Source organism: Ranitomeya variabilis, chromosome 7, assembly GCF_051348905.1.
Source record: "Ranitomeya variabilis isolate aRanVar5 chromosome 7, aRanVar5.hap1, whole genome shotgun sequence".
NCBI classification, from domain to species: domain Eukaryota; kingdom Metazoa; phylum Chordata; class Amphibia; order Anura; family Dendrobatidae; genus Ranitomeya; species Ranitomeya variabilis.
Window position 1 is genome coordinate 61,464,859 of NC_135238.1, and position 60,948 is coordinate 61,525,806.

The window sequence follows — 60,948 nt, forward strand, 5'->3', positions numbered from 1 at the left end:
TTGGGGGCAGCTCCGTGCATACTATTGGAAATGATTGGGCGCAGCTCCGTGCATACTATTGGAAATGATTGGGCGCAGCTCCGTGCATACTATTGGAAATGATTGGGCGCAGCTCCGTGCATACTATTGGAAATGATTGGGCGCAGCTCCCTGCATACTATTGGAAATGATTGTGAGCAGCTCCGTGCATACTACTGGAAATGATTGGGCGCAGCTCCGTGCATACTACTGGAAATGATTGGGCGCAGCTCCGTGCATACTATTGGAAATGATTGGGGGCAGCTCCGTGCATACTACTGGAAATGATTGGGGGCAGCTCCGTGCATACTATTGGAAATGATTGGGGGCAGCTCCGTGCATACTATTGGAAATGATTGGGAGCAGCTCTGTGCATACTATTGGAAATGATTGGGAGCAGCTCCCTGCATACTACTGGAAATGATTGGGGGCAGCTCCGTGCATACTATTGGAAATGATTGGGGGCAGCTCCGTGCATACTATTGGAAATGATTGGGAGCAGCTCCCTGCATACTACTGGAAATGATTGGGGGCAGGTCCGTGCATACTATTGGAAATGATTGGGGGCAGCTCCGTGCATACTATTGGAAATTATTGGGGGCAGCTCCATGCATACTATTGGAAATGATTGGGGGCAGCTCCATGCATACTATTGGAAATGATTGGGGGCAGCTCCGTGCATACTACTGGAGATGATTGGGAGCAGCTCCGTGCATACTATTGGAAATGATTGGGGGCAGCTCCGTGCATACTATTGGAAATGATTGGGAGCAGCTATGTGCATACTATTGGAAATTATTGGGGCCAGCTCCATGCATACTACTGGAAATGATTGGGCGCAGCTCCGTGCATACTATTGGAAATGATTGGGCGCAGCTCCGTGCATACTATTGGAAATGATTGGGGGCAGCTCCGTGCATACTACTGGAAATTATTGGGTGCAGCTCCGTGAATACTATTGGAAATGAATGGGAGCAGCTCCGTGCATACTATTGGAAATGATTGGGGGAAGCTCTGTGCATACTATTGGAAATGATTGGGGGCAGCTCCCTGCATACTATTGGAAATGATTGGGAGCAGCTATGTGCATACTATTGGAAATGATTGGGCGCAGCTCCGTGCATACTATTGGAAATAATTGGGGGCAGCTCCGTGCATACTATTGAAAATGATTGGGGGCAGCTCCGTGCATACTATTGGAAATGATTGGGGGCAGCTCCGTGCATACTATTGGAAATTATTGGGAGCAGCTCCGTGCATACTATTGGAAATGATTGGGAGCAGCTCCGTGCATACTATTGGAAATGATTGGGGGCAGCTCCGTGCATACTATTGGAAATGATTGGGAGCAGCTATGTGCATACTATTGAAAATGATTGGGGGCAGCTCCGTGCATACTATTGGAAATGATTGGGGGCAGCTCCGTGCATACTATTGGAAATGATTGGGAGCAGCTCCCTGCATACTACTGGAAATGATTGGGGGCAGGTCCGTGCATACTATTGGAAATGATTGGGGGCAGGTCCGTGCATACTATTGGAAATGATTGGGAGCAGCTCCGTGCATACTATTGGAAATGATTGGGAGCAGCTCCGTGCATACTATTGGAAATGATTGGGGGCAGCTCCTTGCATACTACTGGAAATGATCGGGAGCAGCTCCGTGCATACTATTGGAAATGATTGGGGGCAGCTCCGTGCATACTATTGGAAATGATTGGGGGCAGCTCCGTGCATACTATTGGAAATGATTGGGGGCAGCTCCGTGCATACTATTGGAAATGATTGGGGGCAGCTCTGTGCATACTATTGGAAATGATTGGGAGCAGCTCCGTGCATACTATTGGAAATGATTGGGGGCAGCTCTGTGCATATTATTGGAAATGATTGGGGGCAGCTCCCTGCATACTACTGGAAATGATTGGGGGCAGGTCCATGCATACTATTGGAAATGATTGGGAGCAGCTCCGTGTATACTATTGGAAATGATTGGGGGCAGATCCGTGCATACTATTGGAAATGATTGGGGGCAGCTCCGTGCATACTACTGGAAATGATTGGGGGCAGGTCCGTGCATACTATTGGAAATGATTGGGGGCAGGTCCGTGCATACTATTGGAAATGATTGGCGGCAGATCCGTGCATACTATTAGAAATGATTGGGGGCAGCTCCGTGCATACTACTGGAAATGATTGGGGCCAGCTCCGTGCATACTATTGGAAATGATTGGGAGCAGCTCCGTGCATACTATTGGAAATGATTGGGAGCAGCTCTGTGCATACTACTGGAAATGATTGGGGGCAGCTCCGTGCATACTACTGGAAATGATTGGGGGCAGGTCCGTGCATACTATTGGAAATGATTGGGAGCAGCTCTGTGCATACTACTGGAAATGATTGGGGGCAGCTCCCTGCATACTACTGGAAATGATTGGGAGCAGCTCCGTGCATACTATTGGAAATGATTGGGAGCAGCTCCGTGCATACTATTGGAAATGATTGGGAGCAGCTCCGTGCATACTATTGGAAATGATCGGGGGCAGCTCCGTGCATACTATTGGAAATGATCGGGGGCAGCTCCGTGCATACTATTGGAAATGATTGGGGGCAGCTCCGTGCATACTATTGGAAATTATTGGGGGCAGCTCCATGCATACTATTGGAAATTATTGGGGGCAGCTCCATGCATACTACTGGAAATGATTGGGCGCAGCTCCGTGCATACTATTGGAAATGATTGGGGGCAGCTCCGTGCATACTATTGGAAATGATTGGGGGCAGCTCCGTGCATACTACTGGAAATGATTGGGCGCAGCTCCATGCATACTATTGGAAATGATTGGGCGCAGCTCTGTGCATACTATTGGAAATGATTGGGCGCAGCTCCGTGCATACTATTGGAAATGATTGGGGGCAGCTCCGTGCATACTATTGGAAATGATTGGGGGCAGCTCCGTGCATACTATTGGAAATGATTGGGCGCAGCTCCGTGCATACTACTGGAAATGATTGGGCGCAGCTCCGTGCATACTATTGGAAATGATTGGGAGCAGCTCCGTGCATACTATTGGAAATGATTGGGCGCAGCTCCGTGCATACTACTGGAAATGATTGGGCGCAGCTCCGTGCATACTATTGGAAATGATTGGGAGCAGCTCCGTGCATACTGTTGGAAATGATTGGGCGCAGCTCCGTGCATACTATTGGAAATGATTGGGCGCAGCTCCGTGCATACTATTGGAAATGATTGGGAGCAGCTCCGTGCATACTATTGGAAATGATTGGGCGCAGCTCCGTGCATACTATTGGAAATGATTGGGCGCAGCTCCGTGCATACTATTGGAAATGATTGGGGGCAGCTCCGTGCATACTATTGGAAATGATTGGGCGCAGCTCCGTGCATACTATTGGAAATGATTGGGGGCAGCTCCGTGCATACTATTGGAAATGATTGGGGGCAGCTCCGTGCATACTACTGGAAATGATTGGGCGCAGCTCCGTGCATACTATTGGAAATGATTGGGGGCAGCTCCGTGCATACTATTGGAAATGATTGGGCGCAGCTCCGTGCATACTATTGGAAATGATTGGGCGCAGCTCCGTGCATACTATTGGAAATGATTGGGGGCAGCTCCGTGCATACTATTGGAAATGATTGGGGGCAGCTCCGTGCATACTACTGGAAATGATTGGGCGCAGCTCCGTGCATACTATTGGAAATTATTGGGGGCAGCTCCATGCATACTCCTGGAAATGATTGGGCGCAGCTCCGTGCATACTATTGGAAATGATTGGGAGCAGCTCCGTGCATACTATTGGAAATGATTGGGGGCAGCTCCGTGCATACTATTGGAAATGATTGGGGGCAACTCCATGCATACTATTGGAAATGATTGGGGGCAGCTCCGTGCATACTACTGGAAATGATTGGGAGCAGCTCCGTGCATACTATTGGAAATGATTGGGGGCAGCTCCGTGCATACTATTGGAAATAATTGGGGGCAGCTCCATGCATACTATTGGAAATGATTGGGGGCAGCTCCGTGCATACTATTGGAAATGATTGGGGGCAGCTCCGTGCATACTATTGGAAATGATTGGGGGCAGCTCCGTGCATACTATTGGAAATGATTGGGGGCAGCTCCGTGCATACTATTGGAAATGATTGGGAGCAGCTCCCTGCATACTACTGGAAATGATTGGGGGCAGCTCCGTGCATACTATTGGAAATGATTGGGAGCAGCTCCGTGCATGCTATTGGAAATGATTGGGCGCAGCTCCGTGCATACTATTGGAAATGATTGGGGGCAGCTCCGTGCATACTACTGGAAATGATTGGGCGCAGCTCCGTGCATACTATTGGAAATGATTGGGCGCAGCTCCGTGCATACTATTGGAAATGATTGGGAGCAGCTCCGTGCATACTATTGGAAATGATTGGGGGCAGCTCCCTGCATACTACTGGAAATGATTGGGCGCAGCTCCGTGCATACTATTGGAAATGATTGGGGGCAGCTCCGTGCATACTATTGGAAATGATTGGGGGCAGCTCCGTGCATACTACTGGAAATTATTGGGGGCAGCTCCATGCATACTCCTGGAAATGATTGGGCACAGCTCCGTGCATACTATTGGAAATGATTGGGCGCAGCTCCGTGCATACTCCTGGAAATGATTGGGCGCAGCTCCGTGCATACTATTGGAAATGATTGGGGGCAGCTCCGTGCATACTACTGGAAATGATTGGGCGCAGCTCCGTGCATACTATTGGAAATTATTGGAGGCAGCTCCATGCATACTCCTGGAAATGATTGGGCGCAGCTCCGTGCATACTATTGGAAATGATTGGGCGCAGCTCCGTGCATACTATTGGAAATGATTGGGGGCAGCTCCGTGCATACTCCTGGAAATGATTGGGGGCAGCTCCGTGCATACTATTGGAAATGATTGGGGGCAGCTCCGTGCATACTATTGGAAATGATTGGGGGCAGCTCTGTGCATACTACTGGAAATGATTGGGGGCAGATCCGTGCATACTATTGGAAATGGTTGGGGGCAGCTCCCTGCATACTACTGGAAATGATTGGGAGCAGCTCCGTGCATACTATTGGAAATGATTGGGAGCAGCTATGTGCATACTATTGAAAATGATTGGGGGCAGCTGCGTGCATACTATTGGAAATGATTGGGGGCAGCTCCGTGCATACTATTGGAAATGATTGGGAGCAGCTCCCTGCATACTACTGGAAATGATTGGGGGCAGGTCCGTGCATACTATTGGAAATGATTGGGGGCAGGTCCGTGCATACTATTGGAAATGATTGGGGGCAGGTCCGTGCATACTATTGGAAATGATTGGGGGCAGCTCCGTGCATACTATTGGAAATTATTGGGGGCAGCTCCATGCATACTATTGGAAATGATTGGGGGCAGCTCCATGCATACTATTGGAAATTATTGGGGGCAGCTCCATGCATACTATTGGAAATGATTGGGGGCAGCTCTGTGCATACTATTGGAAATGATTGGGCGCAGCTCCGTGCATACTATTGGAAATGATTGGGAGCAGCTATGTGCATACTACTGGAAATGATTGGGGGCAGCTCCGTGCATACTATTGGAAATGATTGGGGGTAGGTCCGTGCATACTATTGGAAATGATTGGGGGCAGGTCCGTGCATACTATTGGAAATGATTGGGCGCAGCTCCGTGCATACTATTGGAAATGATTGGGGCCAGCTCCATGCATACTACTGGAAATGATTGGGCGCAGCTCCGTGCATACTATTGGAAATGATTGGGCGCAGCTCCGTGCATACTATTGGAAATGATTGGGGGCAGCTCCGTGCATACTATTGGAAATGAATGGGAGCAGCTCCGTGCATACTATTGGAAATGATTGGGGGAAGCTCTGTGCATACTATTGGAAATGATTGGGGGCAGCTCCCTGCATACTATTGGAAATGATTGGGAGCAGCTATGTGCATACTATTGGAAATGATTGGGGGCAGCTCCGTGCATACTATTGGAAATGATTGGGGGCAGCTCCGTGCATACTATTGGAAATGATTGGGAGCAGCTCTGTGCATACTATTGGAAATGATTGGGAGCAGCTCCGTGCATACTATTGGAAATGATTGGGGGCAGCTCTGTGCATATTATTGGAAATGATTGGGGGCAGCTCCCTGCATACTACTGGAAATGATTGGGGGCAGGTCCATGCATACTATTGGAAATGATTGGGAGCAGCTCCGTGTATACTATTGGAAATGATTGGGGGCAGATCCGTGCATACTATTGGAAATGATTGGGGGCAGCTCCGTGCATACTACTGGAAATGATTGGGGGCAGGTCCGTGCATACTATTGGAAATGATTGGGGGCAGGTCCGTGCATACTATTGGAAATGATTGGCGGCAGATCCGTGCATACTATTAGAAATGATTGGGGGCAGCTCCGTGCATACTACTGGAAATTATTGGGGCCAGCTCCGTGCATACTACTGGAAATGATTGGGGGCAGGTCCGTGCATACTATTGGAAATGATTGGGAGCAGCTCTGTGCATACTACTGGAAATGATTGGGGGCAGCTCCCTGCATACTACTGGAAATGATTGGGAGCAGCTCCGTGCATACTATTGGAAATGATTGGGAGCAGCTCCGTGCATACTATTGGAAATGATCGGGGGCAGCTCCGTGCATACTATTGGAAATGATCGGGGGCAGCTCCGTGCATACTATTGGAAATGATTGGGGGCAGCTCCGTGCATACTATTGGAAATTATTGGGGGCAGCTCCATGCATACTATTGGAAATTATTGGGGGCAGCTCCATGCATACTACTGGAAATGATTGGGCGCAGCTCCGTGCATACTATTGGAAATGATTGGGGGCAGCTCCGTGCATACTATTGGAAATGATTGGGGGCAGCTCCGTGCATACTACTGGAAATGATTGGGAGCAGCTCCATGCATACTATTGGAAATGATTGGGCGCAGCTCTGTGCATACTATTGGAAATGATTGGGGGCAGGTCCGTGCATACTATTGGAAATGATTGGGCGCAGCTCCGTGCATACTACTGGAAATGATTGGGCGCAGCTCCGTGCATACTATTGGAAATGATTGGGAGCAGCTCCGTGCATACTATTGGAAATGATTGGGCGCAGCTCCGTGCATACTACTGGAAATGATTGGGCGCAGCTCCGTGCATACTATTGGAAATGATTGGGAGCAGCTCCGTGCATACTGTTGGAAATGATTGGGCGCAGCTCCGTGCATACTATTGGAAATGATTAGGAGCAGCTCCCTGCATACTATTGGAAATTATTGGGGGCAGCTCTGTGCATACTATTGGAAATGATTGGGCGCAGCTCCGTGCATACTATTGGAAATGATTGGGGGCAGCTCCGTGCATACTATTGGAAATGATTGGGGGCAGCTCCGTGCATACTATTGGAAATGATTGGGCGCAGCTCCGTGCATACTACTGGAAATGATTGGGCGCAGCTCCGTGCATACTATTGGAAATGATTGGGAGCAGCTCCGTGCATACTATTGGAAATGATTGGGCGCAGCTCCGTGCATACTACTGGAAATGATTGGGCGCAGCTCCGTGCATACTATTGGAAATGATTGGGAGCAGCTCCGTGCATACTGTTGGAAATGATTGGGCGCAGCTCCGTGCATACTATTGGAAATGATTGGGCGCAGCTCCGTGCATACTATTGGAAATGATTGGGAGCAGCTCCGTGCATACTATTGGAAATGATTGGGCGCAGCTCCGTGCATACTATTGGAAATGATTGGGGGCAGCTCCGTGCATACTATTGGAAATGATTGGGCGCAGCTCCGTGCATACTATTGGAAATGATTGGGGGCAGCTCCGTGCATACTATTGGAAATGATTGGGGGCAGCTCCGTGCATACTACTGGAAATGATTGGGCGCAGCTCCGTGCATACTATTGGAAATGATTGGGGGCAGCTCCGTGCATACTATTGGAAATGATTGGGCGCAGCTCCGTGCATACTATTGGAAATGATTGGGCGCAGCTCCGTGCATACTATTGGAAATGATTGGGGGCAGCTCCGTGCATACTATTGGAAATGATTGGGGGCAGCTCCGTGCATACTACTGGAAATGATTGGGCGCAGCTCCGTGCATACTATTGGAAATTATTGGGGGCAGCTCCATGCATACTCCTGGAAATGATTGGGCGCAGCTCCGTGCATACTATTGGAAATGATTGGGAGCAGCTCCGTGCATACTATTGGAAATGATTGGGGGCAGCTCCGTGCATACTATTGGAAATGATTGGGGGCAACTCCATGCATACTATTGGAAATGATTGGGGGCAGCTCCGTGCATACTACTGGAAATGATTGGGAGCAGCTCCGTGCATACTATTGGAAATGATTGGGGGCAGCTCCGTGCATACTATTGGAAATAATTGGGGGCAGCTCCGTGCATACTATTGGAAATGATTGGGGGCAGCTCCGTGCATACTATTGGAAATGATTGGGGGCAGCTCCGTGCATACTATTGGAAATGATTGGGGGCAGCTCCGTGCATACTATTGAAAATGATTGGGGGCAGCTCCGTGCATACTATTGGAAATGATTGGGGGCAGCTCCGTGCATACTATTGGAAATGATTGGGAGCAGCTCCCTGCATACTACTGGAAATGATTGGGGGCAGCTCCGTGCATACTATTGGAAATGATTGGGAGCAGCTCCGTGCATGCTATTGGAAATGATTGGGCGCAGCTCCGTGCATACTATTGGAAATGATTGGGGGCAGCTCCGTGCATACTACTGGAAATGATTGGGCGCAGCTCCGTGCATACTATTGGAAATGATTGGGCGCAGCTCCGTGCATACTATTGGAAATGATTGGGCGCAGCTCCGTGCATACTATTGGAAATGATTGGGGGCAGCTCCGTGCATACTATTGGAAATGATTGGGGGCAGCTCCGTGCATACTATTGGAAATGATTGGGAGCAGCTCCCTGCATACTACTGGAAATGATTGGGGGCAGGTCCGTGCATACTATTGGAAATGATTGGGGGCAGGTCCGTGCATACTATTGGAAATGATTGGGGGCAGGTCCGTGCATACTATTGGAAATGATTGGGGGCAGCTCCGTGCATACTATTGGAAATTATTGGGGGCAGCTCCATGCATACTATTGGAAATGATTGGGGGCAGCTCCATGCATACTATTGGAAATTATTGGGGGCAGCTCCATGCATACTATTGGAAATGATTGGGGGCAGCTCTGTGCATACTATTGGAAATGATTGGGCGCAGCTCCGTGCATACTATTGGAAATGATTGGGAGCAGCTATGTGCATACTATTGGAAATTATTGGGGGCAGCTCCATGCATACTATTGGAAATGATTGGGGGCAGCTCCGTGCATACTATTGGAAATGATTGGGGGCAGGTCCGTGCATACTATTGGAAATGATTGGGGGCAGGTCCGTGCATACTATTGGAAATGATTGGGCGCAGCTCCGTGCATACTATTGGAAATTATTGGGGCCAGCTCCATGCATACTACTGGAAATGATTGGGCGCAGCTCCGTGCATACTATTGGAAATGATTGGGGGCAGCTCCGTGCATACTACTGGAAATTATTGGGTGCAGCTCCGTGAATACTATTGGAAATGAATGGGAGCAGCTCCGTGCATACTATTGGAAATGATTGGGGGAAGCTCTGTGCATACTATTGGAAATGATTGGGGGCAGCTCCCTGCATACTATTGGAAATGATTGGGAGCAGCTATGTGCATACTATTGGAAATGATTGGGGGCAGGTCCGTGCATACTATTGGAAATGATTGGGGGAAGCTCTGTGCATACTATTGGAAATGATTGGGGGCAGCTCCCTGCATACTATTGGAAATGATTGGGCGAAGCTCCGTGCATACTATTGGAAATGATTGGGGGCAGGTCCGTGCATACTATTGGAAATGATTGGGGGCAGGTCCGTGCATACTATTGGAAATGATTGGGGGCAGCTCCATGCATACTATTGGAAATTATTGGGGGCAGCTCCATGCATACTATTGGAAATGATTGGGGGCAGCTCCATGCATACTATTGGAAATGATTGGGGGCAGCTCCATGCATACTACTGGAGATGATTGGGAGCAGCTCCGTGCATACTATTGGAAATGATTGGGCGCAGCTCCGTGCATACTATTGGAAATGATTGGGAGCAGCTATGTGCATACTATTGGAAATGATTGGGGGCAGGTCCGTGCATACTATTGGAAATGATTGGGCGCAGCTCCGTGCATACTATTGGAAATTATTGGGGCCAGCTCCATGCATACTACTGGAAATGATTGGGCGCAGCTATGTGCATACTATTGAAAATGATTGGGGGCAGCTCCGTGCATACTATTGGAAATGATTGGGGGCAGCTCCGTGCATACTATTGGAAATGATTGGGAGCAGCTCCCTGCATACTACTGGAAATGATTGGGGGCAGGTCCGTGAATACTATTGGAAATGATTGGGAGCAGCTCTGTGCATACTATTGGAAATGATTGGGGGAAGCTCTGTGCATACTATTGGAAATGATTGGGTGCAGCTCCGTGCATACTATTGGAAATGATTGGGGGCAGCTCCCTGCATACTATTGGAAATGATTGGGTGCAGCTCCGTGCATACTATTGGAAATGATTGGGGGCAGCTCCCTGCATGCTATTGGAAATGATTGGGAGCAGCTATGTGCATACTATTGGAAATGATTGGGCGCAGCTCCATGCATACTATTGGAAATAATTGGGGGCAGCTCCGTGCATACTATTGAAAATGATTGGGGGCAGCTCCGTGCATACTATTGGAAATGATTGGGGGCAGCTCCGTGCATACTATTGGAAATGATTAGGAGCAGCTCCCTGCATACTATTGAAAATGATTGGGAGCAGCTCCGTGCATACTATTGGAAATGATTGGGAGCAGCTCCGTGCATACTATTGGAAATGATTGGGGGCAGCTCCGTGCATACTATTGGAAATGATTGGGAGCAGCTCCGTGCATACTATTGGAAATGATTGGGGGCAGCTCCGTGCATACTATTGGAAATGATTGGGGGCAGCTCCGTGCATACTATTGGAAATGATTGGGGGCAGCTCTGTGCATACTATTGGAAATGATTGGGGGCAGCTCCGTGCATACTATTGGAAATGATTGGGAGCAGCTCCCTAAATACTATTGGCCAAAGCTGACCACCGAAGCTTGGAGACACTGGCACAGGAACCATTTCTGACAAACGGGAGGACGCTCCACAACTATCAATTGAATTGGTTATTAATGAGGCTTTTCAGCTTCATCAAAATATATTCTGAAGAAATGTCAGTGGCTGACCTGAGGATAAACCTTTCCAGCCAGGACATGTTGAAGAACCTCGGTGGCAAAGAACCTTCATAACTCGCAGCAGTGACATCACAATGTGGTGATATCAGAGAGATGGCAACCAAATACAGAAATCGCATATTATTTAGTAAATATGGAAACATACGTGATCCCCAACCATATATTATACCTTTCCATAGTTTGTCACTCACCTGATTTTATCTCTAAAGATCACTGATAGTCACAGTTTCTAGCCACTATAGCATTGTAATTAAAGAGAAGCTGTCAGCAGGTCACAAGTTGCCTGCCAGTTTTTGCTCTCGTTTTATTCCTGCTGATCCCCTGACTAACCAGTTGTTTTGTTTTTATTTTTTGCAATCCACCACTGTTGTGAATTCTGCTCTTGGGTTCCCTCCGGTGGTTGTTGTTGGTAACGCAGTTGTCCCTGGGTTGCAATCCTGCTCAGGTGTCTCTGCTGATTGCAGTGCTGACTGGGGTATTTAGGTGTGCAGGATTCATTAGTCCTTGCCAGTTGTCCATTGTTCTTGGAGGTTTTGCATCTCTGTCTGGTTCCTCCTGCCCTGCTTCCAAATCAGCAAAGATAAGTGTCTGGTTTTTGTTTCTGCAGCACACATGCTGTGTGCTTTACAATTCAGTGCTATTCATTGTTTTTTCTTGTCCAGCTTAGACTGTGTAAGGATTTATTCAGTCAAGTTGGATTCTCAGGAGATGCAGATATACATTCCATGTCTTTAGTTAGATGGTGGAATTTTTGTATTATCTGCTGTGGATATTTTTAGGGTTTTAATACTGACCGCTTAGTATTCTGTCCTATCCTTTCCTATTTAGCTAGAGTGGCCTCTTTTGCTAAATCCTGTTTTCTGTCTGCGTGTGTCTTCCCTCTCCTACTCACAGTCAATATTTGTGGGGGGCTGCCTATCCTTTGGGGTTCTGCTCTGAGGCAAGATAGTATTCCCATTTCTATCTATAGGGGTATTTAGTCCTCCGGCTGTGTCGAGGTGTCTAGGATGTGTTAGGTACACCCCACGGCTACTTCTAGTTGCGGTGTCAGTTTAGGGTTTGCGGTCAGTACAGGTTCCACCTACTCCAGAGAAAGTCTCCTGCTGCTCCAAGGTCACCGGATCATAACACACCACACAGGCTTTATAAATATGGATCATTTTTGAAGCTCTAATTTTTATGATATTTTTCCAACGGGGAGTGGCTCACAGGGTAAATAATGCAGACACACCCACTAAAATCCTGTAAGACACCCCCTTGACAAATACCATAAAAACTAGCACTGACTAAAAAGGCCATTATCTCTAGAATTGCATGGCGTAATTAAAATAAAAAATGAATACTATAAAAATAGTATAAGAACAAAAACTGGGCACTTCTGACCTGGTGACTGATTTTCTTTAACCACAGCACGGCAACGACTCCTCCGTACCTTCCAGTATGTTAAATCCTTCATCCAATGAGTTTATATTAAAAATAAAGCGCCATACTTTACTTCAAATTAGGACAGGGTAATATCCATGAAATTACAGAAGAGTACAATTAAAAATCTTCTATAGGATTTACTATAACCCCTTATGCTAAAATAAAAAGGTTGGGATCTGCAGAGAGCCTGAGGTGTCTATTAGTAACCAGAACAGTGTTATATAAGATTTGGGAATGTACAGTACTTCAAAATCACTGGCGATAAGTTTTGGCATTCATGAAGACCTATGTTAGTGCTGCAAGACTTATGCATCCGATTCTTGTGACCTCCTACCTAGGCTTTTGCACAAGCTACTCGGAGAGGTGGCAGATAACACAAGAACCACAAGACGGATTTCTTCACCACAAGTATCATTTTAATCAGTATAACAACGCCAACCTGACAATGCCTGTAGTTTACTTAGCAAAATCTTGCTGTCAAGTTCCCTTTAATGATTTAATCATCTGCTCTTTCTGGGGTTTTTGGTCCAGTGGGCGGTCCTATCAGTAATTGCCAGGTTGTCATGTATAAGTTTGCATAAATAACACACTTTTAATTACCAGATAGGACCAAAATCCCAAGAAAGAGCAGAGGATTAAATAATAAAAACACAAGTTATACTGAATGCTTTCTCACAAAACTATATATTAGTCTACTCAACGCCCCCTGCTCTATAGCATGGCGCCTGCAGACCGAACTGCATTGTCATCGTTAAAGGTTCCTTTTAATTTACAAAAACCGTCCCGCAAGCTTGGGTGAAATCCCCACCTAGTAGGCATTTATTCAATATCCTGTGAAGTCGAAAGTGAGAGAAACGCTTCCATGGCTTCTGTAATAGTATCCGGTTAAGTGGCACAGAAATGTCTCAGACTTTATATCGGGAAATGACAAGTTCGGCCAGTTCCATGGTTGTGTTGGAGCCTTCCTTAGTTCCTTATTACATGAAGTGACAGCCCAGCACTGTTTTTCTGTGACAATTACAGAAACATAACAGACCCCATTAGTATCATTGGGGTCTGTCTGGCACCAGATGCGCTTGTCTGATCTGATAGCGGGAGCTCTGTTGACTGTTTTTCTGTTAACGAAACAGAACAGCAGAATAACGGAAGTCCGAATGCCAGGATGGAGCCAAGCATTGACTTCAGTTCTTACTGCAGAATGGAAGCTGCTGAAAATGAGAATTTTATATTTGTTAGAAATAAATATGGAAAATATTGAAAAATCGATGTGATCTGAAGATTTTGTCACTTGGCAGAAAGCTGTCAGATCTTATCAACACTGTTATGGTGCATATATTTTCAGACGCTTATTATTATTATTATGCCTGGACTCGGGAGGGTGGCATGCCGATATCTACAAAATAATGTAGTCGAAAATTCATCACACTATCGAACCATTAAATAACAGAGGGCGCGACAATAGGGAAAGTGACAATATAGAAGGCCTTAAAAAATACATTTAAATCCATAAAGATGAACTACTAAATATATTATTACTTCTGAATTAATTAAAGCAAAATAGCAAAATACTAAGGCCCCGATACATTCAAAGTGAAACACTTTGAATAACTGCAACATTTTTTAGGAAAGTGGAGTTGCACAAAAAGTTTGCGGCTTTTGCCGTTCTCATCCCAGCTTTGGCAAAATGGGTGAAGCTGGGGAGTGATGGGGTGAAGCTATAGACATAAAAGTGGTCACATACAAAAAACATTTAGCACCTATTCTCAGGTAGGGTAAATGTGTGAATGTTGGGGACTAGATGCTAAGACCTCCCAGGAGTCCTGATATTGGGGCCCGGCGACCCCTGGGTAAATGGAACAGTAGTGAACACATATGACCATAATTCTACGCATAGGCCCTGATTCATTGATTTTTACGCCGCTCTTGAGGTCGTGGTGGAGTCAGAGGCTCCTGATTCATGAAAAGGTGCATGATTTTTTTTCATGATTGACTTTGCAAAAAAAAAATTCAATGCGTAATCAGAATTGCAGGATGTATTTTACACCAGCATGTTAATTTATGCTACATAATTTCACTGCCAATATTATCCTGTGTGGATTTGCACAAAAATTCCGCAGTGGATTTAGTGTAGATCTACGCTAAAGGGTAAAAGCAAGTGAACATGGTCTGATATGGGTTGTGAACAACACACAGCAAGTATATGGAGCCAGTATATAATTGTAGTATCCTATTACCCTAATGACTATGGGCGAGTCACATTAATAATAGGGTGTCCTGTTTGGTTGCCACATGGCTGTATTGGCATGGAGAACAATAACTCTTTCCTCCTCCAACATCACATTGTGTATTTTAATTATTTTTTTGCTTTCATGGATTTTTTCTAATTCCTGAAAATTGCTGGATGGATTTATGGCTCCCAAAATACTAACAATGTCAGGGGACCAAGGCTGCGAAACAGAACTGGGAAGGAAAAGGTCTATTTTGATTTCACCGTGAACAATTACTCATTCTATACCATGTAAGGAATTATCTGATCATTGGCTATTAAATATGATTCCAGACATTACACTGAACTAGTGACAATTTTGTGAATGGGAAGAATAATGTTTCCGGTAATGTGACAACCACAGTTCCCCCTACTTTGTCACGGTTATACGGTATTGGCTCCATAATGCAGGATGTACAACAGGCGCACAATGTATCTCCAGTTACTCGCTAGTAGAGAAGGTATTAATATAAGACTGTGTGCTGCAATTCATGGTAGGAAAATGACTCTGCTCCTTGGTCAAGTGATACGGTGTCATTTACGCAGCTTAATAATAACCCCTTTGCTTCTAATGGATTCCATTTAGTTGGTGGAGAACGTCTTATTGCCTTTAGGGCTAAAGTAGACTAAACAAGATGAACTGTTCATATTGCAGCTGCTAGGAGAGTTGTCAGCATCCAACCTTTCGCTGACACTGCAGGAGTCAAGTGTACTTATAAAACCACATGTAGTGACCGGAGGTTGGGAGGGTAATTGGATTCTTGGAGACGGAGGTTCGGATTATGGAGGTTGTTAGTCTCAGGTCAGTTGCAGAACGGAGAGGACGGGTACGGTGATAAACAGAAATGAGGGAGAAGAAGGGTGGTGCAGAAGTGTGGAAAGCTTTGTGGGTGACAGATAAGTTTGTATTCTGTAGGGTATCCAGTGCAATGACTGGCACAAGGTGGAGGCACCAGTGTAGCGGCTGGACAGAAATAAGACCCTGGCTGCCTCATTCAGGATAGAGAGGAAAAAGTTTGGTTAGAGGGATAATAAATGAGAGTGACACTAAAAGTTTTTGCAGCTTCAAAGGTGAGAAAAGGTTGGATTCTGAAGATGTTTTTAAGATGCAGGTGACATTAGCGAGTGAGAGATTGGATATAGGGAATAGTTGGTCTATGAAAACAGTTGAGCACTGCTGTGGTGTCACCTCCCCTTACTGATCTAATATCGATGACCTATCCTAAGGAAAGAGAGGATACCTGCCGTGTCTATGTGATGTCACCAGAAGGAGAATGGCTGGCAGGAGCGGTCCATGAACTGGAACAGATCATCACAGGGCAGAACAGGCAGGTAGTTAGCAACAACAACCTTCCTGTGAGTTTTTAGCCCAATAGGAGAAAACATTCCCTGATAACCTCTTTTAGCCTGGAGAAAAACATTAGTATTCCCTTCTCCAATTTGCTCATTCCTTCATGGTTTTCAAAAATTATGATATCCGTTCCAGGGTCACATTTGGAGATACTGTAAAAAAAAAACAACTAAATAAATAAGACTGTTCAAATGGAAAACAAACAGAACATTTTTGGATTTGTATGGTTTATGGTACAAATCAGGCCTTGACTGGCCATCAAGCAATCCTGGAATCAACCTAGTTGACATCCAGACATAACTGATCGAGCACCATCTTCTCTAGTGGAAGCACTCAACCAGTGCCACACTGGGTTGTGATGCCATGCAGTGCCAACCTTGGTGTACAGTATGAGCAACCGGAGTCTCCAGGAACAGAAGAGTAACATGCTTCTTCTTCACTCTGGTCAGGGGTCTGAATGAAGTCTGGTCTGTGGTCAGTATTAATTCAGCAGATTAGTCTTGGGTCTGAATGAATTCTAGCATCTGATTCGTGGTTTGAATGAATTTAGGGCTCCGTACAGGGTTCTGAATTAATGTTGAGCATGTTAATTTTATTGCCTGGTTTGGCAATAAATAAAATTTTGAGCTCTGAATAATAAATGTTGTGGTTATGTTCTAAATTTTGGAGTGAGGTATCTGAATAAAGGGTTATACTCATCACATAAAGTGATGACATATCTCCAGAATAAGCCATCACTTTCAATTCCAAAAAAGGAAGGGGCTGGGCTTTATGGGAGTACAAAGATGGCGGTGACGGGGGCCTAAAATCGCAACACACCGGTGTCCATACACAACAGAACCTTTTAATCTCTAACAGCAGTAGCCAAATAGTGAAACAGCAGCAATCAGAGCTAGCTCGGGTCACTGCTGTTAGGGACAGGTGTCAGCTGTACAATGCAGATGGCACCCGCTGTGTAGGAACAGTCTTTTTTCCAGTTCTGAGCCCACTCCATAACCCCGTACCTGAAGTAAGACATACATGTGTGTGGTCTGTGTCACCATATTGTAATGTAAATTTATAGGCATTATTTTAGCATGCATACAGCTTTTTGATTTTTATTTTGGGGGGAAGAAAAGCAACAAAGCAGGTTTTTATCTTATACAATGGTTAACCTGAAAAATGTAGAATGTGAAATTTGCATAGTTTGGACTGTTATGGACATGGAAAATTAAATTAAGTTTTTTGTTTGTTTTTTTTACATAATTTTACATTTTGGGGTTATTTTTAAATACATTTAGAAAATGTTAAAACTTTTTTAGGTTTTTGTAAGTCACACTAGGTGGTTTCAACATGGAAATTTGTGACGCCAGCGCTGATTGGGTGGTGGGGACAGTGATGCCAGTGCTGATTGGGTGGTGGGGACAGTGATGCCAGTGCTGATTGGGTGGTGGGGACAGTGATGCCAGTGCTGATTGGGTGGTGGGGACAGTGATGCCAGTGCTGATTGGGTGGTGGGGACAGTGATGCCAGTGCTGATTGGGTGGTGGGGACAGTGATGCCAGTGCTGATTGGGTGGTGGGGACAGTGATGCCAGTGCTGATTGGGTGGTGGGGACAGTGATGCCAGTGCTGATTGGGTGGTGGGGACAGTGATGCCAGTGCTGATTGGGTGGTGGGGACAGTGATGCCAGTGCTGATTGGGTGGTGGGGACAGTGATGCCAGTGCTGATTGGGTGGTGGGGACAGTGATGCCAGAGCTGATTGGGCGCCGGGCACCACATGTCACGGCACCGAATGAGAGCCCCAGAACCACGAGTGCAGACACTGTGGGAATGATGTTGGCACGGGAGGTGAGTATAGGCTATTTTATTTTATCGGTTCCAAACATTTAGCTCAATAATGGGTTGTCCTAGTACTGGTTTGTGACCTATATAAACACACTCAGCCATTGATCTTATGCTTTACTTTAGTTATAGAACGCCAAAGGACATTTTCACATTTTACAGTTGGGGATGCATTACATTTCTTCTTATTATTATTATGTGCTGTATTATAAGCATAGCAAACAGTTTCCTAATGAATTGGTAAAAGGCATCATTTTCCAGAATAAGGTACATGTGCAAATGTAGGTCTGCAACATTAACAAATGAAAATAAATGCAATATACACGAACACTCAAAATACAACAACACACATAAGTCACGTGAATAGTGGGACACAGAAGGGCCTGATTCATCATTTTTCTTTTTTGTCTTGTAATATTTTCTGACAATTCTTCAAAATGGCGCACATGGTTAATTAATTTGGCACAAAACGCAAAATGGTCTCATTTTCTTTTTGATCAATTTTTGTAACTTTTTAGAGACCAAAAGATGCAAATTCTTTAAGAAGTGGTACAATTGCGCCAAATTTGAAAACTCCTCCTGGTGTGAAAAATAGCCAAAAACTGTGACATTCGGAAAACGTTGTATTTCGTGATTCTCCGTGTAAACCATCTGAATAAGCGAAGTTGTCGAGGAACAACACACCCCACTGGTGAAATCATAGTCGGTAGCAACGACTGCTCCTCTCCCCCGTGCTTGGCTCTCACGGCGGGGGGTTTCCTCTGTTACTGGCCTCTTTTAGGCTTACAAACACTCTATTCAAACAGAGTTAGAGATACAGGAAGGAAGCGAGGAGCTGTGTGTGCCGTGGGTGTGATTTCCTTTTATATAAGGTCATATGTCTTCGCTGAGTACTTCCTTATCTTCTTATTACGTAAACTCAAAATAAACATCAGTAAGTAACATTATAATACGGGACTGTATGTACCGATGTCACCAATGCTGTATATACAATATACACAATACAATATTTCTGTTTGGGCAGAAAAGTAAATAATTAAAATGGAAAAGAAAATGAATATCTCATCCCCCAAGTATATTTGCTTGAATGGAAACTATTTGTTTTTATTCCCATTACTGATTGTTTCCTTTCTATTCTGGGAAGAATGTTTTAATACGTATTTCTGCTTATTATACCCCAGAGGCCTCTCTTCCAGCCAAATCAGATCTCATGCTTTGCACTGAGGAGGGGTAATACCCCGAAACACGTATCTGATAATTGAGATTCTAGTTTGGCTTTTATTCTAAGTCATGTGACAAGGCTTGTTAACCCCTTTCTGACCTCGGACGGGATAGTACGTCCGAGGTCAGAAGCCCCTCTTTGATGCAGGCTTCGGCGGTGAGCCCGCATCAAAGCCGGGACATGTCAGCTGTTTTGAACAGCTGACATGTGCCCGTAATAGGCGCGGGCAGAATCGCGATCTGCCCGCTCCTATTAACTAGTTAAATGCCGCTGTCAAACGCAGACAGCGGCATTTAACTACCGCATCCGGCCGGGCGGCCGGAAATGACGGCATTGCCGACCCCCGTCATATGATCGGAGGTCGGCGATGCTTCTGAATGGTAACCATAGAGGTCCTTGAGACCTCTATGGTTACTGATCCCGGATAGCTGTGAGCGCCACCCTGTGGTCGGCGCTCACAGCACACCTGATTTTCTGCTACATAGCAGCGAACAGCAGATCGCTGCTATGTAGCAGAGGTGATCGTGCTGTGCCTGCTTCTAGCCTCCCATGGAGGCTATAGAAGCATGGCAAAAGTAAAAAAAAAAGTAAAAAAAAATGTGAAAAAAATAAAAAAAATATAAAAGTTTAAATCACCCCCCTTTCGCCCCAATCAAAATAAATCAATAAAAAAATCAAACCTACACATATTTGGTATCGCCGCGTTCAGAATCGCCCGATCTATCAATAAAAAAAAAGCATTAACCTGATCGCTAAACAGTGTAGCGAGAAAAAAATAAAAAACGCCAGAATTATGTTTTTTTGGTTGCCGCGACATTGCATTAAAATGCAATAACGGGCGATCAAAAAAAGTATCTGCACCAAAATGCTATCATTAAAAACGCCAGCTCAGCACGCAAAAAAATAAGCCCTCAACCGACTCCAGATCTTGAAAAATGGAGACGCTACGAGTATCGGAAAATGGCGCAATTTTTTTTTTTTTTTAGCAAAGTTTGGAATTTTTTTTCACCACTTAGGTAAAAAATAACCTAGTCATGTTAGGTGTCTATGAACTCGTAGTCACCTGGAGAATCACAATGGCAGGTCAGTTTTAGCATTTAGTGAACCTAGCAAAAAAGCCAAGCAAAAAACAAGTGTGGGATTGCACTTTTTTTTGCAATTTCACCGCACTTGGAATTTTTTTCCCATTTTCTAGTACACGACATGGTAAAACCAATGATGTCGTTCAAAAGTACAACTCGTCCCGCATAAAATAAGCCCTCACATGGCCAAATTGACGGAAAAATAAAAAAGTTATGGCTCTGGGAAGGAGGGGAGTGAAAAATGAACACGGAAAAATGAAAAATCCCAAGGTCTTGAAGGGGTTAAAGGGCCGATATTCACTTTTAGGCTGCCGTCACACTAGCAGTATTTGGTCAGTATTTTACATCAGTATTTGTAAGCCACAACCAGGAGTGGAACTATTAGAGGAGAAGTATAATAGAAACATATGCACCACTTCTGCATTTATCACCCACTCCTGGTTTTGGCTTACAAATACTGATGTAAAATACTGACCAAATACTGCTAGTGTCACGGCAGCCTTAGGATCGCTGCTTCCAATAGGTGGCGCTAGAGTTCTAGTCTCCTTCCTCTGTGAAGAGGCAATTTGCATACTTATTGTATCACATAAGGGAAATATTTATTTACTATGCTATTAGTACCAACATTTCAAGTCATCATTTATCTTATGAAAATAAACCTTCAGGCGATCCCAGAGGGAAAGAATCCATTCTAATGGGGTATTTCCAAAGCTTTTTCTCAGAATCAGTGGGGATCCCTGTGGTTGGACCCCAGTGATATGTACATGACCCAACCAATCCAAATGTAATGTGACATCCACAGAGATTAACCCTTTAAGTACCTTTAAATCATTCTAGTTATATATGTTGAAAAAAGACACAGGCCCAAAAAGTTCAACTTTTCTCCACCAATTATACTTTCACTTATCGCTACATTATATTTGACTCACCATAGATAAGTCTACAATATAACTAGCATTTTCGTTTTTTGCTTCCTTTCTTTCCAGAGCCATAACTTTTTTCATTTTTCTGTCAATATGGCCATGTGAGGGCTTGATTTTTTGCGGGATGAGTTGTACTTTTGAACGACACCATTGGTTTTAACATATCGTGTACTGGAAAACGGGAAAAAAAAATCAAAGTGCAGTGAAATTGCAAACAAAGTGCAATTCCTCAATGGTTTTTTGTTTTGATTTTTTACCATGTTCATTAAATGCTAAAACTGACCTGCCATTATTATTCTCCAGGTCATTACGAGTTCATAGACATGAAACATGTCTAGGTTCTTTTTTATCTAAGTGGTGAAATAAAATCCAAAGATTGTTTTTAAAAAAATTGCGCCATTTTCCGATACCCGTAGAGTCTCCATTTTTCATGATTTCGGGTTGGGTGAGGGCAGCGGCATTTATCACGCATCAACGTGCCCGCGCGCGTCTCCGGTGGGTTGTCATGATAGCCGTGGTTCAGCTGATGACCCCTGTGCCTGTCATTATGGAGCTCCTTTGAAATCCTACCTGTGGCCGGTCTTCAAAGGAGACCATGATTTCTGCTATTTAGAGCGATGCTATGGCATCACTGTATATAGCACAAGTGATTGGACAATTGCATCCTTCAAGTTCGATAAGGGGGCTAACAAGAACAGAAAAAAGTAAAAAAATAAAAAATAAACAACAAAAAAAAGTTTTACAAAATATGAACCCCATTTTCCTCAAATTGAAAATAAAGATATTAACAAAATATAAAAAATACACATATGTGGTATCGCTGAGTTCAGAAAAGTCAGATCTATCAAAATATAAAAACAATTAACTAAATTGGTAAACACCAGAAATAGAAAAAATTAAAGAACACCAAAATTACGTTTCTATGGTCGCTACAGGTCCCTAAAAAATGCTGTAACAAGCGATCAAAAAGTCACATCTATCCCAAAATAGTACTAGTAAAAACGTTGTCTTGCCCTGCAAAAAATAAGCCATCACTCAGCTCCATTAGACGGAAAAAATTTTTTTATGGGTCTCAGAAAATTGCAACACACTCCCCAAATTTTGGGGGCAAAGTTGTTTTTTTTTTTTCATCACTAAAATAATTTTTTTTCCCGTTTTCAAGGGTAAAATGAATGGTGTAATTGAAAAGTACAACTGGTCCCGCAAGCCCTCATATGTCTATGTGACAGAAAAAGAAAAGTTATGGCTCTCAGAAGAAGGGGAGGAAGAAACGGAAACACAAAAAGGGAAATTGGCTGTGGGGTGAAAGGATTAAAGAACCATAAGGTAGAAGAGGCACGCACATATGGATGAAGGCAGTCAAGGGGCCAGAGGTGGCTGCAAGAATACCATTTTAAAGGAATACTCCCACAACTGAAAGTTATTCCCTATCCATATATTTGCTACCTGGGCACTGTGCACACCATTTATCTGGGACAAGTACAGCACTATCTGGGCACTGTGCACAGTATATAGGAGCAGTACAGCACTATCTGGGCACCATGCACAGTATATAGGAGCGGTACAGCACTATCTGGGCACTGCGCACAGTATATAGGAGCGGTACAGCACTATCTGGGCACTGCGCACAGTATATAGGAGCGGTACAGCACTATCTGGGCACTGCGCACAGTATATAGGAGCGGTACAGCACTATCTGGGCACTGTGCACAGTATACAGGAGCGGTACAGCACTATCTGGGCACTGTGCACAGTATACAGGAGCGGTACAGCACTATCTGGGCACTGTGCACAGTATCCAGGAGCGGTACAGCACTATCTGGGCACTGTGCACAGTATACAGGAGCGGTACAGCACTATCTGGGCACTGCGCACAGTATGCAGGAGCGGTACAGCACTACCTGGGCACTGTGCACACTATATAGGAGCGGTACAGCACTATCTGGGCACTGCGCACAGTATATAGGAGCGGTACAGCACTATCTGGGCACTGTGTACAGTATACAGGAGCGGTACAGCACTATCTGGGCACTGTGCACAGTATATAGGAGCGGTACAGCACTATCTGGGCACTGCGCACAGTATATAGGAGCGGTACAGCACTATCTGGGCACCGTGCACAGTATATAGGAGCGGTACAGCACTATCTGGGCACTGCGCACAGTATATAGGAGCGGTACAGCACTATCTGGGCACTGCGCACAGTATATAGGAGCGGTACAGCACTATCTGGGCACCGTGCACAGTATATAGGAGCGGTACAGCACTATCTGGGCACCGTGCACAGTATATAGGAGCGGTACAGCACTATCTGGGCACCGTGCACAGTATATAGAAGCAGTACAGCACTATCTGGGCACCGTGCACAGTATATAGGAGCGGTACAGCACTATCTGGGCACCGTGCACAGTATATAGGAGCGGTACAGCACTATCTGGGCACTGTGCACAGTATATAGGAGCGGTACAGCACTATCTGGGCACTGCGCACAGTATATAGGAGCGGTACAGCACTATCTGGGCACTGCGCACAGTATATAGGAGCGGTACAGCACTATCTGGGCACTGTGTACAGTATACAGGAGCGGTACAGCACTATCTGGGCACTGTGCACAGTATATAGGAGCGGTACAGCACTATCTGGGCACTGTGCACAGTATATAGGAGCGGTACAGCACTATCTGGGCACTGTGCACAGTATATAGGAGCGGTACAGCACTATCTGGGCACCGCGCACAGTATATAGGAGCGGTACAGCACTATCTGGGCACCGTGCACAGTATATAGGAGCGGTACAGCACTATCTGGGCACTGCGCACAGTATATAGGAGCGGTACAGCACTATCTGGGCACTGCGCACAGTATATAGGAGCGGTACAGCACTATCTGGGCACCGTGCACAGTATATAGGAGCGGTACAGCACTATCTGGGCACTGCGCACAGTATATAGGAGCGGTACAGCACTATCTGGGCACCGTGCACAGTATATAGGAGCGGTACAGCACTATCTGGGCACTGCGCACAGTATATAGGAGCGGTACAGCACTATCTGGGCACCGTGCACAGTATATAGGAGCGGTACAGCACTATCTGGGCACCGTGCACAGTATATAGGAGCGGTACAGCACTATCTGGGCACCGCGCACAGTATATAGGAGCGGTACAGCACTATCTGGGCACCGCGCACAGTATATAGGAGCGGTACAGCACTATCTGGGCACTGCGCACAGTATATAGGAGCGGTACAGCACTATCTGGGCACCGTGCACAGTATATAGGAGCGGTACAGCACTATCTGGGCACCGTGCACAGTATATAGGAGCGGTACAGCACTATCTGGGCACCGCGCACAGTATATAGGAGCGGTACAGCACTATCTGGGCACCGTGCACAGTATATAGGAGCGGTACAGCACTATCTGGGCACCGCGCACAGTATATAGGAGCGGTACAGCACTATCTGGGCACCGCGCACAGTATATAGGAGCGGTACAGCACTATCTGGGCACTGCGCACAGTATATAGGAGCGGTACAGCACTATCTGGGCACCGTGCACAGTATATAGGAGCGGTACAGCACTATCTGGGCACCGTGCACAGTATATAGGAGCGGTACAGCACTATCTGGGCACCGCGCACAGTATATAGGAGCGGTACAGCACTATCTGGGCACTGTGTACAGTATATAGGAGCGGTACAGCACTATCTGTGCTCACTATATAGGCGCAGTCCAGCATCGGGGCAGTGTTTGATATTATTAATGTAACTACTCAGTTCTGATAACACAAATATAAGATGCATTTTGTGAAGAGTTTTCCCTCTTCCCCAAAATAAAGAGCCTGAGCAGCAGTTTCTGGAAGAGCAGAACTACGGCCGCCTCAGGTACGCGACTCTACCAGGCAGCGCTCCCCTGAGTCCCCTCACATCCTCCGCATGGCCCCGCCCTCACATCCTCCGCACGGCCCCGCCCTCACATCCTCCGCACGGCCCCGCCCTCACATCCTCCGCACGGCCCCGCCCTCACATCCTCCGCACGGCCCCGCCCTCACATCCTCCGCACGGCACCGCCCTCTGTCAGTAACTGCAGCTTGGTGCCCCTCCCCTTGTGCAGTGACGTAAGCGGCGCCTCTCCGTGTGGGCGAGGGTCGGGGTCGCGCTGCTCGCTCCCGTGTGCTCCGCGCTCCATTCCGCCCGGCGCCCGCTGTGTAGAAGGCTCCGTTTTCAGCAGGACGTCGTGTTCTCCGTGTGTCCGGTCTCGGCTGTGGAGCCCGCGGGTCAGGAGGGACTTGGAGGAGACGTGGCTCTGTGACTTCTGTCCGCAGTGTAAGTGTGGGGCAGAGGCGCTGCTGTGTGTGCTGGTGCCGGCCATACGTCCGCTGTGAGGAGAGGGCTGCGGGGCCGCATGTTGGGGAGATATGCGAGTAACGTCGGACGTGTCACCAGAACCCTGCCTGCTGTGTGGGCGCCGTGCAGACTGTGCGTCATGTGCAGGGGCTGTGCCGCACGCTTTATACCTTGTAGGCTGATGGGGGCGCTGTGCTCCTGGTAGTTGGCACACTAGTGATGGGTCTCTGTGAAGCAAGCAGTGATGGCGCACTTTCCTTCCAGGTCCTCGTTTCCAGGTCCTCTGCTTGCTGTCAGTAGGTCCTCGTTTCCAGGTCCTCGTTTCCAGGTCCTCGGCTTGCTGTCAGTAGGTCCTTGTTCCCAGGTCCCCCATTCCCAGGTCCCCCGCTTGCTGTCAGTAGGTCCTCGCTTCCAGGTCCTCGTCTCCCAGGTCCTCTGCATGCTGTCAGTAGGTCCTCGTTTCCAGGTCCTCTGCTTGCTGTCAGTAGGTCCTTGTTTCCAGGTCCCCCATTCCCAGGTCCCCCGCTTGCTGTCAGTAGGTCCTCGTTTCCAGGTCCCCCGCTTGCTGTCAGTAGGTCCTCGTTTCCAGGTCCCCCGCTTGCTGTCAGTAGGTCCTCGTTTCCAGGTCCCCCGCTTGCTGTCAGTAGGTCCTCGTTTCCAGGTCCCCCGCTTGCTGTCAGTAGGTCCTTGTTTCCAGGTCCCCCGTTTCCAGGTCCCCCGCTTGCTGTCAGTAGGTCCTTGTTTCCAGGTCCCCCATTCCCAGGTCCCCCGCTTGCTGTCAGTAGGTCCTCGTTTCCAGGTCCCCCGCTTGCTGTCAGTAGGTCCTCGTTTCCAGGTCCCCCGCTTGCTGTCAGTAGGTCCTCGTTTCCAGGTCCCCCGCTTGCTGTCAGTAGGTCCTCGTTTCCAGGTCCCCCGCTTGCTGTCAGTAGGTCCTCGTTTCCAGGTCCCCCGCTTGCTGTCAGTAGGTCCTCGTTTCCAGGTCCCCCGCTTGCTGTCAGTAGGTCCTCGTTTCCAGGTCCCCCGCTTGCTGTCAGTAGGTCCTCGTTTCCAGGTCCCCCGCTTGCTGTCAGTAGGTCCTCGTTTCCAGGTCCCCCGCTTGCTGTCAGTAGGTCCTCGTTTCCAGGTCCCCCGCTTGCTGTCAGTAGGTCCTTGTTTCCAGGTCCCCCGTTTCCAGGTCCCCCGCTTGCTGTCAGTAGGTCCTTGTTTCCAGGTCCCCCATTCCCAGGTCCCCCGCTTGCTGTCAGTAGGTCCTCGTTTCCAGGTCCCCCGCTTGCTGTCAGTAGGTCCTCGTTTCCAGGTCCCCCGCTTGCTGTCAGTAGGTCCTCGTTTCCAGGTCCCCCGCTTGCTGTCAGTAGGTCCTCGTTTCCAGGTCCCCCGCTTGCTGTCAGTAGGTCCTCGTTTCCAGGTCCCCCGCTTGCTGTCAGTAGGTCCTCGTTTCCAGGTCCCCCGCTTGCTGTCAGTAGGTCCTCGTTTCCAGGTCCCCCGCTTGCTGTCAGTAGGTCCTCGTTTCCAGGTCCCCCGCTTGCTGTCAGTAGGTCCTCGTTTCCAGGTCCCCCGCTTGCTGTCAGTAGGTCCTCGTTTCCAGGTCCCCCACTTGCTGTCAGTAGGTCCTTGTTTCCAGGTCCCCCGTTTCCAGGTCCCCCGCTTGCTGTCAGTAGGTCCTTGTTTCCAGGTCCCCCGTTTCCAGGTCCCCCGCTTGCTGTCAGTAGGTCCTTGTTTCCAGGTCCCCCATTCCCAGGTCCCCCGCTTGCTGTCAGTAGGTCCTCGTTTCCAGGTCCCCCGCTTGCTGTCAGTAGGTCCTCGTTTCCAGGTCCCCCGCTTGCTGTCAGTAGGTCCTCGTTTCCAGGTCCCCCGCTTGCTGTCAGTAGGTCCTCGTTTCCAGGTCCTCTGCTTGCTGTCAGTAAGTCCTTGTTTCCAGGTCCCCCGTTTCCAGGTCCCCCGCTTGCTGTCAGTAGGTCCTCGCCTCCCAGGTCCTCTGCTTGCTGTCAGTAGGTCCTCGTCCCCCGCTTGCTGTCAGTAGGTCCTCGTTTCCAGGTCCTTGTTTCCAGGTCCTCTGCTTGCTGTCAGTAGGTCCTTGTTTCCAGGTCCCCCATTCCCAGGTCCCCCGCTTGCTGTCAGTAGGTCCTCGTTTCCAGGTCCTCGTCTCCCAGGTCCTCTGCATGCTGTCAGTAGGATGTCAGAGCTCAGACTATAAATGGAGCCGTGTCCACAGCAGACCCTGCCATCATTATGCGGTGAGGAGCTGTGCGGAGCCTCCGCGGGGGTCTTCTGTCTGTAGGTGGCTACTCCTGTAATGATGGAGACCCTTACAGATCCACGTCATGGAAGAGCCCTGTCTCTACTGGAGGCCATGAGTCTGTAAGCACATTAGCCAGTTCTGTGTGACTGCCCTATATCCTCGGTGACGCGCGGCCAGGCTGAGCCCCCATGTTCTCCGAGCTGCTGTCAGACAGCGGCTGATCTCCTAGAAATTCAGCAGGGCGGATGTTTCTGCCCCCCATCATCGGTCGGGTGGTCCCCCTTTGACTGTTGGCAACGTTGTGCTGTATTCAGCAGAGTTTTATTTAATGTGCATGTGGTAGTTACAAAAGTAATTAGCTGGGCTGGACCCACCCTCCCCAGGTCCAGTGCTGAGTCTCCACCACTACAGCCGGTGTCTGGTATTGTCACATCGACAGAGCTGGGGTCAGAACCGGAGGTCGCGGCCGGTGATCACTGGCAGACCCTCTCAGCTCACTGGGGAATGGTACCGGGGAGGGCAACGCATTTTTTTTTTAATTTTTACAAACTGCAGTTTCATAAAATGGGAAACGCCTTTAAAATCCTGGCCCCAGAGGTGGCCATAAGTGATGAGTGAATGTGCTGGGATAAAGTGTTATCAGAACATGCCCTTTTACTAACCATGTGACTTCCTCATGCTCGAAAAATATGTTTGAGTTCCCGCAGCTGCATGTCTCGGGGCTGTTCGACAGCCACAACACATGCAGGGATTGCCTGTTTGTAGACAGCCGCGAGACATGGAGCACATTTTTCAAACACACCGAAGACACTCGCTGCACACCCAAGCATGCTCAGATAACACTTTATCCCAGCATGTTCGCTCATCACTACATATACACATGCATGACAGCTAATTAGCAGTGGCGTACGGTATTGTAAAGTGAATGGGACAATATGGCAATAATATAACAACAAACCCATAAATATAAATATGGGGAAACGGAGGAGATCCACCAATGGAGTTAAAATATATACATTTTATTACAATTATAAAAACACAAAGTATAAAAAAGCACTTGATGTAGAAAGCAGTAATACCGTAGGGGATGCTGGGCAGACAAGGGTAGAAAAAGTGAATGTGTATGAGGAGGATATGGAAGGATTCTATTAAATCAAAGGATCAGTGCAAGTAGATGGCTCCCTTCCTTATAAACTAACCTCAATGCCCAAAGTAGCACTCAGTAGTGGTAAGGAGGCAGCACAAGGTAGAAGTGTAACAAGTAAATATCCAAACTGCATACATATATAGGTGAATGCGGCAATGTCCGCTAAATGATCCTATTTGTTAAAGCTAGACCTAACAATGCATGAATGTTAACTACCTGAATGGTGCTGCCGCAAGACCTGAACCCAGGCGTCCCCTCACCCCGACGCGCGTTTCAGCTTCTTCCAGGGGCGTGAGGATCTGCATGACATCCAATTAGCAGTGGCGTATGGTATTGCAAAGTGAATGGGACAATGTGGCAACAATGTAAACAGCACAGGGGCTGCAGCATTCACCAGCGCAGTGGCCCGTTGAGACACTTGGTGAGTCAGACCCCCACAGATAATATTGATGGCCTATACTATGAATTGCCCATCAGTATTCTGAGCCTGGAAACCGCTTTTAGGACTGAAATATTTTAGGCTCTGTTCAAACCTTTTGTCTTAAAGGGGTTGTCCACTGCTAGGTCAGCCCCTTCTTAAACTAAATGTTTGGCCCCTGTAAAGTAATGAAGCCTATACTCGCATGCATCGCTGGCGCTGTTCCCACGGTGCTGGCACTCGCTGTTCCCGGGCAGTGATGCAGTGATGTGACATCGGTGCCCACTCAGCGCTGGCGTCACTGTCTCCGCCTTTGGACAAACTGAATATGAAGAGGAGGTGAGAACTGCAGCTGATCCCGGACTTCCTTTTCATGTTTAGTTTGTCCGAAGGCGGGGACAGTGATGCCAGCGCTAATTGGGTGCCGGGCATCACGTGTCATTCCACCACATCACAGCCCCGGGGAGAGCGAGCGACGGCACCGCGGGAACGGCGTAGGCACCGGAGGGGAGTATAGGCTCATTATTTTGTTGGAGCCGAACATTTAGTTTAAGAAGGGCTTGTCCTAGTAATGAATAGCCCCATTATAGGGAACTTGTCACATTGTAAATGCTGAGCAGAATGATGTAGGATTGTTGGTAAAGATTCAGTATACCGTAATTTGTATTTTATGACCAGGATAGACGGTCAGTCACTAGTAGGACCGCCCACTGGACTCCTATACTTACACCAGGAATTTCACTGAACAATATGCAAGGTGTACTGAAAGATTTCCCACAAATGTGTATATCGATGTGATCCGCTCCTCCTGCTCTATAAGGGTATGTGCACACATGAAGTATCTGCAGCAGAAATTTCTGCTTCTCTTGGAAGGAACGCCTGTTTTTTTTTTTTTTTCCTTCGTTTAGGGACATATTTTCCCCACTCATCAATATGAGTGAAATCAGCAGCAAAAATGCGGAAATCCTTAACAAGGTGGAGCTTAAAATCTGCAAGTCAAAAATAAGCAACGTGTGCACGAGACTTGAGGATTCTCATTCACCTTGCTGGGATCAGGAACAGGTAATGCCCGTGTATGTTGTGGCTGTCGAACAGCTGCGGGGACTTGAACAGAGTATTAGAGCGCTCCGAAGACACTCGCTTATCACCAGAGCATGCTCAGATAACACCTTATTAGAGCACGCTCGCTCATCACTACTTACAACCTAATATGCCCTGAGTTTCCCATAAATTACTTTTATGCTATCTCTACTGATCATGTTGTCTTTGTATGGTGGGGACGGGGGAATGACTTATAATACCCTCATCCCTGACACTCTAAGGCATGACTCGTATCTTGTTTTACCCGCCGTCATGTGCATCTGTCCAGCTTGCCTCCGAATCCCCCTCTGTGAGAAGGTCAGAATGATGACATTTCCTGCTTCTGGTTAATGTGCGCCTTGTACTTGAAAATGTTACAAAATTTCCATTTGAAATTTCTGATATTGAGTAATATAATGTATTCTGCACACACAACACTGGACAGATCCCAGGAGCCAGATGGACAAAGAAAACAGTCATTTGCCTCTGCTGTCTGATTTTCCATGTTGGGATGTCACTGGCTCCTGTAATGTCCGGCACTTGGTGCCTTTCTTTCACAAGAGGTCATATGATTTTGAGACACTAGAAAAACATGATTGCTGGGTTTTCTTGGGTTGCTGTTACCAAACTTTCAGAATTTTTTTTTGCTTATCCACAGGTTTTATCTTTTTAATGACACCCTTTTCACCAGAGTTGGGTTTTATGGCATTTCTATAGTGCCATTTTTGCAGGCATAAGAGCCATTTTACGATGCTCAGCTGTCAGTGACCACTATCTACAGATCACTGAGGGCAGTTACTAAGGGACCCTTTCATTACTAACCCCCCACACAGGAATCTTTGTAACACAATTGCGTGAAGATTGTTTTTCAAACAGGAAGAAAAACTTTGTGAAAATCAAACTTTCAATAAGTCCACACTTAATCTACCACTGATGTTGATGTTGTAGATCTTAAAATCCCGCACTACAGGACAAATTCTGTGCAGGTAATGGCCATAGCATGTGGATGTGATTTTGTAAAGTCTCATCCCCTTCTCTGGTACGTTATGCGCTGTAGTTTTGGTTACTTTGTAAAGGGATTGCTCACTTTCTTGTGTAATGTTTGTTATACAGTATGTGCATCTTGGGAAGAGACACTTTCTTGCAGTTCTTCTCCATTTTCTTTATTGTGCCTTGTCCACTCGGTTGCCCATCTTTCCATGCCATCCTCATGGCTGTCCTGGTGCTACTAATGTACTTGCATGTGATCTTGGACGTGCTCCTCAATTTGCATGGTTAACTTTCCGACCCAAATTAATTCCCAGTTCTACCTTTTCTTCTTGGTGCCACTTGACCTGGCACCTCTTCTATCTGCTGCCTTTCTTAAGCTCAGTATTTTGCACAAACTGATAAATATTAGTATTTAAAGTGGTTCCCCAGGAGTCAGATTAGAGAGCCGCTGTGATCAGCCGTTTTTGTAATTCCTGTAAACTCTAGATGGAGTGGCAGCGTGCATGCTTGACCACCACAATATTTACTTCTCATCTAAGTTATGTCATGAGGGACAGACGACATGGACCACCAACTTAATGATCAGCTGGGCCTCGAATGTCACGCATCTTTACTAGTGGTGAGCCAACGTGCTTGGACGAGGTGTTATCTGAGCATGCTCGGGTGCTATCGAAGTGACTCCAGCTTGCTCGAAAAATCTTATAGTTCCTGCACCTGCATTTCTCCTGGCTGTTCAACAGCCACAACACATGCAGGGATTGTCTGTTTGTTAGGAAATCCCTGCATGTTTTGTGGCTGTCGAACAAGCGCAAGACATGCAGCCTCTGGGACTTGAACATATTTTTCGAGCACGCAGAAGACACTCGGTTAGCACACAAGCATGCTCAGATAACGCCTCATCCAAGCACATTCGCTCATCCCTAATCTTTACCCATTCTGTGAGTTAAAGGGGTTGTCCACTACTTTCAATTAACCCCCCTATGTATCCCACCCGGGGCCCCTGATGATTTGTGTAAATGCCTTCTTTAGCCGTTTTCGCCTGTGAGCGGCGCTATGCTGGTGCCTGAGTCCGGGTCACGTGACCCCCAGGCTTCAGCCGCCGCTCATTTCCGCCGACGTCACGTCAATTTCCAGACTCTGGAAATTGACGTGACGTCAGTAGCAGGCGTGTCCCCAGGCTCCACAGACAGCAGTCACTCAAAGAGTGACTGGGCTGTGGGCGGGGCTGAGGCTGCCTGCGGGGCCGTGCTGGGGGCGGGCGGGGCTAGGCAGGGATGTGCGGTCCCGGGCGCCGGTGCTGTGCGGTCCCCGGCGCTGTGCGGTCCCGAGCGCCGGTGCTGTGCGGTCCCGGTCCCCGGCGCTGTGCGGTCCCGGGCGCCGGTGCTGTGCGGTCCCGGTCCCCGGCGATGTGCGGTCGCCGGCGCTGTGCGGTCCCGGTCCCCGGCGCTGTGCGGTCCCGGTCCCCGGCGCTGTTCGGTCCCGGGCGCCGGTGCTGTGCGGTCCCGGTCCCCGGCGATGTGCGGTCGCCGGCGCTTTGCGGTCCCGGTCCCCGGCGCTGTGCGGTCCCGGGCGCCGGTGCTGTGCGGTCCCGGTCCCCGGCGCTGTTCGGTCCCGGGCGCCGCTGCTGTGCGGTCCCGGTCCCCGGCGCTGTGCGGACCGGTATGTGCTGGGGGGTGGTGTGTGTGTGTGTGTGTGTCTGTCTCTGTGTGCAGGCATCGTCCGATGGGACAACAAGTCCCATCGGGCTCTGCCTGCTACAGTGGCAGTGAGTGACACATTAGCCAATGATGGGACAGTAGTAGTCCCATCATCCGGCTAATGTGTTGAATGTAAAAAAAAATAAAAAAAAAATACACATATGCAATACATACATACATACATACATACATACATACATACATACATACATACATACATACATACATACATACATACATACAACACACGACATGCGACGACACTCACCATGCGGCGACATGCACCATGCAACGACACGCAACATGCGCCATGCGACGGCATGCGACATGTACTGTTATGACCCCAATGGCGAGGGTCTCAGAGGAACGTGGAAGTCTGCAGAATACAAAAATCCAGCTCATAGGGCAGTGGTAGCTGGGTTGACCATATATCTACTCCTAACGCCAACACTAGAAGTAGCCGGGGATCATTCCTACGTTGATTCTAGATGACACGCTCCAGCCGGAGAATCTAGCTACCCCTAGTAGAGGAAAACAAAAGACCTTTCTTGCCTCCAGAGAAGGGGACCCCAAAGCTGGATAGAAGCCCCCCACAAATAATAACGGTGAGGTAAGAGGAAATGACAAACACAGAAATGAACCAGGTTTAGCACAGAGAGGCCCGCTTACTGATAGCAGAATAAAGAAAGGTAACTTATATGGTCAACAAAAACCCTATCAAAATCCACACTGGAAATTCAAGAACCCCCGAACCGTCTAACGGTCCGGGGGGAGAACACCAGCCCCCTAGAGCTTCCAGCAAAGGTCAGGATATATATTTGGAACAAGCTGGACAAAAATACAAAACCAAAACAAAATAGCAAAAAGCAAAAAGCGGACTTAGCTGATATAACTGGAACCAGGATCAGTAGACAAGAGCACAGCAGACTAGCTCTGATAACTACGTTGCCAGGCATTGAACTGAAGGTCCAGGGAGCTTAAATAGCAACACCCTTAACTAACGACCCAGGTGCGGATAAAAGGAATGACAGAAAAACCAGAGTCAAAAAACTAGTAACCACTAGAGGGAGCAAAAAGTAAATTCACAACAATGTACCATGCAATGACATGCGCCATGCAACAACATGTGACATGCAGCATGCGACGACATGCGCCATGCAACTACATGCACCATGCGACGGCATGCGACGACATGCGCATACAGTACATACATACAGAACATACAGACATACAGTACGTACATACATACATACATACATTACATACATACATACATACATATAGACATACAGTACATTAAACATAGATTACATACTCACCATCACTTGTCACTTTGATCCCCGAAGCCATTCTCATCTGTAAAAAATCTTAAAATAATAAACAAACACTATACTCCCTGATCCGCAGAAATCCAATTAAAACGAGTGTCCCTCGACGGTCTCCCGTGGAGAGCTGGAGCATCTGCTGATGCAACCACTCACCAGGGGCTCCAGGAAGACAATGAGGGGAGGAAGGTATCCTTCCACAATGTATTCCCCACAATGTATTCCTACGCCCCTGTGAGAAAATAGTCCCTAGTCTCACTTTATGGCATGCTGTATGATTAAGTTCCCACGCAGCTTTTTGCCATAAAGTGAGACCAGTGAACTTTAGTAACCTCAGTGATACACTGCAGGAGCCATTGCCTCCTGTCAGTGTGTCACTGAGGGTCCTATAGAGCGGTGACATCAACCCTAACCGTAAACGTGACAGAAATACGTGGCACTTTAATACGTGACACTGAAATACGTGGCACTTACATACGTGGCACTTACATACGTGGCACTTAAATCCGTGGCACTTAAATCCGTGGCACTTAAATCCGTGGCACTTAAATCCGTGGCACTTAAATCCGTGGCACTTAAATCCGTGGCACTTAAATCCGTGGCACTGAAATACGTGGCACTTAAATACGTGGCACTTAAATACGTGGCACTTAAATACGTGGCACTTAAATACGTGGCACTTAAATACGTGGCACTGAAATACGTGGCACTTACATAGGTGGCACTTACATAGGTGGCACTTAAATCCGTGGCACTGAAATACGTGTCACGTGGTACTTAAATCCGTGGCACTGAAATCCGTGGCACTGAAATCCGTGGCACTGAAATCCGTGGCACTTAAATCCGTGGCACTTAAATCCGTGGCACTGAAATACGTGGCACTGAAATACGTGGCACTTAAATCCGTGGCACTGAAATACGTGTCACTTGGTACTTAAATCCGTGGCACTGAAATACGTGGCACTGAAATACGTGGCACTTACATAGGTGGCACTTAAAACCGTGGCACTGAAATACGTGGCACTTACATAGGTGGCACTTAAATCCGTGGCACTGAAATACGTGTCACGTGGCGCTTAAATACGTGGCACTTACATACGTGGCACTTACATACATGGCACTTATATACGTGGCACGTGGCACTTACATACGTGGCACTGAAATACGTGGCACTGAAATATCGTGGCACTATGTCAGAAAATGTTCATTAAACGGTTAGGGGTGAGGTTAGGGGTAGGGTTAGGGTTTGGATCCCTTTATCACCCTGATGGTGGTGGGTGGTGTTTCAGTGTTTTTTCCTATAAAAACGCATGCGTTTTTAACGCAAACAAACGCATGTGCTTAAAAACGCATGCGTTTACATAGACAGCAATGCATTTTTTTGCCGCAAATAAACGCATGCGTTTTTTTGCGGCAAAAAAACTATGAAACTGAGCTGTGAAATGATGAATCCGGCCTTGGAATCCGTTTTTTCATGCATGTTTCCATTCAAATCATGCACATTTTCCGTTTATTTACTTATTTCCAAAAACGGCATTAAAACCGCGCATAAACCGCACCAAAAAAAGCATCAAAACTGCACCAAAAACTGCATCAAAACTGCACCAAAAACTGCATCAAAACCTGGTGCAGTTTTGCAGTTTTGGTGCAGTTTGCAGTTTTGGTGCGGTATTGATGCAGTTTTTGGTGCGGTTTTGATGCAGTTCTTGGTGCGGTTTTGATGCAGTTCTTGATGCGGTTTTGATGCAGTTCTTAGTGTGGTTTTGGTGTGGTTTTGATGGAGTTTTTGGTGCGTTTTTTGCGCAGTTTTGATGCAGTTTTTGGTGCAGTGTTGATGCAATTATGGTGCGGTTTTGATGCGATTTTTTTCAGTTTTGATGCATTTTTTATGCAGTTTTTTGCACGGTTTTGATGCATTTTTTAATTCGCTTTTGTTGCGGTTTTTGCGCGGTTTTTAGGCGTTTTGGTGCGTTTTTGAAAGGTAAATAAAGATGTATTATTGAACAAAAAAAAAGATTTGTGATGTCATTATTGTCCAACCTCCTCTTTTACATTTGTCCAACCCACACTCCTTTAAACACACAGATAGACAGATGATAGATGAAATGGATAGACAGATCTACATATAGATAGATCTATAGATGCATACATCTATCTATTCATATATCTATCTGTAGATGTGTCTGGATAGATATCTATTGATAGATGTATGGATAGCGTAGGGTGTGTGTCCACTGTCCGGATTACATCCGAATGAGCTGCAGATTGTATGCTGCGTACTTGTAGTTCCATCGGATGATGCCTGCACACACACCCCAAAAGACCCCCCCCCCCCCCACAGCCCCGCACACATCCGAAGAGCCCACAGACATCGCACACACCTGAACAGTCCCGCACAGCGCAGCACACATCCGAACAGCCCGCAGACCCTGCCCGCCCACACATAGACGCACACCGTCACCGCCCACACACTTCCATCCTCCCGAGCTGCTGCGTTTCTCGGACCCACATCCGCAGCAAAACTGCAGATCTTTTTTACATCTGCGGTTTTGCGGCGGATGTGCCCGACTCAATGAAAGTCTAAGGCCATGTTCACACATAGCGGTTTTTACCGCGGATCCGCGGCGATTTTGATGCTGCGGGTCCGCAGCAGTTTCCATTGCGTTTACATTAACATATAAACCCTATGGAAACCGCAAACCGCTGTGCACATGCTGCGGGAAAAACCGCGCAGAAACGCAGCGGTTTAAAACCCGCAGCATGTCACTTCTTTGTGCAGAATCGCAGCGATTCTGCACCCATAGGAATGCATTGAACCGCTTACTTCCCGCATGGGGCTATGCCCATGATGCGGGAAGTAAGCAGATCATGTGCGGTTGCTACCCGGGGTGGAGGAGAGGAGACTCTCCTACAGGCCCTGGGAAGCATAAATAGTGTAAAAAAAAAAAAAGAATTAAAATAAAAAATGATGCTATACTCACCTCTCAGCGCTGCACGCGGCCGTCCGGTATCAGGGTTGGTGTGCGAGCAGGACCTGTGGTGACGTCGCGGTCACATGACCATGATGACGCCCGGGTCACATGACCGTGACGTCACGAAGGTCCTTCTCGGCACAGCAACTTTGGAACTGGACCGCCGGGTGCAGCGCCGAGGAGATCGGGACGTTAGAGGGTGAGTATAGCCAATTTTTATTATTTTTTACATTACTATTGATGCTGCATATTGCTGCATATGCAGCATCAATAGTATAGGCGGAAACCCGCAGCGGAAATAGCGGAACAAACCGCGATAAATCTGCAGGGATAACCGCAGTGGTTTTGCCCTGCAGATTTATCAATTCCGCTGCAGGAGAACCTGCAGAGCACGCCGCAGAGTGTGCACATAGCCTAAAGGTGCAGAAACGCTGCAGTTCCGCACAAAAGAAGTGACATGCTGCGAGAAAAAAAAAGCTGTGTTTCGGTGCGGCCTTTTCCGCAGCATGTGCACAACAAGTCTGCGGCTCCCATTGACTTACATTGGTTGTGCACTACACTGCGGATTTGATGCAATTCAGTGCGGCAAAAAACGCTGCGGATCTGCAATCAAATCCACAATGTGTGCACACAGCCTTAGCATTTAGGGAACCGAGCAAAAAAGCCAAGCAAAAAACAAGTGTGGGATTGCCCTTTTTTTGCCATTTCATTGCACTTTGAATTTTTTTCACATTTTCTGCTACACGACATGGTAAAACCAATGGTGTCGTTCAAAAGTAGAACTTGTCCCGCAAAAGATAAGCCCTCACATGGCCGTATTGACGGAAAAATTATGGCTCTGGATAGAAGGGGAGTGATAAACGAAAACAAAAAAGCTGCAGGGGTGAAGGGGTTTAGAAACATGGATATGGACATATCTATGGAAATAGACATATATCTGTATGTATCTATCTATCCCATATCTATCTATCTATCTATCTATCTATCTATCTATCTATCTATCTATCTATCTATCTATCTATCTATCTATCTATCTATCTTTCCCTCTATCTATCTGTAATGGAGTGTGGGTTGGACAAATGTAAAAGAGGAGGTTGGACAGAAATGACATCACAAATCTGTTTGAAGCTAGAGGAGGGAGAGGAGGGAGGGGTTGGGTGTGTTTTGGAGGGGGTGTGCTAGGTTCAGGCTTAGTAGCAGTGCAATGCATCATGGAACTTGTAGTATTAGAGCACAATGACTCAGGAGAAAGGAAGTTGTCGATTAACCCCATGAGAGCTGAATCCAGCACTAAAGTGGGCTGCTACAGCATGATAAAAGGTAATATTGCTAAAATAAACACAGTAGATGTTTTCAGTGGCACATAATAGCAAGATTTATGAAAAAAAAAAAAAAAAAAAAAGGTTATAGTAGTGGACAACTTCTTTAATGCAGTTCCCTTTTAGGTCTTTTTGTGTCCAAATGTGGTAATGTCTTTCGATCCTGTCCTGAGTAGTCCCCCAAACACAACCCACCTATTAATACAAGACTTAGTTAAGAGTGAGGTAAGAAGACAACCGTTATTTTCTTCGCTGTTTTAGATTCATTCCAAGACACAGGCCTGTCAGTCTGATAAGCGCTTGCCTGAAGCAATGACTGTAAGGCCGGCCTGGACAAGTCTTGCTCAGCTCCAGTCGCCCGAGGATTTGTCCTGATGACGAGGCAGCAGGTCGCTTGTTATATTTTATTGTTAGTAGCATCATTATTCAGGAAGAGATTACAACATGAAATCTTGTTTATACAAGTATTGTATTGGTCAGTGAAATGTGCACAAAATACATTTCCAAACTTTTTTTTTTCTGGCTTGCTGTGTTGCTACTTGTTCCCAATTTTGTAAAAGGAAAAAATAACTGGGCCCCGTATTGGGAGAGTATAAATGAGTTTTCAGTGTACAGACATCCGTACCTGTGTTTTTATGTCAGTAAAATGTGGTTTTCATCTAGTCTTGGTATGTGCATCCTGTTTGAGCATTCTCTGCTCACTTGGCTTTGGTAAATGTTACTTTGGTTGTGATGACTTTAGAGGGAGGTCTCGTCTCTTGGGGTAGACACTACTAGATATGTTCCATCTATGCAGCTCTACTGCTGCACTTTAGATAAGAAGCCGAATATGAATGCTGCAGATGGCATGCAAAAAACATTGCCAAAGATTTGTAGGATCTTAAACTGTTTGAATTGGCCCAATACTGAGTGGGTATTCTAGTAAGGTTATGTGCCCACTATCAGGAACTGCTGCGGGTTTGACACTGTGTACTTATGCAGCGTCATATCCGCAGCCTCCAGCTGTTAAAGCATAGTGGCTGGGATTTCAAGAAATGCCATGTCCACTATGCATCCACAGACGCCTGCGGAGACTGGTCTTTCCAGACCGCAGCATGTCCGTTTCTCTTGCTGAGACACTAGTCTCCACAAGAGAAATTACATTAGTAGAGTGTATTGAACGCGGTGAATCCACACAGTTCAGTGAACACTTGCAGATTTACCTGCGTTCAATAGATGGCAGCGCTCTGGGCACAGCAAACATATGCGGTGTCCAAAGCTCTTCTGCTTTCGGAATGTGGGCACCCGGCCTAAGTGTTGATCTAATGGCATTGGAAAGCAGAGGGTCCATTTGCTCTTCTTAAGCAGGGACCCCCTGCTGGACCTAGTCCTGACTCCTCTTGTTCTTTCTGGCCTTATTCGCATAACGGGTATTTTTTGTCTTCAGTTTTTGCTATTTTTTTCTTTACAAATCCATGTGCCTGATTAGATTTGACATGGCTTTGTGATTGGTGTGATTTGAAGTGCCCGTGTGATTGGCGACATTTGACATGGCTTCGTAATTGGCGACATTTGACATGGCCTTGTAATTGGCAAGATTTGACATGGCTTTGTGATAGATGACGTTTGACGTGCCCGTGTGATTGGCAACTGTGGAGACATTAAGGTGGTCAGCGGGTGCACCGGTCCGCTAGCCAGAGCCGCACGGACCAGGGATCGTGCAGCCTAATGCCCGCTGTCCCTTTTTTTTTTTAACGTGAGCGTAACGCTACTCAGACACTACAGGGTGAGGGTAAAACAGTGTGGCAATGCTTTATTGAGCCAGAAAACAGACAGATAACACGTAGAACAGTACCAGCAAAATACCCCCAAGATGGTGCAAATTAGAGTCTCACCCTTCCGCTGACTCGCAGGGATAATGGCAGCTGTTACTTCAGAATTCCCAAGGTCACCTACTCCACCTGTGGCACACACACAGAGGAGGTAACAACAAGGATAGGGAGTTGACAGTCCATTCAGGTACAAGGCCACTTGACCTGAGAGTCACAACCTGGCTTCTCCGAACATCTCCATGGAGCCAGGCAACCAGCAGGTCCCAATCCTGGCTTTCTCCAAATGTATCCATGGTTCAGTGATGGTCAATGGAGCAGAGATTTCACTGCATTCAAACAGGCAACACTCACTTTTAAATCTGCTCTCACCTCTGCTAAGCAGGCCTACTTCACAACCCTCGTATCTTCCCTATGCTACAACCCCAAACAGTTATTCAAAACCTTTAACTCCCTCCTCCAACCTCCCTCATCTCTGCTGAGGACTTTGCCACACACTTTAAAAATAAGATCGACCAAACAAGACAAGTCTTCATTGCTCAACCACCACAACCCCTTTGTATACCAGACCAATGCCCAAACCCCATAACATCCCTATCCAACATCACTGAAGGGGGGCTTAATTGTCTCCTCTCCAAATCGCACCTCACCACCTGTGCGCTCGACCTCATCCCACCTCCTCCCCAACCTCACCACCACACTTATCCCATCCCTAACTCACCTGTTCAACCTATCACTAACTTCTGGCACCTTCCCTTCTGCGTTCAAACATGCCACAATCACGCCTATCCTTAAAAAGCCAACCCTCGATCCAACTGCTATGTCCAGCTATCGCCCAATATCGCTGCTCCCATTCGCTTCCAAACTCCTGGAGCAGCACGTCCACGCTGAACTTTCCTCCCACCTCTCATCTAACTTGTTGTTCGACAATCTACAATCTAGTTTCCGCCCCCACCACTCAACTGAGACTGCCCTGACAAAAATCACTAACAACCTACTTACCGCCAAAGCTACTGGACAATACTCTGTACTCCTCCTTCTAGACCTGTCCTCTGCTTTTGACACAGTTGACCACTACCTCCTAGATCCTCTCCTCCTTTGGCATCAAAGACCTCGCCCTATCCTGGATCGCCTCGTACCATTCCAACCGCACTTTCAGCGTCTCCCACTCCCACACTACCTCCTCATCCCACCCTCTCTCTGTTGGAGTCCCCCAAGGCTCTGTTTTAGGACCCCTACTCTTCTCAATCTATACACTTGGCTTGGGACAACTCATAAAGTCCCATGGATTCCAGTACCACCTCTATGCTGATGACACTCAGATCTACCTCTCTTGCCCAGACGTCACCGCTCTGCTGTCCAGAATCCCAGAGTGCTTATCAGCCATATCCTCCTTCTTCTCCTCTCGCTTCCTCAAACTCAATGTGAACAAATCTGAACTCATCATCTTCCCTCCATCCCACATATCTTCCTTACCCGACCTATCTATCGCAATCAATGATGACATGCTTTCCCCCGTACCGGAAGTCCGCTGCCTCGGAGTAACCTTCGACTCTGCCCTGTCCTTCAAACCGCACATCCAAGCTCTTTCCACCTCCTGTCGCCTCCAGCTCAAAAATATCTCAAGAATCCGTCCTTTCCTCAACCTTCAATCTACTAAAATGCTTGTGCATGCCCTCATCATCTCCCGCCTTGACTACTGCAACATCCTTTTCTGCGGCCTCCCTGCTAACACCCTTGCACCTCTCCATCCTTAACTCTGCTGCCCGACTAATCCATCTCTCTCCTCGCTACTCCTCCTCCTCCCCCCTCTGCAGATCTCTTCACTGGCTCCCATTCCCTCAGCGTATCCAGTTCAAATTACTAATACTGACCTACAAGGCCATCCATAACCTGTCTCCTCCATATATCTCTGAACTAATCTCCATATATCTTCCCTCACGTAATCTCCGGTCCTCCCAAGACCTCCTTCTCTCCTCCACACTTATTCGCTCCTCATCCAATCGCCTCCAAGACTTCTCCCGAATATCCCCCATCCTCTGGAATTCTCTGCCCCAACACGTCCGGTTATCCCCCACAATCGGATCCTTCAGACGGAACCTGAAAACTCATCTCTTCAGGAAAGTCTACAGCCTGCACTGACCCCGCTGCCTCCTCATCACCACCGAAGCTACCGCCTCACCAACACCGGAGCCTCTGAAACCCCCAACCTACTGTCTCCTTCCCCTTAATCCTTAATCCTGCAGAATGTAAGCCTGCAAGGGCAGGGTCCTCGCCCCTCTGTATCAGTCTGTCATTGAAGCTTGTTTTCTGTAAGTGATATCTGTAACCTGTATGTAACCCCTTCTCATATACAGCACCATGGAATCAATGGTGCTTTATAAATAAATAATAATAATAATATTATGTATTCTTCCAACCGGGGCTGAAAACCCCTAGATTGTTTCCTGTAGAGTGATAGATCTGTGTCCCTGTGATGGTGCCATGATATTTGCTGCTTTCCTGTCTCCAGTCCATGGATGTACATGTCTTGGCAGAATCTCTGTCTGTTTCTCTCTGTTCTGTGAAGGCCTCAAAAGTTTGTTTGAGGACATGAGGAATTAAACAGCATCATGAAAACCAAGGAACACACCGGACAGATCAGGGATTACGTTGTGGAGAAGCGTAAAGTGTGTGTATATATACAGTGCCTTGCAAAAGTATTCAGCCCCCTGGAACTTTTCAACCTTTTCCCACATATCATGCTTCAAACATAAAGATACCAAATGTAAATCTTTGGTGAAGAATCAGCAACAAGTGGAACACAATTGTGAGGTCGAACAAAATGTATTGGTTATTTTACAATTTTGTGGAAATTCAAAAACTGAAAAGTGGGGCGTGCAATATTAGTTGGCCTCTTTAACTTAATGCTTTGTTGCGCCACCTTTTGCTGCGATTACAGCTGCAAGTCGCTTGGGGTATGTCTCTATCAGTTTTGTACATCGAGAGACTGAAATTCTTGCCCATTCTTCCTTGGCAAACCGCTCGAGCTCAGTGAGGTTTGATGGAGATCGTTTGTGAACAGCAGTTTTCAGCTCTTTCCACTGATTCTCGATTGGATTGAGATCTGGACTTTGACTTGGCCATTCTAACACCTGGATACGTTTATTTGTGAACCATTCCATTGTAGATTGTGCTTTATGTTTGGGATCATTGTCTTGTTGGAAGACAAATCTCCGTCCCGGTCTCAGGTCTTTTGCAGACTCCAACAGGTTTTCTTCAAGAATGGCTCTGTATTTGGCTCCATCCATCTTCCCATCAATTTTAGCCATCTTCCCTGTCCCCTCTGAAGAAAAGCAGGCCCAAATCATGATGCTGCCACCACCATGTTTGACAGTGGGGATGGTGTGTTCAGGGTGATGAGCTGTGTTGCCTTTACGCCAAACATATCGTTTGGCGTTGTTGCCAAAAAGTTCGATTTTGGTTTCATCTGACCAGAGCACCTTCTTCCACATGTTTGGTGTGTCTCCCAGGTGGCTTGTTGCAAACTTTAAACAACACTTTTTATAGATATCTTTGAGACATGGCTTTCTTCTTGCCACTCTTCCATAAAGGCCAGATTTGTGGAGTGTACGACTGATTGTTGTCCTATGGACAGACTGTGCCACCTCAGCTGTAGATCTCCGCAGTTCATCCAGAGTGATCATGGGCCTCTTGGCTGCATCTCTGATCAGTATTCTCCTTGTTTGAGATGAAAGTTTAGAGGGACGGCCAGGTCTTGGTAGATTTGCAGTAATATGATACTCCTTCCATTTCAATATGATCGCTTGCACAGTCTTCCTTGGGATGTTTAAAGTTTTGGAAATCATTTTATATCCAAATCCGGCTTTAAACTTCTCCACAACAGTATCACGGACCTGCCTGTTGTGTTCCTTGGTCTTCATGATGCTCTCTGTGCCTCATACAGAACCCTGAGACTATCACAGAGCAGGTGCATTTATACGGAGACCTGATTACACACAGGTGGATTATATTAATCATCATTAGGCATTTAGGACAACATTGATTCATTCAGAGATCCACAATGAACTTCTGGAGTGAGTTTGCGGAACTGAAAGTAAAAGGGATGAATAATATTGCACTCCTCACTTTTCAGTTTTTGATTTTCCACAAAAATTTAAAATAACCAATACATTTCGTTCAACTTCACAATTGTGTTCCACTTGTTGCTGATTCTTCACCAAAAATTTACATTTGGTATCTTTATGTTTGAAGCATTATATGTGGGAAAAGGTTGAAAAGTTCCATGGGGCCGAATACTTTCGCAAGGCACTGTATATTAGCCCAAGCTCTGAACATCTCACAGAGCACTGTTAAATCCATCATACAAAGATGGAAGAAGTATGGCACAACTATAACCTACCAACATATGGCCATCCCCCCTACACTGACATCCCAAGCAAGGTGAGCACTATTAGAGAAGCAGCTAAGAGGCCCATGGTCGCTCTGGAGGATTTGCAGAGATCCACAGCTCAGATGGGAGAATCTGTCCACAGGACAACTATTAGGGAAGAGTCAGACGGATGTATAACTTGATTGAGGATCGCATCGCAATGTTCGGACTGGCCGTCTGCTCTCACAACCCTAGTGCGACAGCATGTATTCAGCCAGTCCGAGCATTGCATTGAGATCCTCGCATGGGTTATACGGCCGTCTGACTAATCTCTTAGTTGTACACTCCACAAATCCTGGCCTTTATGGGAGTGGCAAGAAGAAAGCAATGTGGAAAAGTTCACTTTTTCAAGGCACTGTATGTGTGCTGTCTTTCTGGAAAACATTGGAACAAATGTATTGAAACAGTAACCAGATGGTATTTGATCACTGCGGGTCCGCAGTGCTCAGCCGATCTTGTATGAGACAAGCTCTTAAAAATCCCCCTCTAGGAATATGTTAGACTAATTTATCTTTCAGTTTTATAAGGTGTATGTTTACCAGCACAGATTTTTACAGTATATGACTGTCCTACATTGTGGTTTATCTTTTTTTAGTAATTTTAATGTATGATCTATGATTAATCCTAAACCAAGTGACTGCTTCATTTATTAGGACGGCACGTTCTTGTCCTGGTCTTGTATTCTACCTGTTGGGAAGGTTTTCTTTTTTCCAGAATAATCCCTTCCTGCTTGTGAATCACTAGAAGGTGTTCCTGCTGTAAATGGATGAACATTGGTCATGATGGCATCTTTGTGTGGGAAACAACAATTGGTAGAAAGATGTTTCAAAACCTATTCTAGGTCATGTGTTTCATATTATTTTGTAAATCATCTCCAGCTCTTGAAAATGAAATCTGTGCAGAATGATGAATAGTTGCTGGCACATCTCTCTGCTCCTTTTCTCCCTTGGTGAGTCATTGTTGTGAAACAGTTGGAGTTTGCCTGGTGCGGTCTTGTTACTTTTCCGACTTCCTGTTTATTCCAGTGATCCCGTCGCCCATACTGACTGGTGGAGAGGCTTCCCGAGGAGGGATACTGCAGGTTTACTCAGATATGTGGCGCAATCAGTACTGGGCGGAACGACAGTAGTAGCCTTCCATAAAGAAGACCTGGGACTTGTCACCTCTGTGATCTGTCTGTTTAGGTTGTACTTACTCCTATCTACAAAATGCTTCTCACAAAATTAGAATATCATCAAAAAGTGAATTTATTTCAGTTCTTCAATACAAAAAGTGAAACTCCTATATTATATAGTCATTACCCAGTGATCTATTTCAAGTGTTTCTTTCTGTTAATGTTGATGATTATGACTTACAGCCAATGAAAACCCAAAAGTCATTATCTCAGTATATTAGAATAATTAACAAAAACACCTGCAATAGCTTCCTAAGCGTTTAAATAGGTCCCTTAGTCTGTTTCAGATTGAGATCTCAATCTGCGCATGCGCCCCCTCTGGCAGCCATTTTTCCAGAGGCCACAGCATCGAGGCAATGGAAGTGCGAGGGCTCCGGGATTTCACAAAATGTCACCGGAGCCCCCACACCACCGAGCTCCGCCGAACCTGCGGCAGCCTGGGATGGGATTTCACGCAGACCACCACATTGCAGCAATGGAGGTGCGGGGGCTCCGGACTTTCACAAAATGTTGGCGGAGTCCCCACACCACCGATCCAGCTGCACGATTCTGGGTCATATCCTCGCATGACGACCGAGCACCTCTTGTGACTCGACTCCATCAGCGCTGCCGATTTCCCCCCCCCTCAAAGGGTACGCTGAATTCAGGACTGTAAGACTGACTCCCATTTGCCGCATTACTCCCCCCCCCCCCATTTTCATTCTGACAAAATACTGAACTTGCCTTAATATAACGCTAGGAGAGCCTCATTGTGAATCTCAGACTTGCATTGAGAAAGTGACTTCAAGCTGTTTTCTCTAAGGGTGTGTGCACACGCTGCGGATTTTGCTGCGGATCCGCAGCGTTTCCGCAGCTGCGGATCCGCAGCGGTTTCCCATGCATTTACAGTACCATGTAAAGCTATGGGAAATGAAATCCGCAGTGCACATGCTGCGGAAAAAAACACGCGGAAACGCAGCGGTTTATTTTCCGCAGCATGTCAATTCTTTGTGCGGATTCCGCTGCGGGTTTACACCTGCTCCAATAGAAATCTGCAGGTGAAAACCCGCAGAGGAAACCGCGATAAATCCGCAGTAAAAACCGCAGCGGTTTTGCACTGCGGATTTATCAAAACCGCTGCGGAAAATTCCGCAATGGAATCCGCAGCGTGTGCACATGGCCTCAAGCACCACAGTGTTTCACAGAAAGTCATTCCAGGCTGCAGTCACATTGACAGGTTCTGAATCATGCTGTCCATAGTTCCGGTAGCATAAATCTATTGACTGGTTCATTTTTAAATATGCACTTACATGTTGTTTTTTTTTCACATCGTACTGTGACGGAGCGCGCTATCATTGTGCACATCGAACAGTCTCGGAGCGCGCTGTCATTGTGCACATCACACAGTGACAGATTGTGGATCAGCACAGTCCCTAAAACGAAGATCACTTGATATTTTTAGTTCAGAAATAGTCAAGACTTGGATATGTAATTTGGATTCATAGCATTTTAGCTTTTTTTTATATGGAATTTGGAGATTCTGCATCAGACTTATGCGAAAAAAAATTAAGAAATATCTGATATAGTGAACAAGGTACTATTTTTTTTTTTTTCCCCCCAATTAAAACCAAAAGGAATCGTACTCAGAATATTTCAGGACATTTTATTATGCAGAATTTGGAGCAGAATCTGCTTTACAATCCATCTAAACAAAACTGTGTGAAGCCTCTCACTGTGGCTGACAAACAGATGTCTCTAGACTTGTTATCTTGGCAGGATGTAGCTTTCAGAAAGGTCTCTTGATAAAAGATGCACTTTTTACCTAAGGGGTCATTTACAAAGAACTTTATGCCCCTAATCTCAATTCCAGATGCAACAAATGTTTCCCCTTTTGTTGCCAACACAAACATCTGCCTTGTAGGAAAACCACCCCTTGTGTTGTCCGAGTGAAAGAAGCGGCTCTGGGTTATGTCATCTGTCTGCATGTTATAAGTTTCTAGGACACGTCGGGGTTTGATTATAATGCTAAGACATAATTCTGGATCCCTGATACGTCACCTCCAGCTAAAAATATCTTGTGAATCATTTCTGCAACGCAGGTCATGGTCACTATTAAATGTTTATAAAAATGCTGATGGAAATAGCTGAGTTGATATCCAAACGTTTGTCTAAACCGTTCACATGCAAATACATAAAAGAAGCTTCCTTATGTAAAAAGAATAAGTACAGAACGGTATTATTACCTGAGGTGGTGTTTCCAATTCTCTAAAACAGATGTCCTATCCTTAGTTTAGAACTGTAGTATTAGATTTATGGGGGTCCAACTCTGCCAATCAGCTGGTTTGTTGTATATGTTGCACTTCTTACTGCTTTGTGTGCCTGGGATTGTTACTCTAGTATGGAGCTGAGCTGTACCGACCATTCTAAGCATTGAATCATTGAATGTACCCCTTCAAACAGCTGGTTGTCTGTCTGATTCGGACCCCACTAATAGTGATAGCGTATCCTAAGGCTGTGCTCACACCCTACGTTTTTTTTTTTCTGCAGCCAAAACTGGCTTTCTTGTCTGTAAAAACGTTACATTTAAACCTTAAGTTTTTCACTTTTTTTATCTGCATTTTTTGCTGTCAATTACATGTGATTTGTCTACAGAACCTGTTTAAAAAAAGTTGGCTTTATTCACCAAAAACTCATAAAAAAAAAAAAAAAAATGCAAAACCTGTTTGCAGTGCTATTTCATTTTTCCGACAGTGTTTTTGCACTTTCTCATTGGTTTCAATCAGTGAAAAAAAACACTGCAACAATTGACAGGCTGCAGCTTTAAAAAAACGCAGTAGTGCTCAAATTCAGACCTGAAAAAGTGTGCATGAAGTTTCTAAAATCTCATTGCTTATTGGTTTTTCACAGGTAGCACTCGTACCTATGATAATTTGTGGGGGGCCATTCATATGTCCACGATTGATTATTTATTTTTTTGCGGTCCATGGAAAATCGCTGAGACATGGCCGATATTGATCTGATAGGTCAAAATCAGCAATGCAAGTCTATGGGTCTGTGAAAAAAGCAGACTGCAACCGATTTTCATAGACTGTCAGGATAAGGGGGAAAAACATTTTTTTTTTTTCTCGACTGTAAGGCTCCATTGGTTCTTGGTGACTGTTTTCACAGAAGGGACTATAAACAAAGTATTTTTTTTTTAACCTCTTCTGCAAAATCTATTTTGGCAACATTGATCCATCCTCTACTAATTTTAATGTGTGCGCAATTTAGCAAATAAATATAAGGTAAATGGTTACAATGTGATGCAGGTGGTGGTAATAAAAAACAAAACAAAACCCACAAATGAAACAATACTCCTGTCTTTATTTGCAATGGTCACGACTCGGCATCATGGCTGCTAGCATCGAGCACATTACTGGGATCATGGCTGCTAGCATCGAGCACATTACTGGCACCATGGCTGCCAGCATCGAGCACATTACTGGCATCATGGCTGCCGGCATCGAGCACATTACTGGCATCATGGCTGCCGGCATCGAGCACATTACTGGCATCATGGCTGCCAGCATCGAGCACATTACTGGCATCATGGCTGCTAGCATCGAGCACATTACTGGGATCATGGCTGCTAGCATCGAGCACATTACTGGGATCATGGCTGCTAGCATCGAGCACATTACTGGCACCATGGCTGCTAGCATCGAGCACATTACTGGCACCATGGCTGCCAGCATCGAGCACATTACTGGCATCCTGGCTGCCGGCATCGAGCACATTACTGGCATCATGGCTGCCAGCATCGAGCACATTACTGGGATCATGGCTGCCAGCATCGAGCACATTACTGGCACCATGGCTGCCAGCATCGGGCACATTACTGGCATCATGGCTGCCGGCATCGGGCACATTACTGGCATCATGGCTGCCGGCATCGAGCACATTACTGGCATCATGGCTGCCGGCATCGAGCACATTACTGGCATCATGGCTGCCGGCATCGAGCACATTACTGGCATCATGGCTGCCGGCATCGAGCACATTACTGGCATCATGGCTGCCGGCATCGAGCACATTACTGGGATCATGGCTGCTAGCATCGAGCAAATTACTGGCACCATGGCTGCCAGCATCGGGCACATTACTGGCATCATGGCTGCCAGCATCGGGCACATTACTGGCATCATGGCTGCCAGCATCGGGCACATTACTGGCATCATGGCTGCCGGCATCGAGCACATTACTGGCATCATGGCTGCCGGCATCGAGCACATTACTGGCATCATGGCTGCCGGCATCGAGCACATTACTGGCATCATGGCTGCCGGCATCGAGCACATTACTGGCATCATGGCTGCCGGCATCGAGCACATTACTGGCATCATGGCTGCCGGCATCGAGCACATTACTGGGATCATGGCTGCTAGCATCGAGCAAATTACTGGCACCATGGCTGCCAGCATCGGGCACATTACTGGCATCATGGCTGCCAGCATCGGGCACATTACTGGCATCATGGCTGCCAGCATCGGGCACATTACTGGCATCATGGCTGCCAGCATCGGGCACATTACTGGCATCATGGCTGCCAGCATCGGGCACATTACTGGCATCATGGCTGCCAGCATCGGGCACATTACTGACACCATGGCTGCCAGCATCGGGCACATTACTGGCACCATGGCTGCCAGCATCGGGCACATTACTGGCATCATGGCTGCCATCACTGAGCAGTGATGCCAATAGTACAGCATGGGACTCCTTCGGCCACTGGCTGTATGTAAGGGAATCTGACACCAGGGTATTGCTACCTTGTCTGAGAGGAGCATGATGTAGCAGCAGAGACCATAATTCCGGAGATGTATCACTTACTGGGCTGCTTGCTGCAGTTTTGATGTGCTTTTTAAATGTATTTTCTTTTAGTTTTATTTCTGTGCCTGAACAATAGTGAAAATGATGTGTTTAGTCTCCGCTGTGATTGCTCTTAGTAGGGGCTCTTTCCCAGTACCTTTATATTTAGTCTGAGTGCTGCACGCATAAGAAAGGGATCGCACTTGAAACAGTGCAGTGTGCACGCTGTCAGGATTCTCCTGGAGCCGGTGGGCATGTGACTGAATGGTTGTGATTTGCATACTTTCAGCCACATTCCTACTAGACGTGTCTGCCCTCGCTCAACTCACTTCTATTGAACGAGACCACACAAGTCTAGTTAGCATGTGGCCGCATGTATGCAAATCGCATACTTACGATCGGGGCGCTCGCCCGCTGTCGGCACTGGAGAATTCTGATAACACACATATATGGATTTTTTTTCAGAAGGATAAATCCACATTAAAAAAAACTTAGTTTCTAATGTGTTGTATGGGGCATCTTTTTTGCAGCATCATATTCTGTGGTCAAACTCGTAGCAATTTTTGCAAACAGAATCTCTAGAATTGTCGTGTTGCTTCTTCTTTCCACATATATACCGCATGTGTATTTGGAAACAGAATTTGCTTAGAAATCCACATAAAAAAGAACGACAAATGTACATGCCCTAAATGCATGTTAAGATATATTCCATGCAAACATAATCAAGATGTCATTTTTTTGTTATTATATTGCAGCGCACAATGCAGCCAACAGGGAATTACCAACCGATTCCAGGAGAATATGTGGTTCCTTCGGCACCTCCTTCATATGAAGAAGCCACACTTTGTCATCAGCCGTATCCTCCACCTCCTCATCCGGGGATGGAAGCAAAGCCTATGACCCCTTCTCCCCCCTATATGGTCCAACCACTACCCGTACAGCCTCCAGGTACCACTTTAAGCATTTTTGTGCAGAACTCCATTGAATATCCTGGCTTACTTTCAGCGGCTGTAACCTGTGCATACCTAGGTGTATCCAATCGTCTCCATTCTAAGCAGTCCTCTGTAAGCACAAATCTGCGAATACTCCACATGTGCACGCAGCCATTCTAAGCAGTCCTCTGTAAGCACAAATCTGCGAATACTCCACATGTGCACGCAGCCATTCTAAGCAGTCCTCTGTAAGCACAAATCTGCGAATACTCCACATGTGCACGCAGCCATATATAGATACACGAGATACATTTAGTAAAGTCCGATGTATCAGTCTGTGGTCCAAGCTGTTTGCATAATACAACATTTCCTAGACTGGATACCATCTTGACTTGCTGTCAGTGAATAAAATGTTGAGAAGGCTGAAAAACTGTAAGGCTGAGTTCACACGTAGCAGAATTGCCGCGGATATTTCCGTGGCAATTCTGCGCCTCCTGCCGCGGGTATATCGCATGCAGAATTTGCATGCATATACCCGCAGAAAACTAGCGTTTTGCAAGCATAATTAGCTTGCAGAATGCTAGCGTTTTCCAAGCGATCTGTAGCATCGCTTGGAAAACTGTTTGACAGGTTGGTCACACTTGTCAAACATAGTGTTTGACAAGTGTGACCAACTTTTTACTATAGATGCAGCCTATGCAGCATCTATAGTAAAAGATAGAATGTTAAAAATAATAAAAAAAATAAAAAAAAAGGTTATACTCACCTCAGCGGCTTCCGTTCCTAATGCTGTGTGTGTTCAGGACCTTCCATTGACGTAGCGGTCACGTGACCGCGACGTCATCGCAGGTCCTTCACACACACCACGGAAGCCGCTGAGAAGGTCGGGCCGACAGAAGGTGAGTATATCGCTGTTTTTTATTTTAATTCTTTTTTTATTCGGACTCCCATGACCGCACTACGAGAGAGGGGATCCGCCCTTCAGGAACAGGAAACCTACAGATACAAAAGGGCGGCACCTCTCCCTATGCATCAGTTGGTTTCCTGTTCCTGGAGGGACAGGATCCTACAGATGAAAATCCTCGTAATGGATCCCAGGCCGGCCGGCCGAATCTCCCTGGAGACGCCACGGTGGTCCTGGCTGGACTGCACGTCGGTGGCGTGTTGCAGCAGGGAGCAGGGTCCGGAGGATTCCTGATCTCCATTCTGTGCCGGCGTTGGTGAGTATAACCGCCCCCCTTGGTCCATGCAGCGGTGCAGCGGTGTAATGGGGTAGCGGTGGCAGGAGAGGGACGCCGACCGGAGCGCTGTTGTACATCTCCGGCGTCCTGCACCGCTCTCAGGAGCGTTTCCGGAGTGCTGTGACGCCGGGGGCGGAGTCAGCAGGCGCTTCCGGGTTACTGGATGGCTGCGCATGCGCAGTCTATTCAAGATGGCGGCGCCCATCGATCCTGGACACCGGATTCCTCATTAACCACCGCTGACCTCCCAGCTGCGGTCTGGTCAGCAGAAACCAATGGGATGACGCCAGGCAGCCTGCTGACCGGAACTAAGGGGGATTTAAGCAGGTGTCGGATTTAGAAACCCTGCTTTTGGCCACATTTACATCATGGAGAGTGATGGTGAGCAGCTTCAGCTACTGGATGTGCGACAGAAGCCCTTGGAGAAGGAGCATGTCAGGAGTGACCAGTCCAGCCGCAAAAGCTCGTCCAAGCAGGGATCGAGAGGTTCGACTGGGAAAGAACCCCCTCGTGTTCCGGTACCTTTGTTTGGCGTACGCTGGTAAGTGATCTACGTGAATGTTCACTCAGTGACGCGGGCCCCCTTATACTTTCATTCTAGGGAAAGAAAAGTGCAAAGACGAAACATAAGGAGTGCGCCCTATGTGGAATCCCTTTACCAGATTCTTGTCCCAAAAAATTATGTGCCCCCTGTATACAGCAGACGGTGAGGTCTACAGGTGTGGTAGGGGTTAAGGTACATCAGGTCGGATAGAAGGTATCACCTTATTGTCCTCCCCTAGGTAGCGGAAGAATCTGCAAGTACGGCTAACTTAAAAGAGATGATCCGTATGGAAGTAAGGGAATCCCTGCGGTCTCTATCCCAGGCGGGAAGTTCGAAACATAAAACTCCCTTAATCTCTGAGTCTTCGGAGGAAGAAAGAGAGGAAGGTTCCTATGGCTCTATTCCCTCTTCCTCGTCATCAGAAGAGGACTCTGGCCGATTTTGTCTACCTCTGGACCGAGTTGATAAACTAGTTAAATCAGTCAGAGGTACGATGGGCCTGGAAGAGCCTAAAACGCAACCTTCCAGACAGGAAATAATGTTCAGCGGATTAGACCATAAGAGACGTAGATCTTTTCCGGTGATTGATAAAGTTCAGGATTTAATTCTCCGAGAGTGGAAGAAACTGGAGAAGAAAGGCTCGTTACCACCAGCATTAAAACGCAGGTATCCCTTTGAGGATGCAGCCGTTGATACCTGGGACAAGGCCCCTAAACTAGATGCTGCGGTGGCGAAGGCGTCCAAAAAAGCCTCATTACCCTTTGAGGATATGGGGACCCTTAAGGATCCACTTGATAGGAAGGCAGACACCTTCCTTAAAGGTACCTGGGAGATGGCGGCCGGATCTCTGAGACCAGCAGTGGCCACAACATGTACAGGCAGATCTTTAATGGTCTGGCTGAATCAGTTAGAGTCACAACTTAAGGAAGGTGCGTCCAGGAATACAATCCTGAATGCGCTCCCAGTAATTCAAGATGCTGCGGCCTTCCTGTCGGACGCTTCATTGGATTCTGTTAGAATGGCGGCCAGAGCAGCAGGTCTTTCCAATGCGGCTCGTAGAGCCTTATGGTTAAAGTGTTGGTCTGGTGACATCCAATCAAGATCCAAGCTCTGCGCTATCCCATGCAAGGGGGAATATCTCTTCAGACCAACTCTGGATGAGTTGCTTGAAAAAGCAGGAGATGATAAGAAGTTCCCTAATCTGGCATCAGCATCTTACCGTCGCCCTTTCAACAGGAGGAGGTTTGGTTGCGGAAGGAAACGCGCGTCCTCACCCTCTAGAGATTTCAGATGGGAGGATAGACGCAGGAGAGGTACGGGCTATATGTTCCGCCGTTCCTCAAAAGAACGTAAAAAGTCAGACCAATGACTAGCAATCCCTGTGGGAGGGAGATTGGCAGCCTTTTCTTCCGCATGGTCTGACATCACTAATAGTGACTGGGTCCGAGGCATTATATCAGACGGTCTGAGACTGGAGTTTAACCATTGGCCTCGTGATAAATTTAAATTAACCCCCTTACGTTCCTCCACTGTGGAACAGACAGCTTTGGAAGCGGAAGTCGTGAATCTATGTCTTAAAAAAGTGCTGATTGAGATTCCAGATTCAGAAAAAGGAAGAGGGTTCTACTCTCCTTTATTTCTGATTCAAAAACCAGATAAGTCGTTTAGAACTATCATTAATCTTAAATCCCTTAATGAGTTCCTGGTTAATAAAACCTTCAAAATGGAGTCTATCAGTTCTACAATAAAGATGTTGTTCAAACACTGCTTTATGGTAGTTGTAGATCTTAAGGACGCATACTATCATATACCTATCCATGAGAACTTCCAGAGGTTCCTGAGGGTGGCGGTGTCTATAGAGGGAATTGTTCGTCATTTTCAATTTAGAGCCCTTCCCTTTGGCATTTCAGCAGCACCTAGAGTATTTACTAAAGTAGTCGCTGAGGTTATGGCGCATTTGCGGGAATTCAATATCCTCATAATGCCTTATCTGGATGATTTTCTTATTGTGGGGAATTCAGCAGATCATTGCCTTTCACAAGCAAAGACAGCCATAGCCAAACTAGAACGTCTGGGCTGGATTATAAATTATGACAAATCCCGTTTACAGCCCCTAAAAATTCAGACATTCCTCGGACTGTTATTAAATTCAGAAACCCAACAATGCTGTCTGCCGCCTGATAAATTGCTCCACATTCAACAACAGGTGTTAAAGGCGATTAATAAACCATCCATGACCCTTAGACAGGCTATGTCACTGTTAGGATCCCTAACTTCGTGCATTCCTGCCGTCCGTTGGGCCCAATTCCATACCAGACCTTTACAGTTTGAGGTTCTGGATAATGATAGAACCTTACAGGGGTCCTTGCAGGGTCAGGTAAAGTTAAGTCCGGTAGTGCTTACATCTCTCAGATGGTGGCTAGTAGAAGACAATCTGTCGGCAGGAGTTCCCTGGGTGACGCATGTGACTCGTGTAATAACAGACGCCAGCCCTACGGGATGGGGGGCACACATGGGTGACATCGTAGTTCAAGGGCTATGGGACCCTCAAACATCAGCTTCTTCTAATCAGAGAGAGTTAATGGCTATTGAATTGGCAGTTAAGGAACTCCTCGTGTATCTACAGGGTCACCATGTCAAGATCCTCTCCGACAACCAGGTGGCTGTAGCCTACATAAATCACCAGGGTGGAACACATTCCGAATCTCTGATGGAAGTAGCGGACCGCCTTCTCCAGACAGCAGAGACCCATTTACTATCTTTAACTGCACTGCATTTAAGGGGGAAAGAAAACATAAAAGCAGACTTTCTAAGCCGCAACACCTTGAAACAAGGGGAATGGTCCCTGAACAGAGACATCTTCAGTCAGATTGTCCACATGTGGGGTCATCCAGAGGTGGACCTGTTTGCCACCAGGGACAACAGAAAAACAAAAAAGTTCTGTTCCCTGAATCCCAGGGAGAATCCGTTGGCAGTGGATGCCTTCTTGATCAAATGGGACTTCCATTTGGCTTATGCGTTCCCCCTGCTGGGCCTATTACCTCTGGTGGTCAGGAAGATAAGGGAGGACCGAGCAAGGGTCATACTGGTCGCCCCTTTCTGGCCCAAGAGAGCTTGGTTCGCTTGGCTCAGGACCATGTCGGTGGAAGACCCCTGGGTACTCCCGGACATTCCAAATTTACTCCATCAAGGTCCGATCACCCATCCGCAGGTGAAGGGGCTCCATTTGACGGCATGGAGTTTGAGAGGTCATTATTAAAAAACAGAGGTTTTTCCCAAAATTTAATTGATACCCTTATGAAGAGTAGAAAAAATATAACAACAAAGATCTACTCTAGAACCTGGAGGAAGTTCTTGGCCTCTTCAGATTTTAGAATCGAAGAAGGGTTACCAATTAACCAAATTTTAGAATTCCTGCAGAAAGGGTTAGAGCTAAACCTATCTACAAGTACGCTAAAAGTACAAGTCTCAGCCCTAGGGGCCCTGTTTTCTTGTAACATTGCTAATAATTATTGGGTATCAAGGTTTATAAAAGCTTCTAGTAGAGCTAGACCTATTCACAAGAACAGGTCGGTATCTTGGGATCTCAACCTAGTCCTGTCAGCCTTGACTAGAGAACCGTTTGAGCCCTTACATTCGGCTTCAGTTAAATTATTGTCCCTCAAGACAGCATTTTTGGTAGGAATAACATCTGCTCGTAGGGTAGGGGACATACAAGCGCTCTCTAGACTCTCCCCGTATACAGAGTTTCTACAGGACAGAGTAGTCCTAAAACCGGACCCCGCCTATTTGCCAAAAGTCGCCTCACATTTTCACAGATCACAGGAGATAGTATTACCATCATTCCTCCCTAACCCCTCTAATACTAAGGAAGAACTACTCCATACGTTAGATGTTAGGAGATGCCTGTTAGAATATATCACAGTCACTAGCGCTTGGAAGAGAGAGGATGCGTTATTTTTATCCTTCCAAGGTCCTAGGAAAGGGCTTAGAGTTTCGAAGTACACACTAGCGAAGTGGATTAGGGAGGCTATCTCTCTGGCTTATACTGCAGGTGGAGGTCCGGCTCCGCAGAATCTGAGGGCGCATTCCACCCGGGCCATGGCTACATCCTGGGCGGAAAGATCTGGAGTATCAATCGACCAGATATGTAAGGCAGCTACGTGGTCGTCCCCTTCCACCTTTTTCAAGCACTATCGGTTGGACTTGGGGTGCTCCTCTGATCTCACCTTCGGGTTAAGGGTGCTACAAGCTATAGTCCCTCCCTAAGGTAGTTTTACATCTCTGTAATTCTCTCGTAGTGCTGTCATGGGAGTCCGAATAAAGCATTAAGCTACTTACGGGTAGCGGCATTTTTCGGAGGCCCATGACAGCACCCTTAGTTCCCTCCCTTTTTTCACGTGGGGGTTGCACTTCCTATAATGTATATAATGAGATATATATAGATCTCACGTGTGGTATTTGCATTGGATTAATTTTGTATATAAACTGTATATAATATTTGTGTGCTACTAACCGCGGTAGTCCTCTCAGGCTCTAATATACAACTGATGCATAGGGAGAGGTGCCGCCCTTTTGTATCTGTAGGTTTCCTGTTCCTGAAGGGCGGATCCCTTCTCTCGTAGTGCTGTCATGGGCCTCCGAAAAATGCCGCTACCCGTAAGTAGCTTAATGCTTTTTTACCACTTATATGGTGCCCAGTCCGTGGAGGAGAGTCTCCTCTCCTCCACCCTGGGTACCAACCGCACTTGATCTGCTTACTTCCCGCATGGTGGGCACAGCCCCGTGCGGGAAGTAAGCGGATCAATGCACTCCCATGTGTGCAGAATCGCCGCGATTCCGCAATTTTAATGAACATGCTGCGTTTTTTTCTGGATTGCGATTCCGCTCAGGAAAAAAATGCAGCATGTGCACAAAAAATGCGGATTGCATTCTGTCACATAGGATGCTTAATATTAGCAATTTTTTCGCAGTTTTATAGCGAAAAACCGCAAAAAAAAACGCAAAAAATCTGCTACGTGTGCACACAGCCTAAAGGTTTTCCGCCTACTGAACATTTTCATTCACTGACAGGAAACAGAAGATCTTTAAAATGGACAAAAATTGCTTGGACCAAAATCTGCATTTTTTTTATTTTTTTTTTGTTACTGACATCAAATGATCTTAGTAGTTGTATCTGCTAAAATTATAACTTTAGATATAAGTGTAACCGATGCTTTGAATGTTAAACAATGGGTATTCTTTAAAATCCTAATCAAGGCTCCCATCATCTGTTTTAGTTGCAGTTCAGACGGTGTACGTTCAGCAGCCGGTCGTATTTCACGATCGCCCCGTCCAGATTTGCTGTCCACACTGTAGCAGATTGACAACCACTCGCCTGGTTCATACGTCTGGAGCTTTGGCCTGGTTGTCTTGTGGTGGATTGTGTCTTCTCGGGTGAGTAGAACATTTTTTTCTTGATACCTAAAAATTAAAACAACGGTTTCCCTTTTTAGTCTCAGAAATCAATGTCGCACATGAAAATGAGCAGCTTTGTAATTTTATTTTGTCAGAGAAATCTGCTTATTTCTCCCCCTGGACTGATCATTCACTCTGTATTCCAGGGTAAAATCTGTCTTCAATGAATACAGATTCTCTCAGTTAGGAAGGAGATGACACTTGGTACATTGTACAGTTCGCACAGCCCACGGGGACTGGTACACTTATATTCGAGCACTCCGTGATCACTCGCTTAGCACCCAAGCATGCTCAGATAACACCTTATCCGAGCATGTTTGCTCATCATGAATTATGAATATTTTGTTCTATTGTAATAACAATCTTTCAAAGACGAGGCCAGCAGTAACTTTGCATGGCCTGTACGGTCCTCTGTTACTGAGAAATCAGCATTTGACTAAAAATGCAAATATCTATGGTAGATCTGAAGCCTCTGTCACTCCAGCTCTATTCCCCATCCAGAATCGACGCTTTTGCTTGACTGATCACCTCTCTGCTGTGTGACATCATGCAAAGAAGCAGTCAGTCAAGCAGGAGAAGGTAGAACTGGGTGGGGAATAGAGCTGGAGTGACAGAGGCTTCACATCTACCATAGCTATATACATATCAATTCAAACACTGATTTCTCGGTAACAGAGGAGCGTGCTGGCCATGTATAGGTTCTGCTGGACTTGTCTTTGAAGGAGCTACATGTTCATATAAATAGGGGGCTGACCCTGCAGGTTCCCTTTAATGTAACTCCTGTCATTACTTTATGGCATTGACTGTAGTGTTTGTATTTCTGGAAATGCAGTGAGTATTGTTTATAAGGTTCTTTTAGCAGTAATCCAGTCCCCACATATATGTAACCGTTCCGTGTTGTTTCCTATTATACAGGTGTGGGTTCGGTTGCTGCCTCATTCCTTTCTGTATCGATTCTTTAAAGGATGTGGATCATTACTGCTCCAGCTGCCAGGCTTTACTTGGCTCCTATAAGCGGTTTTAGACCAGGCTGCTCTGAAGATGACTTATTCTACATGGTTCTTCTATCTAGGACTATGCAAACTTTAGCCTGTGAATAATGGAGCACAGGCTGACATGCCAACTATTTTTATATGGATCTATTTTCTATACCTGGGATTGAAGATTGTGGAAACCCAACGTCTGGCCCGTCCTGGCTTCTCTGTTCTTGTTTTGGCTCACTGTGGGGAACCTTTCATAGCTTCACGCCATCATGTGCCCTTCAGAGATACCGGGACAGTTCTGCGGGGAGACAAATGAGCATCCGCAGTGCTGCTGGATATCCACGTGCTGTCATAGATCGGAACCTTATACCATAGTTATTCACATATACGGAGTAAACATTTACTAGTACCGCTTTTATCATTGATCGTTAGCCTACACTTAATTGGATGAGGCCTTTGCACATTACATTGCACTGTGTGTTACCTGTCCACTGTATGATTGTGGTAATGTTTGTTTCCT

The 60,948-nt window shown here is 46.5% G+C and overlaps 1 protein-coding gene across 1 annotated transcript; it reads left to right on the top strand.

The window, feature by feature from the left end:
- The first annotated feature begins 25,682 nt into the window (after positions 1-25,682).
- Positions 25,683-60,610, top strand: LITAF (lipopolysaccharide induced TNF factor). Its single transcript, XM_077275185.1, has 4 exons — positions 25,683-25,822; positions 52,027-52,219; positions 59,268-59,424; positions 60,361-60,610. The coding sequence occupies exons 2-4, from the start codon at positions 52,033-52,035 to the stop codon at positions 60,467-60,469; spliced, it is 453 nt and encodes a 150-aa protein (XP_077131300.1). The 5' UTR covers positions 25,683-25,822; positions 52,027-52,032; the 3' UTR covers positions 60,470-60,610.
- The last annotated feature ends 338 nt before the right edge of the window (positions 60,611-60,948 follow it).

Bases quoted from the DNA above. Each gene is read 5' to 3' on its own strand.
- LITAF (XM_077275185.1), top strand. From the start codon at position 52,033: ATGCAGCCAACAGGGAATTACCAACCGATTCCAGGAGAATATGTGGTT. The intron at 52,220-59,267 runs GTACCACTTTAA...CATCTGTTTTAG, and splicing joins ACTACCCGTACAGCCTCCAG to TTGCAGTTCAGACGGTGTAC. The intron at 59,425-60,360 runs GTGAGTAGAACA...CCTATTATACAG, and splicing joins GGTGGATTGTGTCTTCTCGG to GTGTGGGTTCGGTTGCTGCC.